This window comes from Cnephaeus nilssonii (genome assembly GCF_951640355.1).
Source record: "Cnephaeus nilssonii genome assembly, chromosome: 10".
Taxonomy (NCBI): Eukaryota; Metazoa; Chordata; class Mammalia; order Chiroptera; family Vespertilionidae; genus Cnephaeus; species Cnephaeus nilssonii.
In genome coordinates this window covers 2479899-2550273 of record NC_137081.1, presented here as the reverse complement: position 1 = coordinate 2550273, position 70375 = coordinate 2479899, and the positions used below count along the sequence as shown (strand labels likewise).

At 51.2% G+C, this 70375-nt stretch overlaps 1 protein-coding gene and 1 long non-coding RNA gene across 3 annotated transcripts; both read left to right on the top strand.

The window, feature by feature from the left end:
* Positions 1-15812: 15812 nt before the first annotated feature.
* Positions 15813-37319, top strand: SLC40A1 (solute carrier family 40 member 1). The gene is made up of 8 exons (XM_079781728.1): positions 15813-16208; positions 16663-16730; positions 21178-21337; positions 23826-23941; positions 24928-25054; positions 31534-31779; positions 32694-33353; positions 35740-37319. Exons 1-8 carry the CDS (start codon positions 16166-16168, stop codon positions 36051-36053), a joined length of 1734 nt encoding a protein of 577 aa, XP_079637854.1. The 5' UTR covers positions 15813-16165; the 3' UTR covers positions 36054-37319.
* Positions 37320-38362: 1043 nt separating this feature from the next.
* Positions 38363-43272, top strand: LOC307106013. 2 transcript variants are annotated; one of them, XR_013814083.1, is made up of 5 exons: positions 38363-38506; positions 40890-41086; positions 41194-42506; positions 42724-42828; positions 43041-43272. It is a non-coding gene; the product is annotated as an uncharacterized lncRNA (long non-coding RNA). The 2 variants fall into 2 exon arrangements; XR_013814084.1 differs by having other exon boundaries at positions 41194-42553.
* Positions 43273-70375: the final 27103 nt, after the last annotated feature.

The following is a 70375-nucleotide window of genomic DNA, read 5'->3' as shown; positions in this document are numbered from 1 at the left end:
GGATGTGCCCGCAACCAAGGTACATGCCCTTGATGGGAATCGAACCTGGGACCCTTCAGTACGCAGACCGACGCTCTATCCACTGAGCCAAACCAGTCAGGGCTATCTCCTCTCTTTTCAATCTTCTCTTCTTTTCATTGAAATAATAGATGTTCCTCTGCTCTTGGCCCAGTTGGTTCTCAGCCACAGCCATTGATTCCTGCCGCCCGGCACGCTCCCCGGGTTGGCTTCCTCTCGTAAACTTGTTTTGTGTTGATGTCTGACTTTGAAGATCAAAGATCCTTAGAAAACTCCTTCCCCCTTTCTGTGTGGCGGGTCACCCAGGGCTCGCCTTTCACTTCCTTGTCTTCCAGACCGATCTCTAAATGGGAGGCCAGAGGAGACCTGAGAAATGGCGCTGCTCACTCTCCACGTCCCCTCAGACCCAGAGTATTCCTAGGGATGAAGGAAGCCTCTGAAGGTTCCCTCCATAAACTTCTTGATAGAATGAGAGAAGCAGCTACCAAGCACAGTCCCAAGGTAGTAATTCTTATTGCTCATCACCTGTTCCTGTCCTGTGTTGATACTATACTATAGCCAAAGCCCAATAAAAATGGTTTTTAGAAAGGTATTTGGAACAGATTGTGGCTGCCAGAGGCATGGGGTGGGGGTGGGGAGGGGAGGCCCAGTGGGGAGTGAAATGGGTGAAGGGAGTGAAAAGGTTCAAAATTTCGATTAGAGAATAAATCAGTTCTGGGATGGATGTACACTAGGGTGACTACAGTTAATGCTGCGTTGCATATTTGAAAGTTGCTAAGAGACTGTATCTTAAGAGTTTTCATCACAAGAGCAAAACATACTGTAATTATATGTGGTGATAGATGTTAGCTGGACTTAGTGTCATCATTTCACAGTCTATACAAATATCAGCTCATTATGTTGTACACATGAAACTAATATAATGCTGTGTGCCAATTATATCTTCATAAAAATGCATTAAATTCAGAGCAAAGTAGTGTGCCCCCCCCCCCCCCATATGAAGGTGTTTGGGTCACTTTGCCACCATCCCTGTTAGCAGAGATGATGAAGGGAAAGCTGTTTCATGCACATGTCTCCGGAATGTGTTCTGGACTTTTATTTAATGTGGGTGTGTCATGCTGAGCATTTATAATCATTCAAATAAGACAATGGATTTTACCTGAAGCTCATAAAACGTAGACGCTGCCCTTTGTTTGTGATCTCCAGGGCCTTTGCTTACCGCCTCCAGGGTCTCCCGGGTGTGGGGCCGGCCAGCATCTCCACTCCCCTGAAGAAACCCCCTTCTCTCTGCTCACTGAGGCTCCTTCTCTCTCCCTCTCCCTTCCTCTCGGAAACCAGTGAAAATATATATTTAAAAAAAGACACACCAGCCCTAACTGGTTTGGCTCAGTGGATAGAGCGTCGGTCTGCGGACTGAAGGGTCCCAGGTTTGATTCCGGTCAGGGGCATGTACCTTGGTTGCGGGCACATCCCCAGTAGGGGGTGTGCAGGAGGCAGCTGATCGATGTTTCTCTCTCATCGATGTTTCTATCTCTCTATCCCTCTCCCTTCCTCTCTGTAAAAAGTCAATAAAATATATTAAAAAAGACACACCAGCCGAAGCAGAGGTGGCCCCCACTCCCACTGCTCTGGGTTTCTCCCTCCCATGTTCGCCAGGAAGGTAACTGAAATGTTCGCTCTCAGCGGTGTTAATTAAAGTCTTTTTCTCTTGGGTTGTGTTAGACTATAAATAGACTTGAGGAAACAATTAAGCAGGAGGATAATGAGGATGTGGAAAGAAAATGTGTACTGCTACCAATAATTCCCATGTAGTCATATTCTGTAACCAAAAATGTACTCTATCTGAATATTCTTCACGTTTGACAGAAGATCATGCCACTGCCTTTCATTTGCTCACTATTGAGTTTCTTCCAATTAAATTATCCAGCCAATTAACAGACTTTTCTCTGTACGGTGCCTGTCTAGACACGGCTTACTCATTCCAGGGAGAAGGCAAATCCCGCGGACAATTTCTTTTGTTTCACTAAGCAAACTGAACTCCTCCTCTTGACCTTTGCTCCTCCGAGTGTGTCCTTTGAGTTCAGAAGGGACAGCAACCCCCACTGTGTGTCTCTTGTGTCCCCAGCATCCTTCTAGTGGACGATAAGGGTCAGCCGGCCCCCCTGGGACCCATGAGTGATGACAGGTGCTGCTCAGGGGAAGGCCCTCGCACGGCCCGTGTCCGTGTTTGCTTATAAAGCGTTCTCGTGGGTTAAAGAAACCGGATGCTTGCCTGAAAGCGCCCTCCGTCCTGCGTTAAGTTCTCTAAGCGTCTTTATTTAGGCAACGTCCAACTGTTACTGCTTTTAAGGAGGAAAGACAGAAGCTTGATACGATGTCAGATAACTTAATGTCACACAGGAAATACGAAACGATGAAGATGATTTTTGGTGGTTTTAACATTTTTATTAATTATGCTTTCAAGCTAAAAATAGCTATTGAGTGTCTTCCATGTGCGCAGGTTGTCCCAATGTGAAGACTGTATTTCTTTCTTCTTCTTCTTTTTTTTAAAATATATTTTATTGATTTTTTTACAGAGAGGAAGGGAGAGGGAGAGAGAGTTAGAAATATCGATGAGAGAGAAACATCGATCAGCTGCCTCCTGCACACCTCCCACCGGGGATGTGCCCACAACCAAGGTACATGCCCTTGACCAGAATCGAACCTGCAACCCTTCAGTCCGCAGGCCGACGCTCTATCCACCGAGCCAAACCGGCTAGGGCTGAAGATTGTATTTCTGTAGTCGTTATTCTCATAGACTACTGACTGCAGCCCATATTGTAGTCACATTTATTGAGGATCCGAAGCGGGAGGGGACCAGGACTGTTCCGTAGCTCTGTGTCTTTCGTGGCTGTGAGATCCACAAGTCAGCTGGGTTCAGGAGGGTCGGGGGAAAGCCCGCCCCTCACAGCTTTCCTTGTAAGGGACTAATACCCGAACTACGAGTTTGCCGCAGCGGATGTAAGCCTCATGGGGGTTCTGTTTGCTTCTGTATTTCAGGGCCTGCACCTAGTAGGGCTGCACGAATGAGTGTTGACTGGCAGCAAAGACGTGCCTCCCCAGCTCTGCTGGAACCCCTGGAAGGCAACCCTCTCTCCCGTCCCCACCACAGTGCACTCACCAGCCCTCTTCCCTCTTCTCCCATCCTCGTCGGTTGTGTCAAGGGATATGGGGTAAGAACCACTCTTTATACACAAATCGGTAAGCCAGCCTCCGCGTTTTTCCTCAGTCTGCACCTCTTGTTTCATTGTTATGTTGATTAATTTATGCTTCTTTTTTAACATTGATAATATAACAATACTTGAGGCCCAATTCCATAATATTAACTCCTAAAAAATCTTATTCTGACCAGAGTAACACAATTTAATGTGTCTTGTTGGTTAAACATAAAAGTTGATTGCCGGGAATTGTTCGATGCTTATACTTCGTTGCTGTTCGTGTTCAGTTAAACTACTAAAGATCTGGAGAATCATAAAAGAAAGTGGGCACCTCATGTTTCACGTTTAGCAATCCGTTTTGAGAAATTGCAGTGGTTGCATGGAATGCATGGAGTCTCTTGCTGGGCTGTGGGGTAAGGGTTAGTCACTTGCAACCTGAAGATGGAGTCCTCCCTTGCAGGGCCGTTCAGCCTTACAGAGCCAACCTCTGGGGCATACAGTACTGCAGTGGACCTGGGACAACACAGGGGTTAGAGCTGCTGACTCCTGGCACAGCTGAAAATCCCCGTGTAACTTACATATACATATATAGTTATTTCAGAGAGGAAGGGAGAAGGAGAGAGAGATAGAAACATCAATGATGGGGCTGCCTCCTGCATGCCCTCGACTAGGGATGGAACCCACAACCCTGGCCTGTGCCCTGACCAGGAATTGAACCCTGACCTCCTGGTTCATAGGACAATGCTCCACCAACTGAGCCACCGAGGCTGGGCCACGTATAACTTTCGATTTCACAAAAACTTAACTACTGCCGAAACCGGTTTGGCTCAGTGGATAGAGCGTCGGCCTGCGGACTGAAGGGTCCCGGGTTCGATTCCGGTCAAGGGCACGTACCTTGGTTTCGGGCACATCCCCAGTGGGGGTTGTGCAGGAGGCAGCTGATCGATGTTTCTCTCTCATCGATGTTTCTAACTCTCTATCCCTCTCTCTTCCTCTCTGTAAAAAATCAATAAAATATATTAAAAAAACAAACAAACAAACAAACAAACAAAAAAAACAAACTTAACTACTAACAGCCTAATGTTGACCCGAAGCCGTGCTAGTAACATAAGCAGTAGCTTCACACGATATGCTCTATGTATTATATACTCTGTTCTAACAATAAAGTATGCCAGAGAAAGAAAATATTATTAAGAAGATCATAAGGAAGAGAAAACACATTTACAGTATTTACTGAAAAAAAAAAAATTGGGACATAAGTGGGCCTGAGCAGTTCAAACCTGCATTGTTCAAGGGTCAGCTGTACTTCAGAGCCAGGAGGGCGAACGTGGAGCACAAAAGTGTCCACATCTGTCCACTGAACACACTCTGTGTGAGCTGGGGGGACGATAGCTTGGAGCCCACTCGCCCACAGTTGATGGGGAAGACAGAATCGGTTTTGTTTGCAATCCTCTGCTGCTGTCCTCATTCTCAAGAGAGAAGAGAGTCGCTGAAACAGGGCAGGTGCCACCTTGACGGTCATGTGACTGCTGGGGCTGTTTCCAGCCGGATACGTGAGAGCACATGTGGGGTTATTACCGCTACCTCAAGGGTGTAGTGTCTTAGCTCTCAGGTGTAGAAAATCGGTAAAATGCTCCCCCGGAGATCTCAGCCTCAGTTTCCTTGTCTGTAAAATGGGCACAGTAAGCATGCTTACTTCGCGGGGTTCACTGTGAGGAGTAAAGGAATTCGTCTACGTCGAGCACTTAGAGGTGCGTCAGGCACATAGGAAATGCTCTGGAAGTGCTGGCTCTCATTTTAAAAAATGGTTGGAACTGGATCATATTTGCTAACCTCAGGGGATGCTGTTTATACCTCTCCTTTAATCTGCAGAGGCACCTTCCTTCCAGGGACGAGCACCCTCTGTAACAGTCCCTCTGTCAGCACCGTGTGCCCTGCGACACCAAGTCCGGACGTACAGGCTGCTGGCTGAGAATTCAGTGAAAGCAAGTGAACCGGATGGCGTGAAAGGATTTTCCAAGTAAGTTTGGCAAAGCCACATAACCCTTATATCTATTGTGATCTTTCTAGGACTACCCGTTAGGAAGTTCTCTTCTTGAATGGTACTGACAACCTCTCTGTCTCTCTCCTTTCCTCTCTTCCGCTCTGTCTCCCTCCCTCTCTCTTCCCTCCCTCCCTCCCTCCCTCCTTTCCTGCCCCTTCTCCCTCCCCTCCCCTTCCATCGAGGGATTTTCATGCTCAGTTGACAAGCTGACCAAGATAGTCTTCATTTCAGAAGCATAGATTCTGAAATGATCTTCTCTTATATGTTTACAAGCACCCAGCACTCAGTAAATTGTAGTGTGGCAAATAAGTTCTGCAAAAAGAAAGAGTAAACAGATACAAGAGGAAAAAAAATCAAATTTGAAAATCTCCAGATTTTATATAATCGACTTGCTCGGAAGTTGTAAGGGTGCCACCCATCCTGCATGCTGTGATATTGTCCCAGTCCCGCCAGGAAAATCTCACATCCTGTAACCCTTACTTTCCTATCTGGATCCATGCTTAACACGTACTGGAGTGTGAGCCAAGCTGTTGGTTGCGTATGACTCATTCCATTACCGCCTCCCGTTTGCCTGGCACATGCTCTAAAAAGTGTGGAAAACCTATCCAGCAATAACTGTAGGCATTTGTAGTGGTTGTCTTTTATAGCATACTAGGGGCCCGTTGCATGAAAAGATTCATGCAATAGGCCTTCCTTCCCTTGGCTTCCAGCACCGGTTTTCCTCTGGCAGCCAGGACCCAGGCCTTCACTCCAGCCAGAGTCTGCCATCTTCGTCTTCGCTTTGGCTGGAGTGCCGCTCCTGTAGATCCCTTCACCCCCGGCCCTCCCTCTCATAGCAGGCATCTTGCCCCACCCGGCCACTCAGCGCCTGGAGCAGCTGGGTGGCCACCATCTTTGTCCTTCTAATTTGCATATTCCCTCCTGATTGGCTGGTGGGCGTAGCGGAGTGATGGTCAATTTGCATGTTTCTCTTTTATTAGTGTAGATACCATCTCAAAGTAAATGCCCTTCAACTTTAATGTATTGTCTATTATTCTTAAAGGTACAGATGAGGTGAGTGTTTTGGTTTGATAGCCAGGTTTACTCTTATATATGTCTGTCTTTAATAAAATGTAAATACAGATCTATTTGGAGGCTTAGTTATAATGGGAAATGGACAAATTATGATTTTTCTCCTTTTATCTTAATGTAATTTTTAATACTCATTTAATAATTACTGGCAACAGCCCTGGGCTGTTTGGCTCAGTTAGAGTGTCCGCCCACAGACAGAAGGGTTGCGGGTTCGATTCCCATGTTGTTGGTTGAGCCAGAGTTGACGTATGTGGCTGGACTTTTAGGGGCAGTTGCATAACCTGAATTGTCTTTCTACAGGACATGTTGGCAGAGAACAGAGAGTGTTTTGAACTGGAACTATCGGAACAAGCAGGAGTTAGTCTGAGCTTTCTCTGAATGAAGACAATAGCTAGTCATTGGCCAAAAGGCACGGTTAGGGCGCTTCTGAGGCATTTCTATCCTGCACCACGGGGCCTCTATACTGTTATGGTTTGCAGAGCGGTTTGGAACACGGGGTATTGGTGAGCCAACCAGTCTCTGAGCTGTGTGAGCAGGAGAAATCCGAAGAGTTGCCATATACTTTTATTCTAAAAAATGTCCCCAGTGTGAAAGAGAAAATGTGCCAGATTTTCCCTGGGGCCAGACAGCACAATGAAATAAAGATAAGTATCAATTTAATGTACTTCCTGAGGTTTTGGTCAGGAATTATTTCCTAACTATTGAATCACCAGCTCAGCTTAAGCTCACAATGGGCAGATGAATACACTTAATTTGTTATGATGACAGTCTGTCTGAGCTCGTGGCCTGCTGGGAAAATGAGATTCTTGTTTTGAGGAGACAAACACGGCACCTCTGACACCTGTGGGCCTTCTCTGGGCCACGTGATCCTCAGGTCCACCTCGGACGCAGAGGGTCCGCCCGTGAAGAACCGACGCCGCTCATCATGCTGCCTCCGTCCACGCTGGCCTCGGACGCAGCAGGCTGCCCGCAGAGGAAAACCAATGGGGCGTGGGAAGTAATTGGTTCTGAGAAGAAAGACCAACCTCATGTGATGACACCCTTTTCCCCCGTAAAGCGGTAATTGCAGCCTCGGTGTTTCTCATCTGCAGCTTTAAATTAGTCAAGGCATTCATGTTTTCCAAGGTGACTTCGTTGGGGTGCAGGAAGCCTTTTTTCAAAGGGTGGCTCACTCACTGTTGAGGAGGACACGGAGTGGCTCATACCAGAAGTGCATGCTCATGACCGCAAGGGAGGGGTGCCGGCTGGCCACGGTGCAGGGAGTGGCCACGGCCGTCGGAAGGGGAGGTGGGGGCGGCAAAGGGAGACTTACCGTCGGTGTGGCTGGAGGGCCGGGGACCCCGAGAAAATAACCCTTGAAGAAGCTCAAGGCAGCCCACGCTGGACTCCCCAAATCAAATGAGACCCCAAAGTGCGAGGGCACATCCCTTGTGGTTCATGCTGTGAAAGTACATTTGCCAACCAGGCTGGCGCATCTTCTGCACATCTCTGGCATCTCCGTGGGTATATGTTGGAAATCCGTCCTCACACGTCAGTGAGATGTTCCTCAGGAGGCAGAACTTCAAGCACCCGCCGTGGTTCCGGTCACAGGGGACCAAGTGGCTCAGCAGCGACGACGGGCAGAACAGCACCCTCGTCACCACCCCGAGGGCCCTGCGCGGTGAGGCTGGTTCCCCGAGGACGAGAGTCTGGGTCCAGGAGGTAAAGGAGCCCCAAGATCGACACGGATCCCACGCTGCCTTAAGGACACGCCACGTTTCCTCAGAGGTTAGTCATGGAGTCCATTCAAGCGCAAAGTCAAAGATAGGAAACCGTCACCCACGTTCCTCTTAAATGAAATAACACCCACATCTCTGGTAGGAAGATTGACGGAAACTTTTTAAACTGGTATCGCAGCCCCGATGGGTGAAGTGTCACTGGTGTTGCAGGGGGGCGTGTCCTTGGCGGGATTACCCTGGGCCCCGGTCAAAGGCTGAAGGGCACGGACGGACATGGAAAGCCTCTTGTGGTCGCAGGAACTGAAACCACAGGAAGTTTGATTTTTTGTTTTGTTTCTGGATGTATGAGTAGTACATGCTCATTCTACAGAAAGTTACTGAGAGGAGGAGGTAAAAATCTTAAAGCTAACTACTGTTCTTGAATAGCAGACAGTTCTGATGAATTTGATCCCCGAGATCAACGAAGCCTTCATTTACCAACGAGGGAACAGACTTGTCAGAGGAAAGCAAGTTGCCCGAGAACACCCAGCTGCTGATGGGCAAAGAGGGCACTCTGTCCCCGGCTTTCCAGCCCACAGCTTGCTCTCCTGCACCTTGCTGACCACTCCCCCCCCCCGCTCTTCCGTTCACTTTTATCATCAGCCCCTTCCCTTCTCCTTAACCCAGTCCCCTTTCCGATCCTATAATATCCTTCACCACCAACTCCCACCACTCAAACCCCCCCCTGCTTCTTGAGGGACACTGTGTGTGTGTGTGTGTGTGTGTGTGTGTGTGTGTGTGTGAGAGAGAGAGAGAGAGAGAGAGAGAGAGAGAGAGAGGACACAATAGGGGGTGGACCTCTGGGATTGGTGTGATGTGCAATGTTCCATCAAAAGTTTTTGATGTAGCCCTGGCTGGTTCAATCCCTGGTCCCTGTTGGGGTATGTGCAGGAGGTGACCAGTCCATGTGTCTCTCTCACATTGATGTTTCTCTCTCTCTCCCCACCCCCACTTCTCCCTCCCTCTCACCCTCTCTCTAAAGATCAGTGGGAAAAAATATCCTCAGTTGAGGATTAAAAGAAAGTTCTTGATGTATGATCACAACTCTGTGTAGTTATTAGAGCAGCAAGAAGGCATCACAGCACGTGGCAGGCTGAGGAGGCTGTGCCCACAGGATGGCTCTTCCAGGCAGAGCATTTTCTAAACGTGAAGGTTATCCTCAAAAGGGCATTCCTCCTGGCGCCAGAGGAAAAATCTTACCCCTAATAACCAATATGTACCGATGCTGCTTCTCAAGTAGCTTAAAATCATCCCCTTAATCAGGTCAAAGCTGCACTGACTGGGCCTCCTTTTGAAATGATCTTATTTCCCTGGACAAGGCCAAGAAGTTCCTTTAGGCTGTTTCTGAGGACAAAGCATTTGTATAAAACCCCAACCTTTCATGCTGATTTAAAAATTCAGCAGTAAGCCCTAACCGGTTTGGCTCAGTGGATAGAGCGTCAGTCTGGGGACTGAAGGGTCCCAGGTTCAATTCCGGTCAAGGGCACGTACCTTGGTTGCGAGCACATCCCCAGTGGAGGGGGTGTGCAGGAGGCAGCTGGTCGATGTTTCTCTCTCATTGATGTTTCTGACTCTCTATCCCTCTCCCTTCCTCTCTGTAAAAATCAACAAAGAAATATTTAAAAAAAAATTCAGCAGTAAGTAGTCGAAAAATAATCCCCCCAAACCCCAGATATTTTATTTTGACCTAGTCTCCCCTTTGCATACGTAAAATTTTCAAGTTGAGCTTTCACCAGCCTACTTAACGTTCCCGCACCCCTCTCATACCCAGGGAGTGCCTGAGAGGTGCCGTGTGCCAGCTGGACCTGGGAGCGGCCCCCCCAGGGCTCTTGGGGTTAGGTGGTCCCCACACTAATGCGGGCGGGGGAGGGGGTGCTGCCATTCCACCCCTGCCCCCCAATTTATGTTGGCTCCACCATCAACACTTAGCTGTAAATCCCCTGCTGGGGCCCAAGTCACCAATAAGGGAGCCAAGAGGAAGAAAAAGCCCTATCTATGTTTATTTTTAAAAAATACATTTGTATTGATTTTAGAGAGGAAGGGAGAGGGAGAAACATCAATGATGAGAGAGAATCATTGATCGGCTGCCTCCTGCACATCCCCTACTGGGGATCGAGCCCACAACCCAGGCATGTGCCCCTGGCCGGAATCAAACCTGGGACCCTTCAGTCCACAGGCCGACGCTGTATCCACTGAGCCACACCAGCCAGGGCCCTATTGATGCGTATTTGCAGCAAGTGTTGTCCCCAGTTTGTTAGGTGGTGAGAGGCAGAGTGACAAAGCCGAGAGCAAGGGCCGTGCCGTGGGACAGATCTAGGCTTGCGCCCCCGCTCTGCCCTCTGCGGCCGAGTGCCCGGGGGAGTTCCTTCACCCCACCCTGCTCCTGTGCGTGCACAGTGGGGACAGAGGCCGCAGCACTGCTCAGGGTGTCGCGGGATCAGTGACATAACACCTGATCGCACCTGCGAGTGTCTGCCACGCGTCCCGGCTCCGAGGAGCTGGGTCTTAGTCGTGCAGGTCACAGGGCAGCGACACTGTCCGACAGACGTCCTCGGCAGGCCCTGCTGGTGTCATTCTCACTGTTCTTAGATGCCAAGGCCATCGCTCTCGTCAGTAAGTCCTAGCTGCCTCGGCGAGGCGGGCTGTGCCAGGACAGGTGGGAAGGGTCCTGATTGTTCTAGAGGCTCCCACATTACATGCTGGGCCGTGGGACCGAACATTCAGGAACCGGAGGTCAGGCATAGCCACTGCAGGGGTCCTCAAACTGTTTAAACGGGGCCAGTTCACTGTCCCTCAGACCGCTGGAGGGCCGGACTATAGTTTAAAAAACACTATGAACAAATCCCTATGCACACGGCATATATCTTATTTTGAAGCAAAAAAACAAAACGGCAAAAACACCCGCATGTGGCCCGCGGGCCGCAGTTTGAGGACGCCTGGCTAGCGCCTCTCCGGACTGAGGGCCTGTGAGCACCATCATCTCCTGCCGTGCGGCCCTCGTGTGGCCACGCTGGTATAATCAGGCATTTCCCGGATTTGAAGGAGCAGGCCAGCGTGGGGAGGGATCTTCACTCCCGTGGACCTCCAGCAAGCGGGGCGCGCAGGCAGGGGGCGCACCCCAGAGAGGTCGGGGTGGGAGGGGCCGGGGAGCAGTGGGCCACGTCCCCCAGAGAACACGAAGCAGCCGAGGCCGTGGCTGAGAGCCCAGCGTGTAGACTGCGTGTGTAAGCGTGTGGCGGGCTGAGCGGGGGGGGGGGGGCAGCCCCCAGCTGGGCTGGAGGAGCAGGTGCAGCGCAGGGGCCGGGCTGGCCGGCGGAGGAGGGGGTCGGGTCACTCAGACCCTGGGCTCAGGTGGTGCGGCCTCGCTGTCTCCGGGGAGGGGCTTGCAGGCAGCTGGTGCGATGGAGGAGGGTGCCAGGACCATTGACACGGACAGTGCGGTGCCAGGCGCCCGCCTGCCGTGCCACTGAAGGGAGTGGAGGCGAGGGGCCGTCCTCTGCCACACGAGGGGCTCAGGTTAGACAGCGAAAGAGCTTCTGCGGCAAAAGTAAAGACACCCACACATCCATTCAGTGGAATTTGTGTGTATTTTCTGGCCGAACATGGAGAAGCCCAAACAGTTAATTCAGTTCCAAGCTTTTTAAGTTTCCACAGAGTCTGATGGGCAAGATACCTCTTTCCAAACTCGTCCCTTTCGGTGGAACTCTCCTAAGACCTCGTTTGGCCTCCATCTATCCCAGTGACCACCGTCCCCCCAGCGGCCCCCTTCCCACAGAGGAATGTATTTGGAACGGAGGTGAACGTCACATAACATCAAACCCACCGTTTCAGCGGTTTTAACGTACACGTTTCCGGCGTCAGTACGTTTACAGTGGGGTGCAGCTACCGGCACTGTGTGGTTCCGGACGTATCCATCACCCAGAGGGGAACCCTGCGCCCTTAAGCAGTCACCCCCACTTTCAACTCCCGCCCCGACACCTCATATGCTTCCTGTCTCCATGGATTTGCCATAGGAATGTATTTCTTTAGGAATCCTTTAAATTCTGCATTTAGTTCCCAGTTAGAAACTGTAGACTACTGAGTACGTGTGTGTGTGTGTGTGTGTGTGTGTGTGTGTGTGTGTGTGTGTATGTGTGTGTGTGTGTGTGTTAGAGAGAGAGAGAGAGAAAGAGAAAAAGGGGGGGGCGGGGAGAAATCAGAGTCCGCATTCATGAGAAATGTATTTGAAATATCCAAAGTGGAAACGGGGACAATGCTCATTTTTCAGTTAGAGGCCTGCAATTCAAACTAGGTGTCTGAACTTACATTTCTCAAGGCCCGGCCAGTCCTGGGTGATGGAAAAGTCACACCGTTCTGGAAAGGTGCCTGTACAGTTGAGCAAGGCCTGTGAATGGCGACGTGGCTTTACAGAGCCCAAACCACCCAGAAAGGTTCACGGTTTCCCACGCGACAGGAGCCTGGCCGGGACCAGCTCTGCCTGCGGCCGGCGGTGACAGCCGTGACTCCTCCCGGCGCCGAGTCCTGGTGACCATGGTGTCGGCCTTGGTCCCAGTGAGCACATCCCTCCCGTGGAGGAAGCTCCGAGGCCTGCCCGGTAGGTGGAAAAGCAGCTTAAAATAAAATAACACAGGCCCCCCCCCTTTTTTTTTTAAATATATATTTTATTGATTTTTTACAGAGAGGAAGAGAGAGGGATAAAGAGTTAGAAACATCGATCAGCTGCCTCCTGCACACCCCCTACTGGGGACGTGCCCGCAACCAAGGTACATGCCCTTGACCAGAATCGAACCTGGGACCCTTCAGTCCGCAGGCCGACGCTCTATCCACTGAGCCACACCGGGTAGGGCGACACAGCCCCTTTTATTGGCCAAGCATACATACTCACCGGTTTCCAATGAGAATGTACCTTTTCTTCTGGCTGGAATTTTTAGAGTTAGTTAACCTAGTCACCAACTCAAAAACCTTGGGAATGAACTGGGAACGGTTTTTAGGGTGCCTGTTCTTTGTAAAGGGATTTAAAACGTGTGTGGCTTTCTTGGTCATGATTACACGACAGGAGAGGTGTGTTTTCTGACTTCTGGGGAAACACCCAAGGGCTTTGAGAGAAATCTGAGTTTTCAGCAATCAGGGACTCCTAGGAGGAATGGCCAGCAGGGCTTGTGGTGTGAGCGGTGCTTTGTGATCGCGGACGTCAAGGCCGAAGGCCGGGAGGTTACGGTCACGTTGCGTTTTGCACATATCCTGAGGATTTTTATTACATTTCCACTTTCCATTCCTTTATGTTTCCTGCGCCCCAGCTCACCTATCGGGACCGTTCCCAGTAATACTTAGACTCCCCTGCCAGAGCTCACCCTCCTCGCTGGTTTTGATGTTGTGGGTCTTGCTCGTCTTCTTCCCAAAGTCCCTGTATCTTTCCTGCAGGCCTCTCTGTGGTCCCCGTCTGATCTCTCCACCATTCTCTTAGCGCTGGCTTCTGGGGACCCCTCCATGACAGTGGACAACTACCTCCCTGTCACCTTCTGGGGGTACCCTGCCTTGGCTGCTGCTGCTCCCAGACACCGAGCAGTGGTGACCAGAAGTGCATTTAAAGAAACTATGTTTGGTGTGGGATGGGAATGGGGGGATGAGGACAAATATGTGATACCTTAATCAATAAAGAAATTAAAAAAAAAAAAACTATGTTTGTATTGGTTTCCAAGAGGAAGGGAGAGGGAGAGAGAGAACCATCAGTGATGAGAGGGAATCATTGATCTGTGGCCTCCCGCAGGCCCCCTACTGGGGATCGAGCCTGCAACACTCTGAGATGGAATCCAGCCATGACCTCCTGGTTCATATAGGTCGATGCTCAACCACTGAGCCACACCGGCCTGGCCACAAGTAAATTAAAAAAATATATATATTTTTTTCCTTTACTGATTTTTAGAGAGAGAGGAAGGGAGAGGGAGAGAGAGATAGAAACATCAATGAGAGAGAAACATCATCCATCGGCTGCCTCCTGCACGCCCCACACTGGGGATGGAGCCCACCACCCCGGGGCCTGTGCCCTGACCGGGAAGCGGACCTTGACCTCCTGGTTCATAGGTCGACGCTCAACCCCTGAGCCACACCAGCTGGGCCAGAAGTAAACTTTTATAAAAGGCAACTGAACCTCCTTTAAGGCACCTGGGAGTCGGCAGCAGCTCAGGGCTGCTCCGTGGCTGGGACACTCACGGACGGCACTCGCAGGCATGCTGGGCGCTGCGGCAAGTGTGCAAACACACGGTCCTTGCTCTGTTGTGGGCCGTCAGCAAAACCCCTCCAGTGAGGGGTGCAGGCTGGAGGCCTTCCCGTCCCCTCCTCGGAGAGCGGCCTGGGCTCCCTCCGGCCTGTGGCTGCCTCGGCCCTCTTCTCCCGACCCCAGGACAGCCCCTCACCCCTGGGAGGGAAGAGACGGGGCGTGTGTGTGTGTGTGTGTGTGTGTGAGAAGGCTGTGGAAAGACGGGGAGCGGGTTTGGAAGGGAGAGAGCGGTTGACAGCAGTAGCTGAACTGCACCCCTATCTCTGCCCTCCAGACCGCAGGCCAACCGACCCCCCTGCGCCCCGCCCGCCGCCCGCCGCGGCTCCTGATGGCGCTGATACCGGGCTGTGTGCAGCGCGTCTCCCCGCACGCCGGGCGCAGTCCGCCGGGGCCCACGGGGGGACTCGGGCCGCAGTGTCCACGTGCCGGACCCACTCCCGGGACTCAGCGCGTGTGCGAAGGGTAAGGCTCCAGGGCCTGGATGAAGGGGGGCTGGGACCCGCGGGATGGGGGAGGGGAGGGAGGGCTGAGTCTGGTTCCTCCAGAACCGGCCACCTGCCCTCAGGAGCCGCTGCATGGCTCTCTCTGGGCCGGGAAGGGCCCGGAATAACTGGGATAACCGGTGTGCCCGGTCCCTCACCGGCCTGGGGAGGTGGGGAGGGCCTGGGGCGGCGGGGGGGGCGGGCTGGGGAGGGAGGATGGGGAGACGGATGGAGAAGGAAGGGAGGGAGGGGAAGGGAGAAGCCTGCGCTGCTTTCCTCGCTGCGGCCCAGGAGGCTTTGGAGCCCCGAGTTCTGGGCTGGACTCGGCCTGCCCGGCCCGTTCCTCCCCCGCCGAGGCCGCCTGGACCCCCGCGCCCCTTCCTGCCCTTTGATCTGGTCCCGGAGGGAACCCGCTGTGCGTCCGTCCGGGGCAGACAGGCGGCCGGGCGGGAAGCCGGGAGAGCGGCCTGGGGACACACCCCGACATGAAGATGGTTTTCGTTAAAAAGAAAAAAAGGCTCCCGCACGCCCGGGCTGGAGCTGTGCAGCGCTGCCCTCCGTGCGCCCCGGGGCTGTGCGCCCCCTCTCCCGGCCCGTGCGCCCCCTCTCCCGGCCCGTGCGCCCCGGGGCTGTGCGCCCCCTCTCCCGGCCCGTGCGCCCCCTCTCCCCACCGCCCTCGCCCCCGGAGTCCGAGCCCAGCCCGACCGCCCTCCCGGCCGCTGCGCCCTCCCGATGCCCCGCGGCCGCCCGGAGCGCGCGCCCTGGAGTCCCCGCGGCCGCCAGCTGTTTGCAGCCGGAGGGGGAGGCGGGGACGCGGCGGCGGCCGCCCAGGAGGGGGGCGTGGAGGCGGCACCGCGGGGTCCGGGCGGCCGGCGCCGGGGCGGGGAGGGCGGGCGGGCGGGGCGGGGGCACGGAGCTCCGCCCCGGGGCTATAAGGCCGGGCCGGCCGGGCAGGCGGCGGCGGCGGCGCGCGGGGCAGCGATCGGCTGGCGCGGTCGGGCGGCGGCTCGTGCGCGTCCATAAGGCCTTGCCTTTCCGACTTCAGCTACAGTGCTAGCTAAGTTAGGAAGGGGACCCGCACCCGCTTCAGCTACAGTGCTAGCTAAGTTAGGAAGGGGACCCGCACCCGCTTCAGCTACAGTGCTAGCTAAGTTAGGAAGGGGACCCGCACCCGCCGCGCTCTGCCGCCGCAGCTGTCGTCGCTCCGGGCGCCGGGCTGTGCGTTCCCACAGGCGCTCCAGCCGGCTCCTCGCACTCCCGTCCCCAAGCACCTGCGCAGGGCGGTGGCCGCGGCCGCACCACGAGTGGGGGCACCAGCCATGACCGGGGCGCGCGAGCAGGACCGCCGGGGAGGATGCTGCGGTGAGTGGCCGGGCAGGTGCGGGGCGCGCGGGCTGGGCGCGGGGGCGCGGGCTCCGGGATGTGGCTGACCTGCTAGCGGAGCGCTGGGTGCCCCTTTGGATCCTGTTTTGGTGGGGGTGGAGGGAGACCTGGGTTCCCCGGTGTGGGAGGAGCGGCCTGCAGGCCGGCAGGGGCGAGTGGCCTGGGCAGGGGGATCCCTTGGTGAAGACCTGGCGCCCAGGAATGTTGGCACGCGCTCCCCGCTGCAGGCGAAGGCGTGCAGGCAGCTCTGGCCCAGGTCCTGCTACATTGAAGGGGGGTTGGCCTGACAACATGTAGTGGCTTACCCGCCCCCCCCCCCCAAACCGTTCTCCATAGTCGTGTTCCACAGTCATTTAAAGTGGACACACATTCCAGCCCCGTCCTGCTCCAGGGAGGGAGCATGCTTTTGATCTCCCGCCCCGGGTCTTTGCAGGGTCCGTAGCCAACTACCTGAGCTCGGCGAAGTTCCTCCTCTACGTGGGCCATTTTTTATCCACTTGGGTAAGTGGCCTGGGCCGTCCTTCTTACCACACACTTGCACAATTTCTGGTTTCCTCTGGGGCCAGCTGTTTGAAGCCATCCTCCAGTGTGTCCTGCAGTGAAAGACATACATGATCCAAACACATGCTTTTATGGAAAAGTGTTCCCCCCCCCCCCCAGGGTATTTCCCCGTGGGGTTAGTAAATACTATTTAATTTTCAGGTTATTACACTTCATGTAGCGAAGGACAGCATTAACTGGAACAGTAATATTTGCATGGTTTGTAAATGTTTTTTTTTTTTCTTCTTCTTCATTATTAGGCTTAGTAAGTGGTAGTATCTGCTGCTAAGAATGCATGGATGCCTCAGATACCTTCTTTTCTTTCATGGTCTATTTTTTAATTTTCTTTTGTTAAATTTTTGTTTAAATTTTTGTTTACTGCACTGTGAAACTCCAGGAGGATAGCTGAGTGACTGACTTAGGCTAAAAATGGCACCCTAAGGTTAATGTAAATGAAATGGACCCCCCACTCAAATACCTGCGTGATGGACATCCTGGTCTTTAAAGATGTTACCTGTGGGCAGGTGTGGGTGGGGCGCCGCAGCCTGCCTGGAAGCCATCAGGCCCTGAAAATCGTCACCTGACTCATGGTTTTTCCTCTGACTTCCTCTGTGGTCTCGGAAGGGTCCCTGTGTTTCTGTGGGCCTGGGTTCTGCCGTCAAACCCCCCCCCTCCCCCCGCCCAAGAAAGACTGATCCCAAAAGGGTGTTGGATGTGTATTTAACTCATGATGACGAGACTCTTTAAAATGAAACAGTTGTTCTTCTCGTTTAGAAGCAACGAGTCTGAGTATATTCTATTCACACCTCCCATATGTTTGATTAAGAAGAACCGTAGTCAGGAGAGAGAATTCTCAGAGTCCATTTGGTGACGGTTGCTTTCCTTTTACACTGGAAACTTCTAATAAATAATCATCCTGAAGACATGCGAGCGCACTATCGTAGGAGGAAATCTGTGCCCCGGGCCCTCGGGGAATTCTTAGCCGGTTATCAGCTCCTGAAGAAACAGCCCTCGGCGGTGGCCTTTGCGGGAGGCAGACTCCTGTCTTCCCGAGGCCTGGACAGGGGCCCTGCAGGTCCCTGTGAGCTCAGGAATCCGCGGGAGGGTTCCTTCCCAGCAGTGACGGTTCTAGGTGGAAGGCTAGTGAAAGTACTCTCCCTTAGTCTAACTCAGTGGTTTGGTTTTCCGGTTTAACTCAGCAAGTATCAAGTATTGAAACAAAACAGAACAAAACAATACCCAGGGATGGAGGGAGGACCTGAAACTCTTACCTTGTGGTCTGGGCTGTGCATCAGGGCAGCGACGTGCCTCACCCCCGAACACGACACGTTCAGGGTTTATGGGACCCTCTGTTCACAGGTGGGGAGGTCAGATTTGCCAAGAGTAGGACTGTGGCTCCAGGAAGGCTGCTGGGTCCAATGTAAATGCCACAGCAAAGTGACAAGCTTAGAGCAATTTTACAAGTACGTTGAGCAAAGGGAGTTCTGTGGGAAAGTTGTATTTAAAGCAACCCCCCCTGCACCCCCCAAAAAAAACCCCAGCAACTACAATCATCAGGGTCAGAGGATTTTCACTGCTTTTCAGTGCAAAGGAAGCGTGTTTCTCTGAATGAGTCTACCTTTTGAGTTTTGTGTCCTCCTTGACATTCCGCCTGATTTTATTACAACAGAGTGTGTGTGCCGATGCACCTACATCTAGCTGTTTCCCTGCCAACTCTGCCAAACCATGGCTCCCTGTACACGGAATACAGAGGTGGTACCGTAGACGGTTATACGAGCTCAGATGTGTGCGGGGTTGAAGGCTTTTATTCCTGACTTCATTTCTATCTGCCAGCGGATCCATCCGTGTTCCTCTAGGCACTGTATCAAATACAAAGTAGCGTAAGAAGTGGGTTCCATCAGGGAGCTTCTCATATAGGTTAGTGTGGGCTTTAACAACGGTATCTAATCACAGAAAGATGACCCATCGTGGAAGGGGTGCCATGTCACCGTCCTAGGACCTGTCTCCCTTTATTCCCCAGATCTCTGCAGGGCCCAGCACTCCCTTCCTTCCGGTCCCTGCTCGTAGAGGTCTCTGTCGCTGCCTCATGCAGAATGCCACCTTCCAACCCCATCCTACTTCTATTTTCTGTCACACAGTTACACTGCTTGACCTATCCCAGATGTGTTTTTGGTGTTTGTTCTCTGGGATGCAAGCTGCATGAAACCATGGACCTTGATTTTTGTGCGCTTGAATCTCTGGTGCCTCCGTAGCCCCCTCAACAAGAGAGGAACTTACTGAGGAAGGACTGTGATTGTTCACGCCCTGATATTCAGTGGGTCTTCAGCTCTTAGTCCACTGGGTGTAGATGGACATGTAAAGCAAATCATCCAAGTATGGCCAGCGCTTATGGGAAGACAGGGAGTGGACGTAAGGAAGGAATGGGTGGGCTTGCAGTTGTACTTGGTCAACATTTACTTAAGAGTTTACCCGATTTGGGGGCTTTGTGAGCATAGAAGCTGTTGCTTCTTTTTTGTTTGTTTGTTTAAATATATTTTATTGATTTTTTACAGAGAGGAAGAGAGAGGGATAGAGAGTTAGAAACATCGATGAGAGAGAAACATCGATCAGCTGCCTCTTGCACACCCCCTACTGGGGATGTGCCCGCAACCAAGGTACATGCCCTTGACCGGAATCAAACCTGGGACCCTTGAGTCCGCAGGCCGATGCTCTATCCACAGAGCTAAACCGGTTTCGGCAGCTGTTGCTTCTTAAAACGAAAAGGCTTTGGAAATTGGAGTAACTAGAGGAATTTTATTCCCCTCTATCAAGGAAGGGCCATGCCATGCAGGGATAAGCAAGAGAGAAAATTGCCTCTTAATAGCACTTGTTTTGATACTCTGGAGGAATCTAAAACAAATTCCGTTGGAAAAAAAGATAGGAATAGAAAAACGATAGCAAAAAAAAAAAAAAAAAAAAAAAAGAAGAAGCAATAGTAGTAGAATAATATTTCTTACTCTTTAGGTTAAAAAAGAAGAAATTCACTTGTGAAGGCAACTTATCATTTGGTGCATTTATGTGTTTTAGCCTTTTCCTTGGGAGCTATTCAGAGGAATGGAAGTCAGAATCAAGTACCTCCTCTCTCCAATCCCATAAGAATTTAGGCTGGAAATGTTGTTTCCTGTAGTGATTTCTAGGGATAGGTTATGATAGAACAGTGTTGTCCTGTTTTATGTTAACCTGTTAGGAATGGAGCCTAAAATATAACAAGGTCCGTTATAGATTTCTTATACATTAATTTAACTGATTCATTGAAAAGTTTGTCATGCCACATTTTGCAGTGGTGAATCCCCAAATTCCTGTATACTCTGGAATCCTATATAATAAAAGGCTAATATGCAAATCGACTGAACAGCGGAACAGCCGGTTGCTATGACGCACACTGACCACCAGGGGGCAGACGCTCAATGCAGAGCTGCCCCCTGGTGGTCAGTGCGCTCCCACAGGGGGAACGCTGCTCAGCCAGAAGCCGGGCTCACGGCTGGCGAGCACAGCAGCGATGATGGAGCCTCTCCTGCCTCTGCAGCAGCGCTAAGGATGTCTGACTGACGGGGAGCGGGCCTAAGCCATCAGTCGGACATCCCCCACCCAAGGGCTCCCAGACTGTGAGAGGGCACAGGCTGGGCTGAGGGATCCCCCCCTCCCCCGAGTGTACAAATTTCATGTACTGGGCCTCTAATGAAGAAATAAGTAGTTTCTTTCCCCTTTCAAAACCCATCTTTGTTAAAATGTAAAAATGGCTGCTTGCTATGCATTTATTTCTGATGTCTTCTTTCATGCGGTGCCAGAATTGGCCATACTAATTTCATCTTTCAGATTGCCATGCTGTTTTGTGACTTTGAAATTTACTTGTGAAATGGAGCATAGATTTTAGAACATTAGAGGTACAGAAGGCTTTAGAGATAGATCATTCTTATCATTTTACAAATTAGGAACCTGGTGGGGTTTTTTTTGGCATCCAAGGCATGCTGCTGCCCATGAGCTCTGCTAGAGGTCCATTCTGATTCAGAGGTAAACTACCTCGGGACAGGCCCACTCCAGGCTCAGAACCTGACACACTAGGAATCAGCTTTTGTCTCAAAACACCTTCTTAGGTCTGGAAACTTCTTTTTCTAGAATGAAAGGGATTGTGTGTATTTCATTAATAGCATGTTCTTTCCGGTTCACGTAGCCCTTGAGCAAGAGCAGCTGCCACTGTGCCAGGATGGACAGTCTTGACACGTGGCCAGTATTCCATCCCCAGAGGAGCTGACCTTGAAAACGTCGTGAGGTCGCCAGAAAGTGCTCTCAGAGAAGGAAGCAACTTCCTGAGAATGAGTGACCCAAAGCTGAAACCACTCGGCCACACGTTGTCGCCCCTCTGTTCCAGGGGGACCGGATGTGGCACTTCGCGGTGTCCGTGTTCCTGGTGGAGCTCTACGGGAACAGCCTGCTCCTGACGGCCGTCTACGGGCTGGTGGTCGCAGGGTCCGTGCTGGTCCTCGGCGCCATCATCGGCGACTGGGTGGATAAGAACGCCAGGCTTAAAGGTGAGTGTGCCCGGCCGGCGTGGCTCCGTGGCTGAGCGTGGACCCATGAACCAGGAGGTCACGGTTCGATTTCCCGTCAGGGCACAGGCCTGGGTTGCGGGCTCAGTCTTCAGTAGGGGGCGTGCAGGAGGCAGCCGATCAGTGATTCTCTCTCATCACTGGTGTTTCTCTCTCTCTCTCTCCTCCCTCACCCTCTCCCTTCCTCTCTGAAATCAATAAAAACACATTAAAAAAAATAATAAAGGTGAGTGTTGTTACAGCCATGCCTTTGTATTCATGGACCAGCACCTGAGCTGCAGGGAAACCCCTGTGGCGGCCCACTGTGCGCCCGCTGAGTGCTGGGGGGCTGGGCAGCACCGCCCCATGGAGGCTCTGGGCCCCTGCGCAAGGCTAGGGCGACAGGATACTGAGCCCATAGGCTGGGGGAGTATCCCTGGCTGTTCAGACATCCCACAGGTCAATGATTAACCCGCAGGCCTTTCTGAGAACCGTGTTAAACATTGAAAGTTTGCTAGACGCTGGGTTCTTTCCCACCGGGACTCACACCGGAGTCTCTTCGGTGAGGGTTCCTGGGGCAGCGCCCGCTGCTGCCCCCCGGGCGGCTGCAGTTCACGCAGAGGTGCGTGCAGGGGGTTGAAAACTACAGATCCAAGAGAGAATGCCGGGGTCTGGATCGCGGAGAGCCGAGTCACACATGTGTCAGGGGAAGGAAGAAAGAAATACATGAACGCTCACTCCAGGGCAGTCACACTGAAACCCCCAGGTTCCCATAGGAAAGGGAGAGCGTGAGGGAGCGCTCCAGCTGTTGAGAGGATCCAGCTGTCGAGAGGAATCGCCCCCGCCTGGCCGTGCTTGTCCTTGACGCTGGGAAGGGCCGGGCGACCATTTGTTCCCGTCGGGGTAAGGAGGGCCCTGATGCTCACATCCTGGGACCTTTTAGGAAAACGGCCAAGATGCACATTTCCCTGTTGTGAGGACCAATAGACCCAAACGCAGGTAGAAACGTGTTTTCTATCCTAGAAAACCCTCCTGGCTCTTTACATCATTGTTCACGGGACAGAGAAATGGTACCCCTGGGGGTGCTGACCTGATTGTGGAGCCACTGGCGCTGTAGGGCAGAGGGGCGAGTGGAGGAAAGGTGGGCTAGCTGGCTCCCTCCCGGACCCGGGAACCGGCTCACTGGCACCCCCCTGAGATCTCCGCTCTCCAGGCTGAGCTACCCTTCTCCCATCAGCCTCAGCTCACGCCTCTGCTGTTCCCCGTGCCCCTGGTGGTTACCTGGTCACCTGCCCATCCTCCCTGTAGCCGGTGGGGTCCCGAGAGCTGAGGACCTCGTCCAGTTGCTCTTCGATCCTTTCCAATACGTGACTGCATCCGCGGATGAGTTACACGTGGGCTTTTACTTCAAGCTGATTCACACGACGGTCTGTTGTTTCTCGAGGCTGTGACGTGGCCTCCCAAGCCAGCCTGAGCGTGGCTGTCCTGGCCGACGGCGCTGTAATGACCCGGCAGCGGCCTGGTGCCGAGGGCTCACCGCGGTGAGCGTTTTATTGGAGCATCGGCCTCTGCAGGAGGGAGACTCGACGTCCCGCCCTGGTCCTCTGCCCTGGCGGGTGGGGGAGGAGGCGCCAGGGTGCCCTCCCCGGGTGTCACCTGTCCTACGCCAGTGCTTCACCTATAGCAGTGGTCGGCAAACTGCGGCTCGCGAGCCACATGCGGCTCTTTGGCCCCTTGAGTTTTTAGCAAAGGCCAGCTTAGGAGGACTCTAATTAAGTTAATAACAATGTACCTACCTATATAGTTTAAGTTTAAAAAATTTGGCTATCAAAAGAAATTTAAGTCGTCCTGTTGATATTTGGCTCTGCTGACTAATGAGTTTGCCGACCACTGGCCTACAGGATGGCAGCCTCCGCTCCGAGAAAGCCGGCGTTTCTGGGGGGGGTTGGGGGGGGGAGGTGTAGCGTAGACATCACAGCACTGACGGACAGGCCTCGATGCCAAAGGAGGCGCCTGCCTCCCCCATACACTCTTGCACGTCTCTCCTGTGTGGCCGCCCTCCGAACCTGACCGGATTGGCCTGCGTGGGGGAGGCTGTGGATCCGGGACCTCCTCCGCCTCCTCTCGCTCCCCCCCCCCCCCCGCCCCGTCCCCGCTGAGCAGCCAGAGCAGAGGAGCTGGCCCGTCCTCCATTCCGCCCATGACAGTGCGCTTCCCTGACGACCCGTGGCGTGGCCGTGTGGGCAGGGGAAGGGCTCCCGCTAAGGAAACGGCTGCACCACCTCCTGTCCGCGGGCTCCCGGCCCGTGTGACCCGTGTGACCGCGGGCTGCGGAGCGGGTGAGGCGGACCTGCCTCAGTCCCGCTGGGCTCAGCCCTGCGGCCGTCGGCATGGCCATTGGCGTGGCGCTGGGGGTGGCCAGGGATGGGCGGGTAGAAGCAGCCGCCGAGGCGTCGGGGTGGCGTGCGCTGAGCGCTGTCCCTCCCTGCAGTGGCCCAGACGTCGCTGGTGGTCCAGAACGTGTCGGTCATCCTGTGCGGCATTATCCTGATGATGGTCTTCCTGCACAAGGACGAGCTCCTGACCATGTACCACGGCTGGGTCCTCGTAAGTCCTCCTCGCCGTCTGCGCGGCGGGCCGAGCGTCGGGAGCGGGGACAGAAAGCTAGGGGGCCAGGGCGTGTCTGCTTTTCACACGGGACCTTTTAATACCGATCTCCGTGTCTACATTAATAGCCCCCCGATTTTTGTTTTATTCAGTTGTTAGTTGTTTTTTGTGTGTGTGTGTGTGTGTGTGTGTGCGTGTGTGTGTGTGTGTGTGTGTGTGTGCTTTGCCCATAACAGCTACTCATTAAGAGTTGTTTGAATTTAAATTTTGTCCTATGGGTTTTTTTCCTATTTGTTTTCATTAGCATTTCTAAGAGTTCATAATATAATTCAGTTGTTAGTTTTCAGCCCATTAGAATTAACTTGTAATTTGTTCATACTACATAAGAAATATTACCTATATATATGTTAATCAGTCATGATTGTGTTCTTCCAATGAAATTGGTATTTTTGGGGGGCGGGGCATGGGCTAGATAGCTTCTCACACTGTGATTTTATGAGCGCCCAGGGAAAGAGAGACATAGATGGGTGTGGTGGGAAGGGGTGGATTCGATGTCACCATTGAGTCCTCTCATGTGTATTCGGGCCGATGTGGTGGAGTGCCCAAGCCAGGTGTGAAGCAGAAATCTTCAAGTCCATCCCCTTTTGGTTGATGAAAAACCTAAGACAACACTTTCCCCCTCACACTTTCTCCAAAGGAGACATCTGTGGGGGAAACAGTAAAACGACCCCCATGTTAACACTTTACGGTAACCGTCACATGAATATTCATGTGACTAGCATGATTTTTATATGTGCTACGGAGGGTACGGAATAGGGAGATACTGGCCCTGGGGATCTGTGGTTTCATATGTATAAGATGAGATGACTGGTTAGAATGAAACTCAAATCACAGTTTGATTGTTATGCCACCAAAGACCATGTTAAAGGACAGTGCACATGGGGGTGCAGGACCCTGACACTCAGCCCTTCCCTGTGACTCCGTAGACTTCCTGCTACATCCTGATCATCACCATCGCCAACATCGCCAACCTGGCCAGCACGGCCACCGCCATCACCATCCAGCGGGACTGGATCGTCGTGGTCGCAGGAGAAGACAGGAGCAGGCTAGCAGGTGCTTCGGTTTTCTCTTTTCCACGATGGGTCATAGTGGGTCACTTTTAATCAGTGATAAACAGGACTGTGAGCCTTTGTTTCTGGGTATTTCTTTTTTTTAAAAAAATATATTTCCTTTATTGATTTCAGAGAGGAAGGGAGAGGGAGAGAGAGAGAAACATCAATGATGAGAGAGAATCATTGATTGGCTGCCTCCAGCACGTCCCCCACTGGGGATTGAGCCCGCAACCCAGGCACGTGCCCTTGGCTGGAATCGAACCCGGGACCCTTCAGTCCGCAGGCCAACGCTCTATCCACTGAGCCAAACCAGCCAGGGCCGTTTCTGGGTATTTCTTAAGGACAAATTGAAAGGATCGTCTTTTTCTTACCACATTATCAGTCTCAGTGCAAAGATTTATCTCCATGCTACGAAGTTAATTTATAGGATAACGAAGAAGTTTTTTTATTCTATGTAGACCTGACAAAAGGAAGAACATTGCTCTTGAGCGGTTACTTTTTTTAAAGTTCTGTTAATGGTTCCTAAATGTTCATTTAATACTTAGAACACTGGAAATGTCACATGGGTTTTATTGGCTGTACTATGGATATGATCGCCAGTACCTCCCAGTCATACTGTGGATATTATTTTTCTCCAAACCAAATAGGAACAACTTAATTCTAGGAGAGATTCTATACGTTAGTTCCTTCTCCTTTAAAGTTATAACCTCTAAATTCTATGACATTATATCTGATGGGATATCATTGCTGTTACAAATACTAAGGAAATAGAGGAGAGAATACAGTTTTTAGGAAGCTTATAGTCTTAGTCCTTCATTAGAAAACATACACAAAAGGCCAAAGGAAGACTGAAGAATGCTTGCAAAGCTTCCTATCCCGTTCGTCAGGATTCCCGGGGCTCAGCATACCCTACCTCACTCAACACCCCACCTGCCCCTCACTCAGCACAGGGACACGGCCTGGTTGCTGATGGCACAGGTGGAGGAGGGAGGCCACACCTGTCTGCTGATCAGATCAGCTGAATCAACACTGAGATCATGCGAAGCACAAGCATGTTGCCCAACCGTCCTGGCAGACGGGAAAGGCGTTCCTCACGCCTCCACTAGCTTTTCTAGGGCACAGAAGGCAAGATGAGCGCTGAGGTTCGCAAACAACGTTGACTGGACCATGCGGGTTTTTTTTTTTTAAAAAAAAAAAGATAGAAAGGAGGGGGTGAGAGAAGGAACAAGGCCCGTGGACGGGCTAGAAGGGAAGAATTGCTGGAATCATCCTTCGGGTGGCAGGGCGATGCTTAGGCGGGACGGTGCTCACAGATGCAGGGAGCCAGGCGAGTCGGCTGCAGGAAGTGCTCCCTGGAGCTGAAGGCCATTCTCGTCGATTTTCCTTCCGGTGGCCATTGACCGAGAGGAAGTAATCGCATATCTCTTTCTGTCATACTGAGCTGTAAGATAAGTCTTCTTTAACATGCGAGTTTAGGTATGTAAGACATGTCCATGTTTTCAAAGTCAGAGGGCATAAAAGGATATATTTTGAAAATAATATATCTGATGGGATATATATTTGGGGGAGGGGGATTGGTTTTTAAATGATTTTCTTTCCCTTATCTGAATTTCTTAACTCATTTTGACTGGGTGAAGTCCGAATAATCTGTAAAAAAAAAAAAAAAAAAAAAGTATTGCGTACAAAGTTACTCAGAATCTTTAATTTTTTTTTCTAGATATATAAACAAAACAAAGAAAAGAAAAGAAATAATACATAACTTTGTGGGATCTTTTTGACTGGGCCGTGATGAAGAATAACAGGAAATCCAGGACTGGCTGTTTCTCAGCTAGCTTTCTTTTATTTATTTATTTATTTTTTTTTAAAAAATTGAAATCAGAGAGAGGGAGAGGGAGAGGGAGAGGGAGATAGAAACACCTCCTGCACGCCCCTACCTGGGGATCAAGCCCACAACCCCGGCATGTGCCCTGACCTGGAATCCAACCGTGACCTCCTGGTTCATAGGGCGATGCTCAGCCATGGGCCACAGGGGCGGGGCTCGGCTGTCTGTCTGTATGTTCGGAATTATTGCCGAGTGCAGGAAGCCAGGCCAGCCAGGCTGTTGTCTAACCTCTGGAGTTTCTCAGGTTGAAGGAAGGAAGGAAGCTGCCCGCATTAGCTCTTGGCGAGTGGAGCTCACTCGGCCAGCAGTCCGGTTAGAGGCCCCAGTGAAGGAAAACCTTCGCCTTGTCTTTCCTCAAGGTCTCACCCAGGACTTTGTTACTGGAAACCGTGTTTCAAAACAGGGTACAAAGCCTTCCAGTCCTGAGGTCAGCAGGGGCCTAACTGTGGATTTTCGGTGCTGTTTCTGCTTTAAGGCAGCGTTAAAGGACAACAAAAAGGGGTTAAAGAGCAACAGAAAAGGCAGAATGAAGGAAAAAGAGAAGAGAGAGGAGCGGGTTCCCAGGAGCTCTGAGCTTGTGTGTCTACACAGAGTAGCCTCCTCCAGGCAGGACGCCTGCATGTGGTCCAAGCAGAGATTCAGGAGCCCAGCAGGGCAGGGCTGTGGGTGCTGTGCGGGTGTGAGCGGGTGTGAGCGGGTGGAGGGGAAGGGATGTGTGTATAAAGCGGACAGGTGAGCTGTGTGCTAACTGCTCCCATTCCCTTTTCCCATTGTTTCTTTTTTTTAATTGCTCACTGCATTAAAATGTCCCCCCCATCTTCCCCCCTCTATCAGCCCCCCCCCCCCCGCCCCCCAGGCCTTCACCGCACCATTGTCTGTGTCCGTGGCTGTGCCTGTGTGCACACGGGCTTCGGTTCATCTTTTCCGGCCCCCCACCCCTCCCCTCTGAGGCCGGTCAGTCTTGATTTCAGAGGATTTTAAAGCTGGGAGTTGACACTGTGGGTGAAGACGGGGGAGCATGTCTGTGGAGGGCTGAACATTTTAGACTCTCGGGGGCATCAGGCTGAAGCAGAGCTGCTACCACCCCGCTTAGGCGCTGCAGAAAAGGCGCTGTTTTTCACATCAGTGCTGTCCACTAATCTGCTCACTGACTTGTCCAGGCGCGTGAGTCAGGGTTGTATTGACACCTCCCCTTGTGCCCCTCAAACCCCTTAAAACGCACGTCCTTCTCAGCAGACGTTGTGCCCCATCTGTTGCTTACCCTCCTTTCCTCGTCCCTCTGTGAACCTGTCTTTATTAATAGCTCCGGGGTTTTCCTCGCCCACCACCCTAAAGAAACATCTGCTGGCTAGCTTGGTCGAGTATGGCAGATAGACTTCCTGTTTGAACTCTGTTGACGAAAAATTGATTTCGTGTTTGATGTGTACAAACCCGCCGCTGCTATTTGCTCAGCAAATCCGCCGTTTTAAATGATTAGTCTCTGAGGTGTCATACGCCCTGCACGACAGCCAGGGGCTGTTTAATGTCATGTTCTGTGTCACAGCTGCTGAAAACAGTCAAATGGGTTTTGAATGAGCACACACTTGTCTGTTTGCATAGAATTTGTAAAGAGGACATGTTTGCACACTGGGGGGACCGATTCTTCTCGAGCCTGGGGCCAGTGAAACGATTAGGTCTTTAAAAAAGCTGTTATCGAACTCATTCTGCTTCAGAAAAACAAAAGCTCCTGACACTAGGTTACACCCGGGCGTCACTAGGTTCCTAACAGAATGTGCGAGAGGGGCAGGCGGGGGCACAGGAAGTTTCCTGCTACCTGAGCATGGAGATGTGAGAGAGCAACAGGCTCTGGTCACCAGCTTGTCCTGGGGCCTCCAGACCCCAGGGCTCCTCTTCATGGGAGCTTAGGTTCAAACGGCTGAGTGACTCGGATGAATGCTGCGCTTCCGTCCGCGCAGGAGCTGGACCTGTGCTCGTGGGGGCACACAGGGTCGTGGTTGAGATCAGAGACCTGCCTGTGCCTCGGGGGAAAGGTGACGTGTCAAAGTTCTCCTGTTATCACAGCGGCGCCCCACACTCCGGGGCCTAATGGGAGGTAATTTAGGAGCAGGAAGAGCAGGGGAAGGAGCGAAGGCGATGTCGTTACTGCACTGTTGGTCACGCCTGGCTTTCCCCACAGGCTGATAGGCCGGCCTCATTAACTTCCCTCCGGGAGATAGAGAAGGAGACCGTCGGTCATTGGCTTGACTTCTCTCCTTCGCTCCTCTCGTCCTCCCCTCTGACTCAGCCGCACATTCCCATGGTCACGGCCTCGGCCTTGCCACCAGCACTAACGCCTCCCTCCCGTAACCTCGGCCGTAGGCACCCACATCTTGAACGGCCACCTCCTCTTTTTCCAGCTCACTCCTCCGGGACCCCAGCCCCGGCAATCCTCCCGCCTGGTCGTTACCTACCAGTCATTAATTCCACTCCCGTTCCCCGTGTCTGACCCCTCTCGTCTCCCCTGCTTAACCAGCTTAAATGCCAGGGTCACATGGCCATCGCTCACCTGGCCTCTCCCCTCTGTCACTGTCCTTTTGTCAGACCCGGGGGAAGTCCACCTCTCACAGCAGAACATGGAGAAACGCACCCAACCTCGCTCACTGTTCTTAAAATTCATGGCCATCGGGTGCAAGTTGGCCCTTTCACACCATTTTCTCTGCTCCCTGCTCCCCCCCACCCCTTCCTCAGGGGCGATTCCGTGCCGCCTCCCGTGTCCGCACACATTCAGGGGCTCCTCCCCGCCCTCGCTTTCACCCACCATCTCGCTGTGTTTTCCTGGGAAATGACAGGAGTGAGAGGAGCACGGCCATGTGCTCCCAGCAGCACGGCGCTCTTCCCACCCGGACGTGACGCCGGGCGCGCGGCCCACGCTCAGTGTGCGCTCCCGTCTGGGAACAGCCCTGCCGCCTGGGCCGTAGTGCACACGCGGCACCTTCTCGTCCACGTGCCATTCCCATCAGAGCACAGGAACAGGCTGTCATCTTCCTCCTCTTCATGCCCCTCCCTGCCTTGCCCTAGCCGGTGTGGCTCAGCGGGTAGAGTGTTGGCCCATAGACTAAAGGGTCCTGGGCTAGGTTCTGGTCAAGGGCACGTACCTCGGTTGCAGGCTCCATCCTGGCCCTGGTGGGGGCTCATGCGGGAGGCAGCCAATGGATTGTCTCTCTCACATCGATGTTTCTCTCTCTGTCTCCCCCTCCCTTCCAGTCTCTCTAAAAATCAATGGGAAAATATTCTCGGGTGAGGATGAGCAACAGCAAAACCTCCTTCCCTTCACCCACCTTCCACCCATTTCTTTGTGTGTGTTTTTCAGGGCAACTTAACACAAAGGGATGCCTGTGCTCGCCAGCTCCTTCCCTTGGTCAGGGCCTTGTTCCCTGAGGCCAGGGAGCAGCACTGACGTTGTGACCAGGCCACACCACTCACCTAATCCACACGGTGTCCCTGGGGTTGGCATCAGTCTCTAAGTCACCTTCAGCCAAGCACTTGTCCTCCCCGCTCCCCCAGAACGGCCCTTTGTGAAGTCCCCAGGACCTGCCCTGTGACCAGCCTCGAGCTTCTGCTCAGGGCGCATTTTCCTGACGTAGCAGCAGCACTTCCTGGCTGATTACTCCCCCATCTTTGAAGCATTGTTACCTCTGAGCTGCCGGGGCACCATCTCTCCTGGTCTTCCTCCTGTTCGATTAGTTCCTCCTCTTCTCCCTCACCTCCAGACAGCGGCGTGCCCGGGACTCAGTTTTCAGACCTTTACTCTTCTTTTTTTAAAATGTATTTTATTGATTTTTTTTACAGAGAGGAAGGGAGAGGGGTAGAGAGTTAGAAACATCGATGAGAGAGAAACATCCATCAGCTGCCTCCTGCACACCCCCTACTGGGGATGTGCCCACAACCAAGGTACATGCCCTTGACCGGAATCGAACCTGGGACCCTGCAGTCCTTAGGCCGACACTCTATCCACTGAGCCAAATGGTTTAGGGCCCTTTTCTCTTCTTGATCTTCACTCACTCCCTTGGCGATCTCATCTAGTCTCATGACATTTAGAACCAACCAGCTGATGGATTCCGAATCTGGTGCCTACTTCTTCTCTAGACGCACATGCATGTGCTTGACTGTCTGCCTGATGCGGCCTCCTCAATGTCAGTGTCCTATCGGAACCAAAGTCTCTAGAACCCAACGTTGCTTCTTTTGCCCCAAACGGAATTCTTCTGAAGAGGCGATTCTTCATTCTCTTTATAGTGCCGAAGGGGCCCAGCTCATCACAGGCATTTAATTAATGTTTATGGGGGGAAAAATGAATGGAGACTCACAATTGTATTCATTTTGAAAGCTGATATTAGATGATTTTCTACAGTCCCCAGGGAATCATGATTTTTGAAGAACATTTATTATGACTTGATCCAAACAACGAATACTTTTCTAAGAAAATGGTTATGGTTTGCTGAGAGAGCGCTTTTACAGATTTGCACGCTAGGGACCTGCACGTGTGGCCTCCGAATTGGTGCTGTGTTGGAGGCAGCCTCCGTGGTCGCAGACTTACCCGCGTCTTTCGCCCACCCCTGCAGATATGAATGCCACAGTCCGCAGGATCGACCAGTTAACCAACATCTTGGCGCCCATGGCCGTCGGCCAGATTATGACCTTTGGCTCCGCGGTCATCGGCTGTGGCTTCATTTCCGGATGGAACCTGGTGTCCATGTGCGTGGAGTACTTCCTGCTCTGGAAGGTTTACCAGAAGACCCCCGCGTTGGCTGTGAAAGCCACCCTCAAAGTGGAGGAGGCTGAGCTGAAACAGCTGAATTTACACAAAGGTAAAGCCAACACAGCGGTCAGCCCTTTTACTCAGGTGCCCAGGCCTTACATGGTGGGGAGACCGGACTGTTTTTAATTTACATCAGATTTTATCGCCCCGAAGGCCTGCGTGCGGCTCCCTGTGTCCCTCTGGTGGGCGAGGCACAGCCCAGGCTCTGGAGGGTGTGAGGAAGGGCTCCGGGTTGAACCTCGGGCTGGGATGGGACCCCTGGCCCTCCTCCTTCCTGTGAGCAGTAGACATCGAGGGGCAGCTACCTGAGAGGTGGCTGAGAAAGCAGAGCCCTGGAGTGGGAAGGAAGACGAGGAGAACAGGATTCCTGGGAGTTACACGCCCTTGAGGCGCTTTGTGGGAGCGTGGAGGGGAGTGAGGGCCTGAAGGCCGGTATTCCCCGAGAAGAGGAAGGGGGCTTCCGGACAATGGAGCCTGAACAGGTCCCCCCAAACCCGATGCTTCGTTCGCCCAGACAGCCCCTGTGCTTGTCTCTGATGTGGCCTCCTGAGTGTCCGTGTCCTGGCAGAACCAAAGTCTCTAGAACCAAACACGTCTTCTTTTGCCCCAAACTGAGTTCTTCCGAAGAGGCCATTCTCCATTCCCTTTATCCTGCCGAAGGCCCGGCTCAGCACAGGCGTTTAATAAACGTTTGTATCTCACGAGTTTTACTTCGGTGGGAGTCAAATTTCAAAGAGCAAGTGCGATCGAGATCAACAGCGCCTTGTTTATGCCGCGCATTTGCCACCTGGAGCTGGTTCCTGGGCCGTGATGCTCCGATGAGTAGAAGACAATGCCTGTTGTGCTGTAGTAGCCAAGGCCCCCAAGGGGGAGGGAAAGAGGAGAAGAAAAATACTGAGTGAGATAACTGCCCCCATCCCCTCCCCGTCCTCTCCCTCCATAAGTGATGTATGTTGTCCACAGAAACTGAGCCAAAACCGCTGGAGTCCACGCACCTGATGGGGGACAAAGACCTGGCGGTGCACGCGCCCGAGCCGGAGCCGGAGCCCAGCTGCGCCAGCCAGCTGGCCGAGCCCCTGCGCACGTTCCGGGACGGCTGGGTGTCCTACGCGCGGCAGCCCGTGTTCCTGGCGGGCCTGGGGCTCGCCTTCCTCTACATGACGGTGCTGGGCTTCGACTGCATCACCACGGGCTACGCCTACACGCAGGGCCTGAGCGGCTCGGTGCTCAGCCTGCTGATGGGCGCCTCGGCCGTCACCGGCATCCTGGGCACCGTGGCCTTCACCGGGCTGCGGCGCCGGTGCGGCCTGGTGCGCACCGGGCTCATCTCGGGCTGCGCGCAGCTCTCCTGCCTGGTGCTGTGCGTGGTGTCCGTGTTCATGCCGGGCAGCCCGCTGGACCTGACCGTGTCCCCCTTCCAAGACATCCGCTCCAGGTTCATCCAGGCCGAGCCCCTGCCCGCCATGCCCACGGGCGCCCCCGGCCCGCTCTTCTCCACGGCCAGGCCCGCGGCCAACGGCTCCGTGACCACCCTCGCCGCCCCCGAGGTGGAGCTGGGGCTGAGCGCCGAGTCCGTCCTCTCCGTCAGCCTGCTGTTCGCGGGCGTCATTGCTGCTAGGATCGGTGAGTCCGCCTCGGGAGGGGGGGGTGGGAGGCCAAGGGCCTGCGGCAGCCCGGCCGGCGGCTCAGGGGTTGAGCATCGCCCTGGGAACCAGGAGGTCAGGGTTCCATCCCGATCAGGGCACAGGCCCTGGCTGTAGGCAGGATCCCTAGTGGGGGGCATGCAGGAGGCAGCCGATCCATGATTCTCTCTCATCATGGATGCTTCTCTTTCTCCCTTTCCCTTCTCTGACATCACTAAAAAGATATATGAGAATAAAATAAAGTGCCTGCAATATGGGTTCAGAGAATTCACCAATATTCCCTGAGTGTTAATGTAAGCAGAATTCACTGTTCACCCTTAGGTATAGTACAGTCTTTCATGATGACATTTTTAAAAATATATATATTTTATTGATTTTTTACAGAGAGGAAGGGAGAGGGATAGAGAGTTAGAAACATCGATGAGAGAGAAACATCGATCAGCTGCCTCCTGCACACCCCCCCACTGGGAATGTGCCCGCAACCAAGGTACGTGCCCTTGACCGGAATCGAACCTGGGACCCTTCAGTCCGCAGGCCCATGCTCTATCCACTGAGCCAAACCGGTTTCGGCATGATGACATTTTTATAGTTTAAAAAAGTGTATTTGTGCTTTTATAAAACATGGTTAGCGCTTGAAATATTTTCCTAAATGGATATTTTAAGTATTGCTGCTTTAATGTTATTAATTAACTCCTAAGAAGAGATTAGCGATGCTAATTATATTGCCTTTTAGTAATTAGAGTCTTTGTGTGGCTATGACTCTCCCCACAGGGCTGTAATTTGGAGAATGTTTCTGTGGTACAAGGCAAAAAGATAAGTAGATAAGTTGGTGGGTGTTTTTGGTTTAAATTTTGAAAAAAGACATGGCAGTTAGGAAAAAAATCGTCCAAAGCTTCCTCTAGCCGATGTGTATTCTATACTCGGCCAAACAAGTGGATTTACAGCTCTGGAAGGCAACCTAGTGTACAGACTTCTTACAAAGCAAGATGTAAGTAATCATTAATAGAGGACCGATGGGTTATTCTGGAAATGAAACCGTACTTTTATCTTCTGGGACAAAGCAGTTTATTAATTTATCAGAGACATTAATATTCCAAGCGAGACAGCTTTATTGCAGGGGCTTGAGAGCCCAAGCAGTAAAGGCAGTAATGGTTTAACGTTTCCTTACACTTTAGTCATGACAACATGTAGGTCAGTTCACTTAAACCTGAGAAAACCAGCACAGTCCTGCGCTGCTCACCGAGGCGGAAACGCGCTGAGGAGCGTGTCGGGAGGCGGTGTGGTTGTGAGCACGCAGGAGCGCCTTACCCAAACCTCATGGCCCGGCCTGCCACCCACCAGGCTGCATGGCACAGCCTGTGGATCGCAGCCTGCACGCCTGCACAGCACGCTGCTGTGCCAAACACCAGAGTAAATCCACCAGAGAAAGTGACGCAACCGAGACACGGTAACTTGAGACGTGCCAGCATAACACGACACACTGTCTCACGGCAAACTTTCATTTTTTACCTTTTTTATTGATGTCAGAGAGGAAGGGGGAGAGAGAGAGAGAGAGAGAGAAACATCAGTGATGAGAGAGAATAATTGATTGGCTGCCTCCTGCCCCCTCCCTCCCCAGGAGGGAATACAACCGTGACTTCCTGGGTCATAGGTTGAGCAACACTCAAACCACTGACCCACACCGTCCGGGCAAACTTTTTTTGTTAATAAGTAGAAAGAGAACATTTTAAAATAAGGAGAAAAGGTTGGTATAGTAAATACATAAACCAATAACATAGTCCTGTATTGTCATTATCAAGTATTATTATGTACTGTGCGTAACTGAGCGTGCTATATTTTCTACATCCGTCAGTGCGGTGGGTGTGTTTACACCAGCATCATCCGAATGTGTAACACGTCTCGCTACCGTGTCACCCTGGCTGTGATGTCACCAGGCAATAGGAATTTTTCAGCTCTAGTAGAATCTTGCGGGGCCACCATTGAATGTGTGGTTTGTCATTGACCATAACATCATTGTTCGGCACATGACTGCACTTAGGGTGGAATTATGTCTGTGATTTCAGAGCTTTGCTTTCATAGCATGAATAATCACAGAGGAACAGAATTAAGAAGTTTGTAGAGGCGACTTATTTTTGTCGGGTGGCTGTAAATATCATTTCTTAGAGCCACTAGTAACCCAGTACTATTTCTTAATGGAAAATAATTCTCTAAGGCAAGGCCATGATCAATATGCATATGGTGGCTTTGAAGTAATGGGGCTAACGTCACTTTTTCACGTGTCAACAGATTTTCAACCTATAAATCTGAAATCTATGGCTATAAATTCTAGAGATTGACCGTCTCTAAAACAATATTCTTCATTGCAGGCCTTTGGTCCTTTGATTTAACTGTGACACAGTTGCTGCAAGAAAATGTCATTGAGTCAGAAAGAGGCATTATAAACGGTGTGCAGAACTCCATGAACTACCTTCTCGACCTCCTGCACTTCATCATGGTGATCCTGGCCCCCAACCCCGAGGCCTTCGGCTTGCTCGTGCTCATCTCCGTGTCCTTTGTGGCCATGGGCCACGCCATGTATTTCCGGTTCGCCCAGAAGACCCTGGGCAGCCAGCTCTTCGCCTGCGGTCCTGTTGAAAAAGAAGCTCCGAGTGAAAACCAAGCTTCTACATCGGTGGTGTGAGCCGGTCCCACCGGCTGATCCCTGTTACTAGATCACATAGAGCGCGCGCTTGTTCTGTGCTTCACAATCCCCCTACGTGGCCGGGTGTCTCTCTCTGGTTTTCCCACCACGGTGTCTTGAAGGCTAAAAGCTGTTTAGGAAACCTCCGTCATCGGAGTGAACTGGTTCGCTTCCCTTCCATTTAAGGATGGGAAAAAATAGGACAAGGAAAAAGTCTAAATATGGAGACTAAAATGGCACATACACTGATTTTCCCCTATGCCTCCCGAGTAGAGAAAATTTTCCATGAAAGAGTGGCGAGCCAGGTGAATTAAGTTAACTTTTGGCAGATATTTATTCTCTAGTAGAATTCAGATGTCAGTTCGCCCCAAGAATCACTCTTGTTCAAGTCTGGCTAATTTACTTTTCTTTGTATTTTATTCCATTATAAAAACCAATTCCCCTCCAAGCAGGAAGATGAAAGTTTCATAACCAGTGTTATCCTCATTGATCTCGTCAGTCTTGAGGGGTTTATATAAATGTGGAAAACAACATATTTCAGTAGAGTTCTCTAACAGGGTTATGGTGGAACTTGAGAGAGCACCTTGCTATTGTTATTATCAGAGAGGGCAACATAACACATTAACCTACGCAGCACTCTGTAACACGCTAACCCGCTGCAGGTAGAGCCATGCTGTGCAGTAGATGTATAACACTGAACGCATAACGACTTCAACTCCCCACCGTCTGGCCACGCACACTCGAAGCCTGAAAGTCACCCCGCAGGGCACAGATCCGGAGGTCACTCCCGCCACCCTCTGACCTCTCCCCGCCTCAGAGGGAGGCTGCGTGCTGCCCGCAGGCAGGATGGAGAAAGTAGGCCCGCACGGGAGAGGTTTTGTGTTGTTGATCACGTGACTTGGCAGCCGGCAGGGGCAGAGCATCTCCCCCTTCATTGTTTGTACCCAGGAGCTATTTTTACCCAGGCGCAGAGCAAGACGGTCCCTAAATGAATTCCTTTCACACGTCTCTGAGAAGCATGGAGGGAGGGAAAGACGTTTGTATATATTTTTAAAAACTGTTCGGCGAGTCCTTTTGCAACCTGCCAGCCCCAGCGGGCACTCTGCCTTAACGTTCATGCACTTTCGAGGGGACGGCGGTCCGTTGCTAGGAGCACTTTCCTAATCCTTGAGGTCGAGTCTCTTCTCTTTTCTATGGTATGTCATGATTTGCTACGTTGTAAAATCTTTGTAAAATATTTCTATATAAAACTATTTTTAAAATCTTGATGGCTTTGGCCTCCATTGTGTTCTTTAACTTTTAAAAACCACTTATTTTGTCTCGGGTCCTCTGTGTTGGTCCTGTGTTTCGTTCTCTGAGAAGGGCCACAGCCTCATAGTCCCTCCTCACGGCAGCGTCGCTCTCGCTGAGGGCGGCTCGGGTAGAACGAGCGAGCGTGAGGCCCGGCCCTCTTGCTTGGACCTGGAGGAGCCACGTGAAGCTGTCCCGAGTTCTCTGTTCTCTTCCATGAACTGGGGACGGTGGCCTTAGACCAACTCTGCCTGCCTCCCCGCTGTCCTGGTGGAGTCGAATCCTACGGAAGCACTTTGGGGGCTGGAAGACGGGGTAGTCTTATTACTAGAAGTGGAGCCTAACTCATGACAGTTAAAATAGATTCCGCTCGGCCGGCGTGGCTCAGTGGTTGAGCGTCGACCTATGAACCAGGAGGTCACGGTTCCATGCCCGGCCAGGGCACATGCCCGGGTTTCGGGCTCCTTCCTCAGTAGGAGGCGTGCAGGAGGCAGCCGATCCATGATTCTCTGTCATCATTGATGTTTCTCTCTCTCTCCCTTCCTCTCTGAAATCAATAAAAATATATTTTAAAAAATAGATTCCTGCTGGTGGTCCTGAGAACAGAGCCACAGTCTATATTCAGCACATGTTTGCTGATCGGTGTCCCCATGTACTGGTCCTGGGTGCAGCTGTGACTCACACAGGATCAGAGGCGCCTTTTCTTGCCCCCTAAATTGGGAGCTTGGGAACCCGTGGCCTCACCGCAGCTACCGATCTGCTCGTGACTCCTGAACCGACTGCAGGTGCCTCTGTTGGGCTGCTGCTGCCTGGAACCCGGCACTGACTCTCCCAGGGGCGGGGCCGGGGCTGGAGAGCTGCCCTGAGTGTTTGCAGCTGTGACTGAGGGCCTGCGACCTTGTAAAATGAATAGGAACATGGTAGCCAGGGAAAGGCTCAGCTCCTGAGGCGGGCCCTGTGCCAGGCTGTGGGCTTGGAGAGGAGGGCTGTGCGGGCTGTGCGGGGGAGAAGGAGCGTGACGTTGCAGAGTTAAGAGGAGTGTTTACAGCTGCCCCTGCTCTTGGCGGAGTGCGCGCAGGGCAGGAAGAGGAGGGGCGTGGAAGAGGAGCTGCTGGGCTGGGCGGCTTTGGCTGCTGATCCCCAAGGGCACAGAGGAGGACGGGGTAGGTGACGAGGTGGGCATCTCTCTGGTGTGTTGCTAAATGGGAGGACGAACTCAAATGCGTGCAGGCCCGTCAGCTAATCCAGACGAGTGGAGTCGGTCAGATGCAGGAAAACAGTCTTTCCGTTAACACGCCGGTGCATTTCACAAAAGTATCACGTTGAAGTGTTTCCACTTAAAAGCAAATTCCTCACCTTTTAAAAATATATATTTTTATTGATGTCAGAGAGGAAGGGAGAAAGAGAGGAAACATCCATGATGAGAGAGAATCACTGATGGGCTGCCTCCTGCGCGCCCCCCACTGGGGATCCAGCTCACAACCCGGGCCTGTGCCCCGACCGGGAATGAAGCCATGACCTCCTGGTTCCTAGGTCCAGGCTCCACCACTGAGCCATGCCAGCCGGGCCCTCACTTTTTTTCATGCTTTTTTCTATTCCATGCTGACTACTTACTGTGGGTATTCAAATATTTCAACCTGGATATCCTTGTTTGCCTACCAAACACAGGAATGCCGGCTATACTCACTTCCATAAGGGAATATGCATTACTCCCCGACCCTTTTTTTCCTTGAAACGTTTGGCTTCCTTGATATTCCTTTTGTTACTGAGCCCCCTTTATTAAAAAAGGGAAGATAAGGGTGTAAGTAAGAAATTACTTTCCTACTCACCATCAGACAAAAAGCAATGCCGGAGGGGCTGTTGGGGCGGCAGCGTGTGGGCAGAGCTGTGGTGAGCAGGAGGGCGGGCACCAGGCTCAGAGGCCGCCCTCAGCAACCCCAGCTGCCATGCAGGAATGTGGGCCCTGTGTCGGCAGATCTTTTGATCTTTCAGGAGAGTGATTGAATGTAGACCTCTGAGCCAGGAGGTCACGGTTCAATCCCCGTCAGGGCACTTGCCTGGGGTGCTGACTTGATCCCCAGTACTGGGCGTGCAGGAGGCAGCCGATCGATGATTCTCTCTCTTCACTGATGTTTCCATCTCTCTCTCTCTTCCTCTCTAAAATCAATTTAAAAAACTATATTTAAAAAAACAACAACAACAAGAGAAGCTGAGAATCTTGAGTTTGGTGTTAAATCTCAAAATTTTAAATGGCAACTAATTTGAAAATGCTTTTCTAGTCAAATGAAAAACATCTGTGGACTGGCTACTTGTGAGTCACCCTTGGGCTGCTTTTTTTTTTTTTTTTTTTTTTTAGCTTTTCTCTAAGACCGTGGTCAGCAAACTGCGGCTCGCGAGCCACATGCAGCTCTTTGGCCCCTTGAGTGTGGCTCTTCCACAAAATACCACGGCCTGGGCGAGTCTATATTGAAGAAGTGGCGTTAGAAGAAGTTTAAGTTTAAAAAATTTGGCTCTCAAAAGAAATTTCAATCGTTGTCCTGTTGATACTTGGCTCTGCTGACCAATGAGTTTGCCGACCACTGGTCTAAGAGCTTGGTTTGTGAACAAGAGAATGGTATTTGAATCAAGTGTGGGAAGAGAGGATATATATATATATATATCTCCTCTCTTCCCACACTTGATTTTTATATATATATAAACATCATGGAGTATAGAGAACAAGAAAAAACTGGGCAGACACATGTTTGTAGCGAAAAATGTTAAACTATTAGGCACTTAAAAAGAAAAAAAAAACTATGGCATATTGATGTCAATGAGAATTCTGCCCCACACTAGCTCCTTATTCTGTCTGTTGTTTGCACTAATGGGTTAAAGGATAATGATTATTTATAAAAACGGTTAATTTAAAAAAACACCAATGTTTAAAGCTGTCTGAATTATAAGTATAGTGTGCTCCTGTTTTAACAAAGAAAGCACCACAGAATTTTAAATTGTCCAGATCCCCGCTTCCCGCCCCACTCTCTCCTGGAATTCTCAGAAGTATTCACTGTGAACCGTTGAAGGTATCTTTACGGATAACCCCTCCTAAATGAAGTTATAAGAAATAACTTTACAGTCTCATTTGGTTTGTTTACCAAGATTATATTGATACTTATCTATATTTGTTGACTAACCAATCAATATATATTTCCCCCCCAGAATTCTGAGGGTTAAAGTCATGTTTGCATTAAGACTATTGTTATAGTAATTAAACTAAAAAAATATATAGAACAGAATAATTAAAAACTCTGAAAACATAGAAGTAGGTATCACATTACTTAGTCTGATGTGTTTATTATGACGGAGAAATAAATTCATTCTGAAATTCCTTTCAACCAAGACTAAAGACCATTGTGTTTTACCTTTTTCCTCCCAAATGACACTTACTTAAAACCCTTTTTCAGTTAAATATTGCTTCTTTTCGAATAGTGTCTCTTTTTCTCTGCCTTTCAGAAAAATCTTTGCTATCTGAACACTTTTTTTGTTTTGTTTTGTTTTACAAAACAGCAGTTCAAAGAAGAGAGTCCAAACGTTAGAAGAAGCTCATGATGTTTATCATGAACCAGCCTGCCTGGCGGCGTGAGGTCGTCACTGGAAAGCGAAGGGACTTTTTGCCTTAGATGGAGATGTGTTTACATTTTCCAAGTCCAAAAGGGAGCAAATATTTTATCTAAAGAGCGAACGAAGAGGAGTTCAAAGTACAAGTAAGTGCTTCTCCGTGGTCTTCACCCCGGCCTCCACCCCGGCCTCCACCCCGGCCTCCGGGTGAGCGCGGGGATGTGTTCCTATGGGAACGTTTTCCTTATTGCAGTGGACGGGAGGAAAGGGCCCTGGAAAGTTCCTGAGCTGCTTCTGCTCAGACTCGTTTGGAGAGCGGCTGTCCTGCCCCGTGTGAGCAGAGGCGTGCGGAGAGCAGACGCTAATGGAATGAAATAGCCTGAAGGTGCAGGCGGAGAGCTATGTTTTATAGTAACCCAAACACCTCGGGAGAAACAGATGTTTTGCAGAACTCGTTTTCAAAGATCTTACAGTGAATAATTCCTAATAAGTAGGACTTAGTCACATGGTAAATTACATATACCTAAAGTGACATTTGAACTTGGTGTATGTATATTCGAAAAAGAATGGTGGTTCAATGATCGATTTATGTAACTTTTATTTAGTGCAATGTATGGACCAAATAGATACAGATCTTCTCATCTATTTGTTCCAAAGTAGTTAAGTGAAAGATATTACATGGAATGGAACTAACATTTAAGCATCTTTTACTTCTCAGCACTTTCTTCACGTAACCCTCACCGTAACTGAGATATACATTACATGCGCTTCCGAGGGGAGGAGTCTTAGGACCAGTGCCCTGTGCTCACCCAGCTGGGCCTGCCTCTCCCCAAAGGCTGTCTTCCCGCCTCCAGACCACCCAGCCCCAGCAGCACCTCTTGCTAATGGGCAGGTTCAGAAAATCCGTAATATCCTTAAGGGGTCTACTTGCTCATGGCAAGCACCTCATCTTACGCCACGAAACGAGGATAACTCTATTAACTGACTCATTAAGCACCAGGATTTCAGTTTCCAGGGAGCTGACGTTTCTCCCCAACATTGATAGATGTCACAATTTTAAATATCTCGGTAGGTCCTTGTGCAGAGCTTACAATGCCATGGGGCTTTTCTAGTACCTTAGGAGGTTGAACAGGGAAATGGTTAGGGGCGGCGGACAGACCCGGGTCTGAATGTTGGTCTTGCCAATTACTAGCTTCTGTGTTCTTGGGGAAATTGTTTAGTTTTCCTGAACGTCTTTGTTTGTGCAATGGGAGTGGGAATACCTGTCTCAGAGGAGACTGGCACTCTTAGCCCAGTACCTGATATGCATAGTTCTCAATAAAGTAGTTCTTAAATTCACATGAGGAAAAATTGGGGATATGATTTGTTTCAGTATAATTTGTTACCAATTAATTGTACCTGTTGATTGTTTTCACATGTGACATATTCACTTGGATCATGGACGTCAGCACAGAGCCCCGTCCAGAAGAAAGACACCGAGTTTGGTTTCAGGGGTTCGGAAAGCAAAGAGCTGAGGTTTCCATTGTGGGCATTATGCAGAGCCTCCATGAAGAGAAACAGAGGAAGGTTCTCATCCCTGTTTCCAATCCTCATACTGTTTCCTAGACGTCTAGGTCCGTCTAGAAAGAAGGAGAGAGGAACAGAGGGGGGAGGATGGCGGGAGGAGGGAGAGAGGGCGGGAGGGTGAGTATTGGGGAGAAGAGAGAGGAAATGTGCGGGTCTTTAGCCACAGGCCGCCAATGGAGCGCACGCATTTATCCATCCCCCTCTCCTTTGAGAACAGGTGGAGGAAGGATCCTCCCGGATCAGAGGTGAATGCCTGGCTTACAGGAACCCATGGGAACGTGTCCACAGACAGGCCCGGCCGGAGGCTGAGCGCAGGTGTGAGGTGAGCGCCTTTCCCGGAAAAGCCTGGGTTAGCAGGCAGCTGAGAGCCGGTGAGGGAGGGGGGCAGGGGCGGCATGGAGAACAGCTGCTCCTTCCCACAGGCCCGGGCAGAGCGCATCGGCGCCCAGGGCCAGGCTGCAGGGGGCGCGGCGCCGGAAAGAAGCCGGGTTTCCAGATCGGGGTGAGCCCTGACCACGCCTGTCTCCTGCCCAGGTGCGGTATGATGTCAGTGGCTGCTGACCTGACTAAATACGAAACAGCTGCCTTCATCTGAAGGTGAAAAGCATACTGGTGCGACGCGGAAGGAGAAGGCTGTGATCTTGGAACTCTAAGTCAACTGCAATGCTGATCGTGTAAGTATGTGTCACAATGGGTCCTAAAGCATGTCATTCTTTCCATCAGAGGCCGTTGTGTTGACAGCAGTTTGTAGGTTACTTGTGTCCGGTACCTGCCTTTTGCTCTTCCCATCCTAACCATCCTCCCTGGAGTGCTCCCTGTTCCCTGGCCGTGTGCTATCTGCGGCCTCAGCGTGCTGCAGCCTGGGAGCCTGGGGGGCGGAGGGGGGGGGGGGGGCGCTGCTGGCTTTCAGTGAATGCCTCCAGGCCTGATAAGCAGCTTTCTGTCACGTTCACAGTGATGACACGTGCTGGATGCAGCACGTTGTAGGAATTCCAGGCTTCGCTTCCAAAAGACGAAGCAAACGCTCAGAAAGACATCGGCTGACCTCTCACGGTCAATATTTAGAGAACAAGAGTCACCGCCTTCACGTGATTACGCAAAGCTGGTGCTTCCGCTGGCCGGAGGCGAGGGTGGGGTCAGGTCCGCCGAGGCAGCGGGGGGGCGGGGGGGCCTCGGAGGGAGGTGCCACCCGGAGGACCAAGGCTGATGCGCGCAATGACCTCCAGCTGGTGTAACACAGGGTGGACGGCAGCGGAGCCCTTGCCACCATGTCACGCTGGACATTTTATGAGCTGCCATAGCACCACGACCGCCACAGCCGTCACTGTCCGCTGCAAGGTGGTTAGGGATCCCTGACAATTTGGGTGTGGAGTTTCGGCCTTTCAGTTTTTCCATTAGGACCCCTTTTACTTTTGGGGTATCTGATATGTTATTCCCTTTTCCTGTATTTTATATTTCATGTGAATATCTAATAATAGCTACTGATTAGAGACCACTTTCTACCTGAAATTACTATCGTTCAAAAGTACTAACCCCAGAATACTAGTGTGATGGGTAACCTGGCTAAAGGAGAAACTCCCGTGGGGAACTCAGCAAACTGCTGAGAGGAGCCGCCGTGAAACATCTTGGGGCCCGCAGTGCCAGACACTGTGTTCCAGTGTCAAAACAGAGACCGTGTTCCCAGGAGACTGGGGGACTGGGGCCCACGCTGCTGGCTCGTCCTCCTCGCCAGTCACTGGCGGCAGGTGCTGGCTGCCTGGTGCATTCGTCTCGTGTCCAGTTTGCAGGTGCAGAAAGTGAGAGTCCAGGAGAGTAGACAGGCTTTAGGAACAAATCATGCCAGTTGTTGCCAAGACATACCCAGTGGTCCTCACCAGAGGGTTCTGAATGGCTGTCAGGGAATTTATTGAGTCCCTGTGTATTGTTGAAGGTAGGTAGATCCATTGAAAAAGGAGGCCACTCCTTCGCATTTCTCCACAATTTATCCCATTCAAACCATTGGAAATAACTGTTTTTGCCCGACCAGTGTGGCTCAGGGGTTGAGCATTGACCCATGAACCAGGAGGTCATGGTTCGATTCCTGGTCAGGGCACATGCCCGGGTTGTGAGCTTGATCCCCAATGTGGGGTGTGCAAGAGGCAGCCAATCAATGATTCTCATCATTGATGTTTCTCTCTCTCCCTCTCCCTGCCTCTCTGAAATCAATAAAAATATATATTTTTAAAAAAGAGATTAACTCCCCCAAATTAGAAACATCCATAATGGGAAGGATGGTCCACTGGTAGATTCAGGACTTGCACATTAAAAAAAAAATAAAAAAGAAAAGAAAGAAAAGGAAATTAACTGTCTTCATCTCATAAAGCTCAACACAATATACCCCTTTGCAGGACGTGCGGTTGACTTCCCAAATAGGCTGAGTCATTGGGCGCCCACTCTGTGCTGGTCTCTGAGTCTGATGAACGGAAGAAAAAAAATAGATAATGGGGATATTCAGGAGCTGGTGATAAATGTCTTCGCATTGTCAGGTGCATGTGCTGTGGTTGAGGTGTACACTGGTGCTGTGGGAGGTCAGAGGGCAACACGTAACCAATCCGGAGGCAGGGAAGGCTTCCTGGAGAAGGCGACGTTTCCGTGGCGACCCTGCTGTCCCCTTGATTAGCGGTGTTTACGGGATTAGCGTAGACATAACTTCATATACATGTGGCCATATTCCATGTGTTAGTATCTTCATTTGTTTTTCACTCAGTGATATATCCTGGCCATCTTTCCAGATCAATGAACTTAGAATTGCATCACTTCTTCCTGGCTAATAGTACACAGCATTCCATTCTGTTTTGTGCCTCAATTTGCTTAGCTAGTCCTTTACTGAAGTACAATTGAGTTGTTCCCTTTTATTTTTTTCTGTGTTGAATAATGTGGTACTTCATGACCTTGTACATACATCTATATCTCTGCACACTTGGGCAATTATTTCCACAGGTAATTCTCTGGGAGAATTGCTAGATCACGTTATACGCATTTGAAATTTTGATTCACAAACGCCAAGCTGCTCGCCAGAAAGGTTTACCAATACAAATTCCACGTTTTCCTTCGCCTTTGTCAACATTAAGTTTTATCTAGTGTGTCTTTGCCAATCTGATAAATGAAAAGTGGTCTTTTATTCTAATGTGCGTTTCATTAATCATTAGTAAGTTTAAACATTTTATGTTTTTTTAACCTATTTTACTTGTTGTTTTTTAAATAACACCTATGTTTTTTTATTGGCATGTTTATCACCCTCTGGCTGATCTGGGAAAGACCTTTGTAAGCCAGGACATTTGTGTCTGCCTGCCACACGTTCTATAGTTATGACTTTGCTCCGTTTGACTCGAGTTATGGTTTGGGAATGTTTAGTAAGCTTCACCAGTCTTTTCTATTTTGACTTTGACTTTGGCGGGGGCTGTGAAAAGGCCTGTCCGCGTTTAAAACAACAACAACACACCCCCGTACTTTCCTCTATTACTTTCAGAGTTTTGTTTTCATATTTAAATGCTTATCAGCCCCCTGGAAGCAGCTGTGACAGGAGATGAGAGGTAGAGTGTGTTAGTCACCCATGCCGAGTGATCTCCTCGCCTTCATGCTAAGTGCGGCGTGGGAATACCGTGTTTAAGAGAATGGGTCTCCGAGTTAGGCTGCCCGGGATCCAAATTCTGGCTCCGTGTTTGCTTCCTGGTCACCTGGTTCCTCCGACGTAAAAGGGCAATGCCAGCGCTGTGTCCTGGGTTGTCAGGGCTGCGTGCGCTAGGGTGTGTGAAGGCCTGCGGAGAGCACACGGCGCACAGTAAGAGCTCACTGCACAGGAGCTGTGATCGGGTCTCAGATTCACATGTCACGTGAGATGATTTCCAGACGATTCTGTTAGACTCGGTCCGTCTAGAACTTTGTAAGTCGGTACCAATCCCAGCTGTGTGACGCGTGGACAAGTTCCCTCATTCTTTTCTGGGTGTTTCCTGATTCTTCTAGCACTTTCCTTTTCCTAGGTGAGCTTCAGGGTCACCTCTTCAGCATCTAACAAGCCTATTCAGGTGTTGATCGTCCTTGCAGGGAAGAGTTCCTGGGGGTAGGTGGGTAATGTGCTGCTTTGTAATTTTTAGTTTTCCTTCCCGCGTGTCCCAGTGTTCCCTGGTGTCCCAGTGTTCCCTGGTGTCCCTAATGCCGGCGGAGGGGTGGGGTTTTAGGGACACAGGTCCTGCTCATTTCTTGACACTGAATATTCCGAGCTCTGGAAGGACAAGGAGGTGTGAGCCAGGCAGAGATGGAGGCCTGTCTGTGGTAAGAGCCCGGGAAGGTGCCAGAAGTCCTGGCTGCGCAGGGAACATGCCTGGAAACGATGTGCCTCCGTCAGTGCCCGGAGAGGCGCAGGGAGCTGAGCTGGGTAAGTGCTCCTTCCTGCAGGACGCGGTGCCCGCAGCCCGGTGAACGCCCTGTGCCCGCAGCCCGGAGAGCGCCTGTGCCCGCAGCCCAGTGAGCGCCTGTGCCCGCAGCCCGGTGAGCCCCTGTGCCCGCAGCCCGGTGAGCGCCTGGGCAGCTGCTGCCGAGCCGGGCCAGGAGCCGGGCCAGGAGCCGGGCCAGGAGCCGCTGGGGCCGGCACAGCAGCTGGATCAGCGTCTCGGAACCGACTGGCCGGCTTTCCGCACCCAGGCCCGGGTGCTCCTCACCCGCCGAGGAGACAAGGCCCTGGCTGTGGGCTGGAGTGCCTTGTGGTGCGTAGAACAGAGCAGAGCCGGCCCCGGTGTCCCCCTTGGCCATCTGACCTCACTTGCAGCCAGTGCCGCCCCAGCCTCAGCCCCGTGACCTTGGACGAAGCCGCCTGGAGGGTGCGTTTCCTGCCCAGGGACTCGCGTTCTGGGCCCGGTCATGCCGACACGGAACAGACCCCTCAAGCCATCGCTCTGCGGGGCCGTCACCCCGGCTCAGCCAGGGCGGGGACACAGCAGCCGCTGCTTCCTGCGCAGACTGCCCCGGGCCCTCTGTCCCGGCGTCCCTCGGGTCTCAGCACGGACACGGATGTCTGAGTGCCCGCCTGGCCTCTCACCACCTGGGGGATAGGGCTGTGCTGTCCCCGGGACCAGCCCTTTAGAAACGCGGAGCATGTGGGGACTAGGGTGCGAGTCCAGGTCACGAGTCTAAGGGCGCGAGTCCGACCGACAACACAACGGCTGCGAAGAGCAGTAACCAGGCCACGGCTTCTTCCTGTCTCTCCAGCTCAGTTCACCGTCACCCTATAGACAGCCAGGGATACAGTGCATCCAGGATTGTCCGCACATCAATGAAATGTCACCCTGGCCAGTTAGCTCAGTGGTTAGACTGTTGGCTGCAGACTGAAGGATCACCCGTTCGATTCCCATTAAAGGGCATGTACCTCAGGTGCAGGTTCAATCCCTGGCCTGGGTCAGGGCATGTGCAGGAGGCAACCAATCGATGTGTCTCATCGATGTTTCTCTTTCTCTCCCCGCTCCCTCCTCCCTCTCTCCCTCCCATTCTCTCTAAAAATCAATGAAAAAATATCCTCGGGTAAGGATTAAAACATTTTTTTTTTTAATCTTTACACCTTCCCAACTTAAAAAAACACTGGCAGTGTTGTTAATCATGTGGCTCCCTCTGTTATCCAGCATAGCTACAGGGACTGTAGGAAGAATGGTAAAGAGCAGAGGACAATAACTTTAAAAAAGTAGCCAATTTACTGTGGGAAAGCCTAGATCAGAAACGTTCTAAAGTTAAGTTGTCACGATGGTTGTTCAATTCTGTAGATATACTAAAAGCCATTTCATTGTACACTTGACGTAGGTGCAACGTTTGGTGTGTACATTCTATTTCAGTAAAGCTGTTTTTTTAAAAAGCTGTAGAAATCCAGGTGCTTTAGAGCCCAAAAGACCAAAACCCAGAAGCGTTTTCAGTTCTGTTGATTTGCTAGGAGCCCCTGCTCTCACTAGTCCCAGCTGAGAAGCTGGGGCGCTCCTGCCGGGAGCTCACGGTAAGTCTCCGTGAGCGCTCGCAGCCTCATGAGGACGGCAGCCCTGTTACCACCCTATTTCAGACCCGGGAATGGGGTGCTCAGCGAGGCTCGCCGCTTGGGAAAGCCACGCAGCGAGGGGCGATGAAGCGGCCGGTGAGCCGGGCCCTGTCCCCGGAGCGGATGCGGCACCAGGCCCGGCTGTTCTGACGGCCCTGGGCGGCCAGCCCGGTGGACCTGCGTGTTAGCGTCGTCTCCCGAAACCCTAACAAGTTCTGGTGTCTGACTCGTTCTAGCTGTGGCTTGATTTTTCCTTTTTGCACGAGGATATATAAAACCGTTATTTACGTATGATAACTTCTCAATGAGCCTTACTTAATTTAACAGACATTTTATGAAGAAAAAAAAAAGTATATCAGATTTTGCAATGGGAATTACATGTTAAAGTTCCAGGGCTAAAGTAGCTTGCTGTGGAAAGGGATCCCTATACCTCTTATAGAAATAAACAAAAATGGCCCAGCTGGCATGGCTCAGTGGTTGAGTGTCAACCCATGAACCAGGAGGTCACTGTTTGATTCCAGGTCAGGGCACATTCCAGGGTTGAGGGCTTGATCCCCACCCCACCACCACCACCCCCCGCTCCGCCCAGTAGGGGGCGTGCAGGAGGCAGCCAATCCATGATTCTCTCTCACTGATGTTTCCATCTCTCTCTCCCTCTCCCTTTCTCTCTGAAGTCAATAAAAATGTATTTGTATAAAAAACAACCAAACACAGAGCATGAGCTCCAGCTCTCTCTCTCACCAATAGGATTAAAAAAAAATAAACAAAAATTGCAAATATTTTCCATATCTGTAAACCCATGTTTGTTTCAAGCAAGGTACTCTGAACACTGCCACGGTGTCAGATTCCCCTGCACTTTTAGAAACGTCAACATCTTCATCAATGAATCTGTATGTCACCGCTCAGGGGAAAGGCACGAAGGCTGTCATGTTGGATATATAATCTCATTCCGCTATCGGTAAGCTCAGCCTCCAAAAGAAGTAAAAACAGGCTTGGACATGCCCGTTAGCTTGTGAGGAAGTGCAAGGAAGAATAGCTTATTGTTGCTGGATGTTCAACTTCAGTATTTCAGAGGCAAAACCCAGCCTGGGTCTCTTTCAGGGAACCTTGTACCAAAGAGCAACAGGAGCAACTGCCTACGAAAAAAGCCCATTTCTATGTTTTTAACGTGTTTGTTTAAGCTGCCCCGTCAGTGGTGCTTTGTTGTAACCGCCCCAGGGAACTCACAGGGGTCCATACCCAAGTCCACCATGGTCTCCCCCACGGCGGCGCACGTGGCAGTCACGCACCACGGAGAACATGGCGGCCATCAGCTTTATCTAAAACTGCCCCGTTCCCCAACCCCCTAACTTCCCAGCGACAGCAGATCTCAGAGTGGCGTCCTCATGGGGAGAGAGCAGCCAGCTTGGGGGGATACATCTCCCGCTGCTTGGGGCTGTGGACTCTCCTACCCGCCCTGAGGACAGCTCGGCAGCACAGAGCCTGGCCTGCCTGTGTGGACACCAAGCCAGGCCTGCCAGCAGGGAGGGCTCCGAGCAGGCGAGGCCATCAGAGGAGATGGTCCATCAGAGGAGATGGTCCCGCAGAGGAGATGGTCCATCAGAGGAGATGGTCCCGCAGAGGAGATGGTCCTGCAGAGGAGATGGTCCATCAGAGGAGATGGTCCCGCAGAGGAGATGGTCCCGCAGAGGAGATGGTCCATCAGAGGAGATGGTCCCGCAGAGGAGATGGTCCCGCAGAGGAGATGGTCCATCAGAGGAGATGGTCCCGCAGAGGAGATGGTCCATCAGAGGAGATGGTCCCGCAGAGGAGATGGTCCATCAGAGGAGATGGTCCCGCAGAGGAGATGGTCCTGCAGAGGAGATGGTCCATCAGAGGAGATGGTCCCGCAGAGGAGATGGTCCCGCAGAGGAGATGGTCCATCAGAGGAGATGGTCCCGCAGAGGAGATGGTCCATCAGAGGAGATGGTCCCGCAGAGGAGATGGTCCTGCAGAGGAGATGGTCCATCAGAGGAGATGGTCCCGCAGAGGAGATGGTCCCGCAGAGGAGATGGTCCATCAGAGGAGATGGTCCATCAGAGGAGATGGTCCCGCAGAGGAGATGGTCCCACAGAGGAGATGGTCCATCAGAGGAGATGGTCCCGCAGAGGAGATGGTCCATCAGAGGAGATGGTCCCGCAGAGGAGATGGTCCTGCAGAGGAGATGGTCCATCAGAGGAGATGGTCCCGCAGAGGAGATGGTCCCGCAGAGGAGATGGTCCATCAGAGGAGATGGTCCATCAGAGGAGATGGTCCCGCAGAGGAGATGGTCAGCAGAGGAGATGGTTCATCAGAGGAGATGGTCCCGCAGAGGAGATGGTCCATCAGAGGAGATGGTCCATCAGAGGAGATGGTCCCTCAGAGGAGATGGTCCATCAGAGGAGATGGTCCATCAGAGGAGATGGTCCCTCAGAGGAGATGGTCCAGCAGAGGAGATGGTCCATCAGAGGAGATGGTCCATCAGAGGAGATGGTTCATCAGAGGAGATGGTCCCGCAGAGGAGATGGTCCATCAGAGGAGATGGTCCATGAGAGGAGATGGTCCATCAGAGGAGATGGTCCATCAGAGGAGATGGTCCATGAGAGGAGATGGTCCCACAGAGGAGATGGTCCATCAGAGGAGATGGTTCATCAGAGGAGATGGTCCATCAGAGGAGATGGTTTTCCGCAGAGGAGATGGTTTTCCGCAGAGGAGATGGCCCCGCAGAGGAGATGGTCCAGCAGAGGAGATGGTCCTGCAGAGGAGATGGTCCAGCAGAGGAGATGGTCCATCAGAGGAGATGGTCCCACAGAGGAGATGGTCCATCAGAGGAGATGGTCCAGCAGAGGAGATGGTCCCGCAGAGGAGATGGTTCATCAGAGGAGATGGTCCATCAGAGGAGATGGTCCATCAGAGGAGATGGTCCATCAGAGGAGATGGTCCCACAGAGGAGATGGTCCATCAGAGGAGATGGTCCCGCAGAGGAGATGGCCCCGCAGAGGAGATGGTCCAGCAGAGGAGATGGTCCTGCAGAGGAGATGGTCCAGCAGAGGAGATGGTCCAGCAGAGGAGATGGTCCAGCAGAGGAGATGGGCCCGCAGAGGAGATGGGCCCACAGAGGAGCGGGAGACGCGCTGTGGGTGCTGTCTGCTCTTCTGTGTCGCTGGGAAAAGGAAGCACCGGCCGCCTCTTACCAAGCCGCCGTGGGTATCACTTCACAGTCACAGCTCATCGAGCGGCACCTGGTTTGGCTCAGGATTCGCACACGCAGTGGAAACCCGTCTGGTGGTTGAGTGCTGAGTGGGCGGAGGGCCTCTGTTCCTGTGGGCGCCTGTATGCGCACTCAGCCTCATGTGTTTCTGTTTACACAGCCTTCAGAAGTGGTCCCTGGGCCAGCGCTTTTCTTCCCGCAGGGAAGCCAACGACCCAGATTCTGGCTGACATGCACTGGTTTAAAATGATTTCATAAAACATGATACAAATCCATCCCTGGCCAAATATTGCTGAAATCTAAGGCTCCTCTTCTCTCAAAATAAAAAAAGCCAGGGCTTTCAAATGATCATACTGTGTGTGTGTGTGTGTGTGTGTGTGTGTGTGTGTGTGAGAGAGAGAGAGAGAGAGAGAGAGAGAGAGAGAGAGAGAGAGAGGGAGAGAGGGAGAGGGAGAGGGAGAGAGATAACTACAAATCACCCTGAAATAAACCTCTCCGAATCCAAGACCAGGAGACCCTGTCTGCCTGGGGCCACACCTACCTCCTTTCTTTGGTTCTTCCAGGTCTCTGTCCAGTGCTTTTCAGAGATGAAGGTAAAAGTACTAGCCTTCACCCGCAGATTTTTTAAAAACTCTGCCTGGCTGTCCAATTAGGCAGGTGTCCACGTCAGTGGAAAGGAAGGTATGAAGGGGGTGAGCACCTGTGAGGACCGAGCACCGAGTGCGGGAGGCCAGCGGATCAGCACAGCCGAGGGATGGTGATGAGCCACACCTCGCTCTCAGCCTCCGCGTTTGGGAACGGAGGGAAGGCGGGGGGGAGGAGGATGGGGTCTCCAGGTCTCCACCATCCATCCCTTCCCTGGGTTCCCTGATGGCGGAGACCTGGAGACTCCGCTCTCCCACAAGACGCAGCCGCCACTCAGTGCTTTCTGCCATCGAGCGTGGGCCAACCTCGGACAGACTTCCTCCTTTTCCAAGAGGACAGACAGATTTTTCAAACGCCAGACCTTCTGTTTTTTAAATGTTGGAGACTGTATCAGTCTCCTATTGCTGCTGTAACAAATCTAGTGGCTTAGCCAATCTAAATGTGTGATCTTACATTTCTGGAGGTCAGATGTGTGAGGTGGGTTCCACTGGGTCAAAACCAGGATGTGGCCGGCTGTGCTCCCTCTAGTTTTAGACGAGAAGCTATTTCTTCACCTTTTCTGGTTTCTCGGGGCTGCCTACATTCGTTGGTTTGTAGCCTCTTCCTCCATCTTCAAAGCCAACGGCAGCATCTTCTAATCTCTCTCTGTTTCACCTTCTCCTTTCTTCATCACACATCCTTTCTGTCTCTAACTCGCCCCCCCCCCCACCCCTGCCATTTTCCTTATAAGAAACATTGCGATTATGCCAGGCTCCCTGAGTAATGAAGATGCCCCCATGCCAAGATCCTTACCTAATCACATCTGCAAAGTCCCGTTTGCCTTGGGAGGCAACGTAGTCACAGGCTCTGGGGATTAGGGCATGCACATCCGGGGCCGGCATTGTTCAGTCTCCCCAAAACTGGTTCTTGTTCTTTTAAGCGAAGGCCCGACTAAAACATTCCTGTGGCCACTGCTTTGTGGTTAATGGTAGACTCTGGCTATGCCATCCCTGAGAGTGAATGCTGGTCCTTCGGCGATGTGTGGTCTGAGCCAGCAGTATTCTCTGGATTTCTCTAGAAAGGGGGTGCCTGCAGCTCATAGGGATGGGCGTTCTCTGAAGGGACCTGGACATGATGGTTCACATCCACCGGGACCGCTTTGCGTGACCGGGATCCCACCCGCCCCGTGGGCCGTCCAGCTGCAGCACCTGGGCATTTAGTCTGCCTGGAATGACTTGGGGCAGTGGTCGGCAAACCGCGGCTCGCGAGCCACATGCAGCTCTTTGGCCCCTTGAGTGTGGCTCTTCCACAAAATACCACGGCCTGGGCGAGTCTATTTTGAAGAAGTGGCGTTAGAAGTTTAAGTTTAAAAAATGTGGCTCTCAAAAGAAATTTCAATCGTTGTCCTGTTGATATTTGGCTCTGTGGACGAATGAGTTTGCCGACCACTGACTTGGGGGAATGAGCAGTGACGGAAGGGCAACCACGGTGGGGCCAGAGTGGGGCTTCCCAGGGGTGGAGAGTTGCATGGCACGGATTCTGTGTCAGGTGCAGAGGCGACACAGGGAAAGTGCAGGCAGGGCGGCAGGGGGAGGCGCGGGGAGGGGTCACGCAGGGACTGCTGCAGGGCTTACACTTGCTGGGTGCTGCGCCCCCAGGCTCTGCTCTTGAACTGAGTGCCTCCCTTCGGGCCCTGTTCTCGGGTCACCTTGGCAATTCCGTAAAGGCGGTGCAGCGTGCAGAGCACAGGGGGATGCTGGGAAAGGCAATGGGCAGAGCAGAACAAAGACTGGCCTGTCTTGTCGGCCCGTCTCCGCGAAGGAGTGGCGACCTTCCTCAGAAGGGACGGTGACCGCCAGGTCTAGAAGATTCTCTGCTGCACAGTGAGCCATGCTGGCCGCCAGCGCGCAAAGGAGTGGGGAGGCGCAGCCCTGACTGTATAGCTCAGGAAAGACAGGGGACCAAGCCCGTTCCAGAACCTACCGGAGGCAGCATCTCAGGGGGAGAAGTGGGCAGCGAGGGAGGTGGCGTGAGGCTGGACGGAGCTTGCGTCCTTTGCTCCGTTTGACACGCCTGGGATCACTCACTCAGCACACCGCTCACCTTGGCCTGTGGCCAGCAGTTTGGAAGTTTTACATGTTGGTGTTGTGACGACATTCCAGTGGACTTTAGGGGACAAGAGAGTGAATATAGTTCATGTCACCGGATTCCACCTGAGACACACGCAGAGCGATTTTTTATTTGTGTCTGAGCCATGGTCACCGGTGACCTCTCTCAGGGCCTGGCTTTCTCCTCGTTAATGTGCCGTTCCTCTGGGTTTTCCGAGGGAGGGGCTTGGGCAGAGACGCAACCTGGCACGATGCATGTCGCATGAACTGCCCTCACAGCAACAGCCGATTATCCCGGCGGCTTCCCAGCGTGGTCGGCACCTGGGTGACCTGGCAGAGGCCCGTCGGCGCGATGACTAAGCAGCCTCGCTATCGTGGCTGAGATCGGTCCAGGTCCAGGGAAGCGGGGCGGGGGGCTGAACTGGAGCCAGACCCGGCTGCAGGCGTGTTGTCTGCTGGCAGAAATACTGCTTACCGGCTCATTCCAGCGAGTGCCAGACATGTGACGGAGACGGTGCGCACACCGCAAACCTGGGAAGGAAGCACTCCGCCTTGCTCAGTGTTATAGCCGGAGCCCCTCAGTGTGGGCCCCGGGATTGTCCTCAGGGAAGGGATACACGTGAGGGGAGTTGACTTTGGTCATGCAGCACCTGTGTCAAATCAGGCATGCTACTGAGCTTGTGAAATAAGAGAACATTGTCTCACTGAAAGCTTGAAAGGACTCAGAGGCGTGATTAAGGCGCTCTGTCATTCCCAAGTCACACAAATGTATTGAGTTGTTATTTCTGCAATCTGCATTAGTGTTGACCTTCCTGTGTACTGTGTCCTTTAGGGCAGTGGTCAGCAAACCGCAGCTCGCGAGCCACATGCGGCTCTTTGGCCCCGTGAGTGTTCTAACGCCACTTCTTCAAAATAGACTCGCCCAGGCCGAAAACTGACTTCTGCGCATGGGCCACGAAGTTTCCATCGCACTGTACGTGTGCGCCCGCACGTGGTATTTTGTGGAAGAGCCACACTCAAGGGGCCAAAGAGCCGCATGTGGCTCGCGAGCCGCAGTTTGCTGATCACTGGGCTATAGTATTATTTAAAGATATAAAGATAACTAACAGAAACACTATAAATACATCGAGAAAAGCAGAAAGAATTTAAGCTCTCATAAGTGGCATGCATTCGATGTTGACTGAAGTAGAGAAATCAAAGCAGAGATAAAGTCATGACGTCTGGAATTAGGGCAGCCACCCAACCGACCAGCAGGCACAGCTGACGGGGTTTGCCTCTGGGTGTGGCCCTGAGGGTGAGGAGGAGGAGAACACGTCAATGGTGCCTCCTCACAGTCCTATCTGCTTGGCTACCACTCGCATGTGTTGTATTGACTAATGTACACATTTTAAATTGAGTGACTTCTAAGAACAGTTATCAAAGAATGAGACTCATTTTTCTTCTATTAACTGTCACCAGGTTGGGCATGAAATCATTAGACACGGCTTTTCCTTTCTGAACTTTTTTAAAAATACATTTTTATTGATTTCAGAGAGGAAGGGAGAGATAGAAACATCAATGATGAGAGGGACCCCACACTGGGGACTGAGCCCGCACCCCAGGCATGTGCCCTTGACTGGAATTGAACCTGGGACCCTTCAGTCCTCAGGCTGACGCTCTAACCACAGAGCTAAACCGGCTAGGGCCTTTCTGAACTTTTTAGTGTTTAAAAAAGGTATGTCATTGTCTTCTCTCGGCTCTAATGAATGAGGGAGTCCGAAGAACAGGTTTGCGAGGGAAGTGCTGGACATCGGAGGCGCCGAGCAGCGTGGATAGTGTGTTACCAGCAGCGTCGGGGGGGGGGGGGGGGGGAGCCTGGGACCTGGCGCTCCTTGTCTCCTGCCAAAGGCGGGGCGGGGCGGGGAGGCAGCTGTGGGGTGTCGGTGCGTCTGGGCCCCTCCTCTCCAGTGTCGTTATCCGCTCCGTGTCTGTCTCCCCAGGGCACACTTTTGGTTTCCTTCTTAGCTTTAGGGTTCACGTTGACATTTCTCCACTTCAGCGGGGCTGGAGGAAGGCGCTGCGTCCAGGCGGACCGGTGGCTCCCGTGGCGGCCCCAGGGCCGTGAACGTGCTTAGCACCTGCCAGGCGCTCCGAACTGAATGGCTCCTGAGTGAGGGAGGAAGGACAGCATCCGGTGCTCACCGACAGGAAGGCCGCGTGTGCAGGGCGAGGGGGCTGCCTTCCAAGCGGGTGCCGTTCTAGGCCGAGGGCGCGCCCCGCTCTGCTCCTCCCTGGGCAGCGCGGCCAGGGGGGTTCATTGCTCCCCAATGAACATGCTCTCTGGCTGCTGCACCCAGTGGGGAGCGTGCAGGCCACTTCCCGGCAGGTGGGAGAGGGGTGCGAGCAGCGTCACGCAGGAAAAAAGGCAGAGCACCCCTCAGACGGCCCCAGGGACGCGGGCTCGTGATGAAATGTGTGTGGAGGGGGCGATGGGAGATGTGGGAACAGGAGCAGCCCTCCAGGTGGGCCGCATGGGGGGGCGGGAGGAACGCACTTGGGAAACTGGTGTATCTCGTGGCTCCTTCAGGGTCAGAAGATTGAGAGTGAGTTCTCCATCTTCACGGTGACTCGACTTCTTTCCTTTCTTCTTGGACTGCTCTTGTCGTGGCCGAGCAGGCATGTTATTCCTCGCCCTGCGTATCTTTTTCGACCTCCTACTGGCCGGCCGTCTCTGCTTATTCACTGTCTCTGCTCCGTTACCCACAGTGTTCTGCGCACCTTGGCGAGTCTTCCTCATCCCCCTGCTCGCCGTCCTGAGGTTCTGTTCCCGCGTTGCACACCTCTCTCCTTATTAAGTTGCCCAGCGCCCGTTTTGTTTTTGTTTTAATCTGTGGCTTTAAGAAGATGCTGCTCAGCCGTTTCCTGCCCTCCCAGGTGTGGCTCTTCTCCTGTGTCAGGAGGTCCAGGTCCCAGTGTCTGACTTAATAGCAACTGGCCCATCTTCCCCTGAACCCCCAAAGAGAGCAGCTGGCCCATCTTCCCCTGAACCCCAAAGAGAGCAGCTGGCCCATCTTCCCCTGAACCCCAAAGAGAGCAGCTGGCCCATCTTCCCCTGAACCCCAAAGAGAGCAGCTGGCCCATCTTCCCCTGAACCCCAAAGAGAGCAGCTGGCCCATCTTCCCCTGAACCCCAAAGAGAGCAGCTGGCCCATCTTCCCCTGAACCCCCAAAGAGAGCAGCTGGCCCATCTTCCCCTGAACCCCCAAAGAGAGCAGCTGGCCCATCTTCCCCTGAACCCCAAAGAGAGCAGCTGGCCCATCTTCCCCTGAACCTCAGAGAGAGCAGCTGGCCCATCTTCCCCTGAACCCCCAAAGAGAGCAGCTGGCCCATCTTCCCCTGAACCCCCAAAGAGAGCAGCTGGCCCATCTTCCCCTGAACCCCAAAGAGAGCAGCTGGCCCATCTTCCCCTGAACCCCAAAGAGAGCAGCTGGCCCATCTTCCCCTGAACCCCCAAAGAGAGCAGCTGGCCCATCTTCCCCTGAACCCCAAAGAGAGCAGCTGGCCCATCTTCCCCTGAACCCCAGAGAGAGCAGCTGGCCGAGGGGCGGCCGGCCTCCAGTCAGTGTCCCTGGACCGCGAGGCTTCCTTTCATCTTCCGAGGTGTCCGCGAAGGTGGATCTTTGGTCCCTGGAAACCTCCCTCAGCCCCCAGGTCCGTCAGCGTGTCTTCCTCCGCCCGGCCCAGACTCCGTCCCCGGTAGATCCCACGGAGGGAACGAGCTTTCTGAGCCGCGGCAGCTCCTGCTGCTCTCTGCCCGCCCCCCCTCCCCCCCCCCCCCCCCCCCCCCCGAGGGCAGGCAGTGTCGCGGGCACCGTTCCGGTCGCCTTCTTAGCTTCAGCTGTTCTACTGGGGTCCTTCAGTGGTTTCCGTCCCTCGCTGAGGACCTGTGTGTGTCCCGGTACTTTACTGGACGGCACCGTCTCCGTGCCTGTGAGAAGGTCCCAGTGGCTTACTTCACTCCGCACAACACCCCCAAGGTTCCCCATGTCCCCACACACTCAGGACGTCCTGCTTCTCAAGGGCTGGGCAGTGTTCCACGGTGAGCAGACGCGCATTTTCTGGATCCATTCATCTGACTGTGGACATCTAGGCTGCATCCACCTCTTGACCCTTGTGTATGGAGCTGCAGGAGATGCAGGTGTGCTAATATCTCGTCAAGATCCTGGTTTCAGCCCTAACCAGTTTGGCTCAGTGAATAGAGCATCGGCCCAAAGACTGAAGGGTCCCAGGTTCGATTCCGGTCAAGAGCATGTACCTTGGTTGTGGGCACATCCCCAGTAGGAGGTGTGCAGGAGGCAGCTGATCGATGTTTCTCTCTCATCAATGTTTCTAACTCTCTGTCCCTCTCCCTTCCTCTCTGTAAAAAAATCAATAAAATATATTTTAAAAAAAAAGATCCTGGTTTCAGTTACTGCATAATTGTACTTAAATGAGGTCTTCAAAATAGTCGGATTCAGAGACTCAGAGAGTGAAGCGGTGGTTGCCAGGGCTGGGGAGAGGGAGAAAAGGCATGAAGTTTCAGGCGAGCAAGACGAGTAAGCCCTGGAGATCAGCTCACTAATACTCACCTCGTCCCTCTAGTCCACAAGCACGTGTTTTACCCTTAAAAGTGAAGAGAGTGGCTCTCATGTTGTGTACTTACCACAAAAAGATAAGTAAAGACACATTTTTGAAAAGTTGAGACTAATCTTCCCCATTAACATCTCTTCGTGTTTCCACTCCCATCACTTCTCCCGTGCCCTCACTCTACCCACGGACCTAGTTGGCTAATCTTAAATATTTTTGGCATATGCTTCCTCTCCTCCGTTCCCGGTGCTCTTCCTCTCATTCAGGGTCTGACCATCACCCACAGGAACCAACCGTGGCTTTTGCACTAGAAATTCTGCCTCTACTCTCCACCCCCTTCCATCCTCCCTCCACATGCTGAGGACGACCTTTGTAACGCTTAAACTCAGCTACTTCCTGGGTTAATATCTTTCCCTGGGCATCTATTGCCTTCAGGGTAAAGTTAGAACCCATTCTCATGCCATGGGAAACCCTTCATAATTTACCTTCTGGACTCATCTCCCCCGTCCTACTCCATTGCACGGCACCCTCGTTCCATCAGTAACAAACCATCAGCAGGTGCCTCGATCTGCCATCATGCTCTTGTCCCTGTGGTTACCTGGCGGAGTCCTATTTCTCCACCTTAACTCAACTCAAAACAGCTGCCATTCGTGAATGTTCCCTGGATCTGCCTCTGGGTGGAATGAACCCCTTTTCATCTGTGCTTACCTCCTTCACTTCACTTCAGCACAGTGACTAGTTTTCACGACTGTCTCCCTGTTAGGTCGAGAGTAGTTGAGGCAGGATCTGTGTCTTATCTTGGTGTCCCACGTCCCAGAAGAACACCTGACCCTTTGCGGGTCCTCAGTGAAAGGTTGGAAAGTGAACGAGACTCCTCTGTGTCTTCTAATTTCTTCCATCAGATTTTCGTAAACAGAAAACGGAAGAACGAGTTACAGAGAGATTCGTTCTTCCCCTCACCTGGCCTGTGATATCAGGGTTCAGAAGACGGTAGAATGGGAAATGCGAAGAGAAGTGGTATGTGGTCTGACTTTGGCAAATAAAAATACTTGTGAGCCCGGCCGGTGTGGCTCAGTGGTTGGGCATTGACTTATGAACCAGGAGGTCATGGTTCGATTCCCCGTCAGGGCACATGCCCAGGTTGTGGGCTCCATCCCCAGCGTGGGGCGTGCAGGAGGCAGCTGATCCATGATTCCCTCTCATCATTGATGTTTCTCTCTCTCCCTCCCTTTCCCTTCCTCTCTGAAATCAATACAAATATTTAAAAATAAAAATAAATAAATGAACACATTTGTGAGACTTAAGAGGAGAAGGATGTGGAGAGCTTAGTCCACCTGTGCTTCTGCCTGGTTGTTTCCGCGCGAAGTGTGTTCCCGAGCGCCCACGATAGAGAAGTTGGCACATTTTAGGGAAGGAAAGAAGCAGCAGTGAAACACAGTTCACATTTCCCACGCGCACCCTGTTTACGGCTTGTCCTGCCAGGACCTCTGCTTTCCTCCCTGGGCAGCGGGAGTCACGTGGGGGTTTACAGAGCCGGGCCCAGGGTGACTTCAGGCAAATCTTTATGGTTTCTTCCTTTAAAGACCGGGCAGTTGAAGGAAAGTGCGTACTCCTCCTGTCCTGCTGTTCACGTTGGAATGCACTAAAAATACTTGCCAGCAACAGCTGTTAATAATTACAGAGAAAGCCTCCCCGGTCCCCGGGCAGAGCATCTGTGTGTGAGAGACAAGAACGCATCGGCTGAGAGCTGCTTTCTCTCCTTCGCCTGTTTGAATGATCTTACCTTCAAGTGCATTTATTTCTGAGACAGACGCCACAGCTGCCCCACTAACCGACTCTGTGTCCTTTCTTGCTGGCTAAGGACTCCACCAAGTCAAACCAGACTCTGATCTTTGGTCTCTGAGCTGTCGACTAGTCTGTCTTCAGCTTTCCAGGAACTAGCGAGTCAGTCTAAACTCTAGAAGGTAGAACGTAAGTCTATAAAACAGACTACTGTCCCCTCCTAGATTCTCTGGGATGTCTTGAGAATAAGTTGTCTGGGTATATATATCATTCCATCTACTCAGCTTGTGTCTGTGGTGATCTATCCTATATGATTGTTAAAAGGAATAGAGAAAGCAAGCATGTAGGTGCCCCTGTGTGCCAGGCAATGTGGTATTGTGCCCATAAAAGCTAACTTACTCGAGCTTCCTACGTTGGTAAGGCATTATTGTTAGACTTTACAGATACACGGAAGAGTTTGGACTCAAGTGGCACAGCTAGTCAATGGCAGAACAGGGACATGAACCTTGCCTGGCTTCTGTCAAAATGCATGCCTTGCCATGGCCGGGTGGCTCAGTTGGTTGGAGCTTTGTCCCGTACACCAAAAGGTTGCAAGTTCGATTTTCCGTCAGGGCACATACCTAGTTTGCGGGTTCAATCCCTGGCCCAGGTGAGTACAGGAGGCGACGGATTGATGTTCTCTCTCTCTCTCTCTCTCTCTCTCTCTCTCTCTCTCTCTCTCTCTCTCTCTCTCCCTCTCTCTCTCTCTTTCTCTTTTTCCTCACCACCTCCTTTCTTCCATTCCTCTCTCTCTAGAATCAATGGATATATCCTCTGGTGAGGATAAAAAAAAATGCATGCCTCTTGCAATATAGCATATGTGCGAAGCCGTGAGCTCATGGTGATTTGCATCAGGAGGGAAGAGATACCTGGCGATGTAGCAGCCACAGCCCACCGCTTGACCCTGCCTTATTCTCAGCCTTCAGTTTGTGTCCCGCCGTAAAAAAATGGCATCTCTAACGGCACTGGCATTTGACGACCAGCCCCGGTCTGCCTTTCGCTCATTGGTTGCTTCAGCCTTTTGTTTAACTTCCGGAAGAAGGAAATATTCAGTGTCAGATGCTGGAACTTGGTTGGCTCTCGGCTCTGCTGCTTTGTCAGAGCATGAATTTGGACAAGTCATTGCTCTCCTCGGGACTCAGTTCCCTTCCAAGAAAAATGCGTAGATTGGATAAGACTGTCTAAGGCCTTTTTTGCTCTGATGATCATTTTTAACCTTGAGAGTTTATGGGTTCTTTATAGTAGGATATAACAGTATTTAAGGACATTGAAAATAAAGCCTTTCACTGAGGAAATGGAGGCTCTGGGAGTTTAAGTAACTTGCTCAAAGTCACAGAACTAGTAGATGGTTGGTCTTTACGTTGAACCCAGACAGTTATAGATTATCAAGTCGGATCTTACTAACCTGGGACACAAACTCCTCACGCGCTGGCCTGTCTGTGTCTCCAGACTGAACTCTCACGTTCCAGCTTTACGTTCTAGTAGCGAATGGGTCTGAGCCAGTCACGGAGCGGGCACTCAGAGTTCAGTGTGTTCACACCTCTGGGCCTTTGCGTATGTTCATGTTCCCTCTGCGGAGATCTTCGCTCCCTCTCACCACCGGGTAAGTCCTGTTCGTTCCTTCATAGCGTAGCTCCTGTGTCTTCGTTTCCAGGAAGTTTCTCCAAGTCCCCCGTTGGGATAAATGCCCCTCTTCCTTGCCCCCACGACACATCATGCATACTTTTATCTTCAACGTTACTGCATTTTCTTGAATTTATGTGGTTTTTTTATGTCTCCCCCATTAAATCATAAGCTCTTAGCAAGAATGCCCTTGTCCTATTCATCTTCGTGAACCAGGCTCTACCATGCGCTCACTAAGTATTATTTGAACTTAACTGAATGGAATGATGCCCCAAACAGGCTTTGCCCTTTCAGTTCTCAAGTTATTTCCTGAGTATGGTTACAGTTAAATCCTCGTTTCATAAATGGAGAAATGCAGGCTCTATAACCAAGGATAGAACCTTAAAATTTTGCCCATGATCATATTTCTAGAAAGAGTGAGCTAGGCACATTTCCCTCATGTCTTCACTTCCCTTTCACAGTTTCAAGCTTTCCAATCCACCATTCCGCTCAAACTGGCCGAGATCTCACTGGTGGCCATGTTGCGCTCCAACATACACCTTCAGTCCTCCCCTTAGTTGATTTTCCTGAGTAATGACTCTCGCCATTTGGAATTCTCTCTTTCCTTGGTTTCTGTAATACACAACTAGTGTCACACACCCTGCAGGGTCCTTTCTAACCCTTCGGCAGAGCCTCTTCCTCTACTTAGCCATTGGAGTTCTTCAACGATCAGCCTCGAACCCTCATTTCTTTCCTACCCCCTATTCTTCTCCTAGGAAGTCTCACCCACTCTCACAGCTTATGCTACTGTAACCATGTACATGCTGATGACTCAGAGATTGGTCTCTCGCACAGATCTCCCTTCTGAGCTACAAACTCATGATACAACACGTACCTGGTTGCTTCTCATGCATCTCAATGTAAACATATCTGAGTCTAAACTCATTTTCTCATCCCGCAAGCCTCCTCTTCATCTAATATTCTCAATCTCCCCATCCCCCATCCTGCCAGTTGTTCATGCTAGAAATGTTGATGTCAGCCTTGACTGTCGACTCTTTTTTGAGCGGCTGTCAATGCCACCTTATCGGTAAATCTTGAACCTGTTCTCTCCTCCATTTATTCACTGCCCCTCTTTTGTCTCAACTGCCACCATCTCTTGGCTGAACTACAGCAGTAGCCTCCCCACTGAACATTTACTCTCACCCTCTCTTGCCATCATCTTGGTTTGCTCATCTCCCATAATCCTTTCTACTGATAGATCACTAGAGTGTTCTTTCAACATGAAAAAAAAAATTAATTGTGTTATAATCCTGCTTTAAACCTGAACACGTTTCCCATCTCTCTTAGGATAAAACAGAAAATCCCAACATGGCTTCTAAGGCCCTGCATGATCAGGTGTTACCTTCCCACTGCTCCAAGCTCTTCCCATTTGGGCCCTGATTACAATCACAGCTCTGCCATTATTTGTGTGCTTCTTTCTCATTTTCCTTCTTAAAATGCCTTCCCCCTAGAATGTGAAGTCTATGAGATCTGTGTCCAACTCTGTTTTGTCCATCACTGAGTCACAGAAACCTGGCACAATGCCTGGTATGCAAAAGAGTCAATACATATTTGTTGAGTAGATGAATGAATCAATTCATTAATGACTTTTTTTTTTTTTTTGGTGTGTAAAAATAAGTCACCCTGTAGGACCCTCTCTTTGGGCAATTCTCCCAATTCAAGTATCTTAGGAATTATTATTTTTAAGAACTAGATCCAGTCATATTATATGCCAAATTATTCACCTTTATTTCTATCTTTTGCTTATTTATGTATAAAATTCTACTATGTGGCAAACACGAAGGTAATAAAAGTAAAAGGAAAGCAAGATAGCCCAGTCAGTATTGCTCAGTGGTTGAGCGTTGACCTATGAACCAGGAGGTCATGGTTCGACTCCTGGTCAGGTCACATGCCCGGGTTGCAGGCTCGATCCCCAGTGTGGGGCATGCAGGAGGCAGCTGGCTGATGATTCTCATCATTGGTGTTTCTATCATTCTCTCTCCCTCCTTCTTCTCTGAAATAAATGAAAAAATATATATATTTTTAAAATGTATTTTATTGATTTTTTACAGAGAGGAAGGGAGATGGATAGAGAGTTAGAAACATCGATGAGAGAGAAACATTGATCAGCTGCCTCCTGCACACTTCCTACTGGGGATGTGCCCACAACCAAGGTACATGCCCTTGACCGGAATCAAACCTGTGACCCTTCGGTCTGCAGGCCAATGATCTAGCCACCGAGCCAAACCAGTTAGGGCATGCAAATATATTTTAAAGAAGAGAGAACAGCAAGATACAGTGAGCAAAACAAACAAAGAAAGCCATAAGGACATATAAAACTGTTTGTTTTTTTAAAATGCTTTTGAACAACTATTACTAAGTTGAGTATCAATGTACTGGGAGAGCTGAGATTTGAAGGATGATTTTTGTGGCTACTGCTATGAAGAAGGTGGGTCTGCCCAGCTTTTTCTGCTGCGTGTTCCAAAATATTTTGACTACGATGCGTTTTTGGTCTCCTCAAGCCTTAAGTGGCATTGATGACTATGCTGAATGTTAGCCCCTTGTTATTATGATGACTCTAAGAAACTAGTCCAACCCTTTTAGGAAAGTGTTGCCATGCTGGATATTGCCTTCCCACATTTTGTAAAGCTGTAAGGCCTGGTCTAATATTGTAGGAAATCTATATTTTTGTGAGGCCAATTGTTTCCTCATGTAGTCTTTAAAATATATATATATATATATATATATATATATATATATATATATATATATATATATATAGTTGATTTCAGAGAGGAAGGGAGAGGGAGAGAGAAAGAAACATTAGTGATGAGAGAGAATCATTGGTCAGTTGCCTCCTGCAGGCCCCTTACTGGGGATCAAGGCTGAAACCAAGGTATGTGCCCTGACCAGGAATTCAACCATGACCTCCCAGTTCATAGGTCAATGCTCAACCACTCAGCAACACTGGCCGGGTTCCTCATGTAGTCTTATAGAACTCAGCTCAAGTGAAAGGTAGCCATTTGGTCGTGGACCAACTTCCACATTGGTCATTATTTAGCTAACCATCATCGAGCTTTCTTCATTAGGTAATTCTAAGCGGGCGATTGCTTAATACCTCATATCATTGTGACTCAGCATTTTCAGCCAGTGTGTACCAGGGCACTATTGAAAGGGAGGAATGGCCAGGGTGATGATCATGAGGAGAAGATGAAGACACATATAATTAACTGAAAATGTTTACATGCCATAAGTGTTACAACTACCAGACATTCACAGGATTTGCTTATTATTCGTATGTGGTTGTTTTTGTTTTTGTTTTCTCTCCAGAGAAGAATCCTAATACACTGGTACTCAAATTGGAATAGGGAAGCCAGCAAATGATAGTGTGAAAAAATACCTAGGGCCCCACGTCTCCCCTTAACTTCATGTGTTTGAATGACTAAACCTTTTGCACAGGGAATCAGCACCGTTTTTTCCTGAATTTATGCAAACTTGTAATTTCAGCAGAGCATTCCTGTTTTGTTGTTCTAAGAATGTTTAGTGAGAAGAAGTGGACTCTCTCAGACTTCCATAAACATTGTGGGTTTGCAGAGTTTGGAACAAACATGTGGCATTAAAGTCCCACAAATTCCTAGACTGAAATCTAGAGCAAAGTTCAAGTCCTTTCCTCTTTTTTTCTTGGCAGACTCTGTGTGTTTCTACTTAACCGAATTTTTATTTGAATCAGATTTAAACTGTAGAGAGTTTTGGGGAGAGGAAAATGAAGAGACTGTAGCATTATAACGTAGTTAAAATTCTATTCCAGAATCACCGTTTGGTATTCCTGAATTCAGAAAAAAAGCCATAATGAAAATATTTTTGACTGAGATACTCTACTTAATTACATCTTCTGGATAAACTTCTAGGTGCCGCAGCTCCTTGAGCTTAAGCCTGCATTACTGAAGTCTTTGTAAAATGAAACCTTCCCCTTGCCTATGTTGGGTGGGTAGAGTGGACAATCAGATCTTTATTTCACGGCTGAACTCCTAGCATCAGTCTTGATGAACACTCTGGCCCGGTGGCTTCTATGGTTGTTTGCATGTGGATACATGGAGACCTCAGATGACAGGCACCCCAGACTCCCTTTCTGCCTAGCTCAGCCTGCCTTTAGGCCCCCCGGCGCACGGGACCACGGTTTGAGGAAGGAAGCACTCTGGTGCTTATGTTTTTGCTGTTTCTCAGTGTCTGTTCTGACAACATCTCCTGGGGGGGAGGGGGCGGGGGGGGGGCAGGACGGCTCCCAGGTTTGGCCCAGGCACAGTTGCCACAAATCCTCCTCCCTCCCTGCTCTCTGGGTCACACATGCCAAAACGGCTCAGGATCAAAGGCATTTCCAGCACTTGGTGTGTTTTTCCTTGTGGTGAAGGAATGGAAACTTAGAAGAAAGCGACCACTAATGAGCTCATAGCTGCTGAAAAGTGCTGAGCGCACTCGGAGGCAGCGAGAAGGTCCTGGGAGCCGAGGGCAGCCGAGATGCAGGGGCAGAGCTGGGGGGAGATGTGAGGGGGCGGGGCTCGGAGTGTTCCAAAGTGGAAGTGAGTTCTCCAAGGTTGACAACCTTGACCATGAACCAAGAGGTCACTGTTTCTATTCCTGGTTAAGAGCACAGGCCCTGGTTGTGGGCTCGATCCCCAGTAGGGGGCATGCAGGAGGCAGCTGGTCAATGATTCTCTCTCATCATGGATATTTCCATCTCTCTTCCTCTCCCTTCCTCTCTGAAATCAATAAAAACATTTTTTTTAAAAAAAGAGGAAAGGTGCAAGGAAAAACATTTAGAGGGAAAGGGAATAACGGACCTGTACTGACACCCTTTGGAAGACATTCTCTGTGAGAAGACGGTCCTCGGGAATGAAAGAGGTGCCGAGAGAGAGAGAGAGAGAGAGAGAGAGAGAGAGAGAGAGAGAGAGAGCCAGGAAAGCTGATGCTCAAAGGTGAGTGTTGATGGAGAAGGCGTGTTGAGAGACAAAGAGGAGGGAGAGTGATGGCCTTGCAGTGGTTCGCACAACACCGTGACTTGGTGATAATGGGACATAAGCAGGAGGCATTCGTATTTCGTATTTAAGAAAAAGAGTATAAAATTACCAATGCAGAGTATGTACAGAAGTGAATACTTGGAGTAAAAAAGAAATTACAACTTCCATTTGCTATTTGACCAAGACATGCAACCCTGGGGACCCGTGGCCAGGGCGCCTCCTAAGGTTTGGAGTGAACTTCTTCAGGGCAGTGGTCAGCGCTCAACGCTTCCTCACTTCCTGGCAAACCATCGTGGCCCCGAGGAAGCCGCCGTGTGCGTTGCAGACGCTTCTCCGCGGGCTTCTGCGGAAGGTGGTGGACGCCTTTGCGGCGCTGGCCTCACAGTGTCCAGCGTGTTCTCAGCACAGCCCTGCCTTCTGATTCTTACAAAGCTTAAACAACATGCGCATGAAGGTGCTTTAAACACCTGCTTCTTCTAAACTTGTTTCAAATCTAAAAAAATGTGAGTACTTTTCCTTACTTTCTGAAAAACCCATTATATCTCCATCATTTTTCAAATTTATTTTACTTCAACGAACTTACCTATCTTTCCCCTCTGTAAGCGCCCTCGGGTTTTGTGTTATAATTGCCACGTAGAATTGCCTTTCCCCTTTCCCAGGACATTGATTTGTTCAGCTATGTTCTCCACATTTGAGAAAACAATATTACCTTAGTCATCATTTAAAAAAATTTGCCCTTAGCTTCCCTTTTTCTACACTAAAATTTTAATCTTTGCTTTCATTTACTTTTGATAACTCCCCGACTCCCTCAATAACACACCGTTCTCATTTTTGTGCTTTTTTTCTAGATTGATCCTTGTCTTTCTTAAGGTGCCTGACCAGAGCTACAGCCAATGTGGAATGAAAGAAAATGCCATCGTTTTGTAAATCATTCACTTGTGTGTGTGTGATTTTCAATTCCCTTGTTTTATATGCCTGGTATTTGGTTAGTTGTCGGCAACAACTGGCAGTTTTTCCCCCCCAGCATGGTATCTCTTTGGATTCCCTTGAATAGTAGTTAGGTGGGATCCTAGGGGATTCTGATCAGGATAATCCAGGAAGCAGAGGAAGCTGGGAATAGTGGGCAAGGGCATTCAAAGTGCTAGGGAGGCCTGGGGAGGAGAGCAGACAGACGCGATAAAGAGAAGTGGGATCACAGCTGGAGCCACGGGCTGGGAAGGCAGGTCCCAGAACGCGGGGCCTTGGTTAACTGAGAAGATAAGAAGTTATGGCTGCAGAGAAACAAGCAGGAAGTCGGGGCCCCAGGTTAATATACATAATGGGGTGGAGCTGCACCCTGAAATCAGGTCCAAGGTTGTGTTTGATGAGTGACCAGTGTGGATGGAATAATCAGGTCGAGCCGATCAATGAGAAAGACGTTGTGAGGCAGAGATGAGAGGAGGCGCTCCCAGCCCTGCCTGTGCATTAGAATCGGGGAGGGGGGGGCGGGGCGGTTAAAACATGCCAATGCCTGGTCTCACAGGCCAACGCATCCGAATCTGTTGGGGATTTAGGCATTCGCAGGTTTTGGAAAATGACCAGGTGGTTCTTGCATGCGTTCAGAACGGAGAACTGCGCGTTAGAGCCATGTCTAAACTGGAGAAGTTTTTGTGACCCCGCTGGTCCGGTGGCCTCATTCCTCACCACCGAAATCTATCTGGGGGCAGGACCGGGCGCCATCGGTCTTTAAAATTCCCGAGGTGCTTCCCATGTGCGACCAAGTTCAGGAAGCATCGGGCTCGAGGGGGTGTGGCTGTGAGCTCCTGCTTCCCTCCTGGAGTGGGGGGGGGGGGAATCCCGAGTGTGAGAGCCGTGGATTGACAGCAGACTTTCAGCGTGAAGTCTCAGGCACCGAAAGGAAGCCAGATGCTAGTTTGCCTTTGCTCTGAGGTTTAGTACTGCTTCTACTTCACAACATCAGAAACACGCAAGTTTGAAAACTGGAGGAGACTTTAGACCCAGCTCCTTCTGTTGACACCTGAGAAATGAGAGGTCCCGAGAAGGTGGTGGAATTACTTGTGATCACCGGGGAGTTCAGGACAGACTGGGGTTCTCTTATTCAAATCTGTTTCAATCTTTTCCCACAATGCTGGCCACTTTAAAGCTTTCGTTCTGAAATGACAAACACCAGCGGGATATGACTGCATTTATGAGATCTACCACTTCCATGGGCAGGGTTAAGGTGAACTTGTCCACAAAGTTCTAGGATGCTAGAAGTAAAAGTCACCCTTGAAGCTTAAAAAATTTTATTTTAGCCCAGTTGGCATGGCTCAGTGGTTGAGCGTCGACCTGTGAACCAGGAGGTCAGGGTGTGATTCCCGGTCAGGGCACATGCTTGGGTTGCGGGCTCGATCCCCAGTGTGGGGCCTGCAGGAGGCAGTCAATCAGTGATTCTCTGTCATCATTGATGTTTCTATCCCTCTCTCCCTCTCCTTCCTCTCTGAAATCAATAAAAATATATGTAAAAATTTTTTATTTTAAAACAAATAATTAAAGCATTTAAAAAAGTAGCCAAAAACCGGTTTGGCTCAATGGATAGAGCGTTGGCCTGTGGACTGAAAGGTCCCGGGTTCGATTCCGGTCAAGGGCATGTACCTTGGTTGTGGGCACATCCCCAGTAGGGGGCGTGCAGGAGGCAGCTGAACGATGTTTCTCTCTCATCGATGTTTCTAGCTCTCTATCCCTCTCCCTTCCTCTCTGTAAAAAATCAATAAAATATATTAAAAACATTTTAAA

Excerpts from the sequence above, each read along its gene's own strand:
- SLC40A1 (XM_079781728.1), top strand. The coding sequence starts at position 16,166 with ATGACCGGGGCGCGCGAGCAGGACCGCCGGGGAGGATGCTGCG. Across the intron at positions 21,338-23,825 it reads TAAGAACGCCAGGCTTAAAG|TGGCCCAGACGTCGCTGGTG; the intron begins GTGAGTGTGCCC and ends CCCTCCCTGCAG. Across the intron at positions 25,055-31,533 it reads AGACAGGAGCAGGCTAGCAG|ATATGAATGCCACAGTCCGC; the intron begins GTGCTTCGGTTT and ends CCACCCCTGCAG.